The 61,699-nt window shown below is 39.7% G+C and overlaps 1 protein-coding gene across 2 annotated transcripts; it reads right to left on the reverse strand.

Annotated features, from left to right (window-relative positions):
* Positions 1-29,654: 29,654 nt before the first annotated feature.
* Positions 29,655-52,619, reverse strand: LOC123938972 (T-cell-specific guanine nucleotide triphosphate-binding protein 2-like). 2 transcript variants are annotated; one of them, XM_046000784.1, is made up of 3 exons: positions 52,360-52,619; positions 37,096-37,185; positions 29,655-31,278 (listed from the first exon to the last, which is right to left on the reverse strand). In XM_046000784.1, the coding sequence occupies exons 2-3, from the start codon at positions 37,133-37,135 to the stop codon at positions 29,999-30,001; spliced, it is 1,320 nt and encodes a 439-aa protein (XP_045856740.1). In that variant the 5' UTR covers positions 37,136-37,185; positions 52,360-52,619; the 3' UTR covers positions 29,655-29,998. The 2 variants fall into 2 exon arrangements, with proteins under 2 accessions (XP_045856740.1, XP_045856741.1); XM_046000785.1 differs by lacking the exon at positions 37,096-37,185.
* Positions 52,620-61,699: the final 9,080 nt, after the last annotated feature.

Genomic DNA, 61,699 nt, shown 5'->3' on the forward strand with positions numbered 1-61,699 from the left:
TCACAAAGACAGACTTAGAGAAATCAGTGTTTCCATAAGTGAAATAATATCTATATCACTGGGGTTCCAGAAGATGAAAAGTGGGAGAAAGGAACAAAAGTTTTATTTCAACAAATTATAGCTCAGAACTTCCCTAAACTGAGGAAGGAAACAGACATTCAAAGTCCAGGAGGCACAATAAGCCCCTCAAAATCAATAAAATTAGGTCAAATCTTGACATATAATAGTGAAGCTTGCAAATTTCAAAGATAAAGAGAAAATCCTGAAAGCAATTCAGGAGAAGAAGTCCATAGACGACAATGGTAGAAACATAAGTCTGGCAGATGATCTGTCCATTGACACCTGGCAAGCCAGACAGGACTGGCATGATATATTCAATGTACAAAAGAGAAAAAATATGCAGTAAGATTACTTTATCCATCAAATCTGTCATTCAGAATAGAAGGAGAGCTAAAGAATTTCCAGGACATGGGCACCTGTGTGGCTCAGTGGGTTAAAGCCTCCGCCTTCAGCTCAGGTCATGATCCCAGGGTGCTGGGATCGAGTCCCACATCGAGTTCTCTGCTCACAGGGAGATAGCTCACCACTCCCCCCCCCCCCCCGCCTACTTGTGATATCTGCTGTAAAATAAATAAATAAAATATTTTTAAAAAGAAGGAAAGAATTTCCAGGACAAACAAAAGCTAAAGGAATTTTTGATGACTAAGCTAGCCCTGCAGACAATATTAAAAGGAATCATTGGAGTGGAGAGAGATCCCCAAAGTAACAAAGACCAGAAAGGAAAAGAGATGATCAACAATAATAATGACTTTACAGGTAATATGATAGCAGTAAATACAAGTCCTTCAATAATTACTCTGGATGTAAATGGACTCAATGCTCCAATCAAAAGACTTAGGGTATGACAACGGATAAAGGAAGAAGACCATTCAATATGTTGCTTACAGTATAGTCATTTTAGATCCAAAGACACTTTCAGAATGAAAGTGAGGAGGTAGAGAACTATTTATCATGCTAATAGACATCAAAATAAGGCTGGAGTAACCAACTTCTGTCAGACAAACCAGATTTTTTAAAATAATTTTTATTTTTTTATTAACATATAATGTATTATTAGCCCCATGGGTACAGGTTTGTGACTCGCCAGGTTTACACACTGCACAGCACACCCCATAGCACATACCGTCCCCAATGTCCATAACCCAACCACCCCCTCTCTACTCCCCCGAACCCGGCAACCTTCAGTTTTGTGAGATTAAGAGTCTCTTATGGTTGTCTCCCTCCCTATCCCATCTTGCTTCATTTATTCTTTTCCTACCCCCCAAACCCCCCACATTGCCTCTCAACTTCCTCATATCAGGGAGATCATATGATAGTTGTCTTTCTGTGATTGACTTATTTCGCTAAGCATAATACCCTCTAGTTCCATCCACGTTGTCGCAAATGGCAAGATTTCATTTCTTTCAATGGCTGCATAGTATTCCATTGTACATATATGCCACATCTTCTTTATCCATTCTTCTGTTGATGGACATCTAGGTTCTTTCCATAGTTTTGCTATTGTGGACATTGCTGCTATAAACATTCAGGTGCACGTGCCCCTTCGGATCACTACATTTGTATCTGTAGGGTAATTACCCAGTAGTGCAATTGCTGGGTCATAGGGTGGCTCTATTTTCAACTTTTGGAGGAATCTCCATGCTGTTTTCCAGAGTGGTTGCACCAGTTTCCATTTCCACCAGCCCTTTGTCTGCATCCTCACCAGCATCTGTCATTTCAGGACTTGTTAATTTTGGCCATTCTGACTGGTATGAGGTGGTATCTTATTGTGGTTTTGATTTCTATTTCCCTGATGCCAGTTGATGTCGAGCACTTTTTCATGTGTCTGTTGGCCATCTGGATGTCTTCTTTGCAGAAATGTATGTTCATGTCCTCTGTCCATTTCTTGATTGGATTGTTTGTTCTTTGGGTGTTGAGTTTGATAAGTTCTTTATAGATTTTGGATACTGGCCCTTATCTGATATGTCGTTTGCAAATATCTTCTCCCATTCTGTCAGTTGTATTTTGATTTTGTTGACTGTTTCCTTTGCTGTGCAAAAGCTTTTGATCTTGATGAAGTCCCAATAGCTCATTTTTGCCCTTGCTGCCCTTGCCTTTGGTGATGTTCCTAGGAAGAAGTTGCTGTAGCTGAGGTTGAAGAGGTTGCTGCCTGTGTTTTCCTCAAGGATTTTGTTGGATTCCTTTCTCACACTGAGGTCCTTCATCCATTTTGAGTCTATTTTCGTGTGTGGTGTAAGAAAACAGTCCAGTTTCATTTTTCTTCATGTGGCTGCCCAATTTTCCCAACACCATTTGTTGAAGAGGCTGCCTTTTTTCATTGGACATTCTTTCCTGCTATGTCAAAGATTGTTAACCATAGAGCTGAGGGTCTATTTCTGGGCTGTCTATTCTGTTCCATTAATCTATGTGTCTGTTTTTGTGACAGTACCATACTGTCTTGATGCTGACAGCTTTGTAATAGAGCTTGAAGTCTGGAATTGTGATGCCACCAACTTTGGCTTTCTTTTTCAATATTCCTCTGGCTATTCAAGGTCTTTTCTGGTTCCATATAAATTTTAGGATTATTTGTTCCATTTCTTTGAAAAAAATGGATGGGATTTTTATAGGGATTGCATTATATGTATAGATTGCTTTAGGTAGCATAGACATTTCACAATATTTGTTCTTCCAGTCGATGAGCATGGTACATTTTTCCATATCTTTGTGTCTTCCTCAATTTCTTCATGAGTACTTTATAGTTTTCAGAGTATAGATTCCTTGCCTTTTTGGTTAGGTTTATTCCTAGGTATCTTATGGTTTTGGGTGCAATCTCCTTAATTTCTCTTTCTTCTGTCTTGTTGTTGGTGTAGAGAAATGCAACTGATTTTTGTGCATTGATTTTATATACTGACAATTTACTGAATTTGTCAGTATATAAAATCAATGCACAAAAACTAGCAGATTTGGAGTGCAGTCTTTTCGGTTTTTAACATATAGTATCATCTGCAAGGAGTGATAGTTTGACTTCTTCTTGGCCGATTTGTATGCTGTTAATTTCTTTTTGTTTTCTGATTACTGAGGTTAGGACTTCTAGTACTTTGTTGAATAGCAGTGGTGATAATGGACATCCTTGCTGTGTTCCTGATCTTAGTGGAAAAGCTCTTGGTTTTTCTCCATTGAGAATGATATTCGTGGTAGGTTTTTCATAGATGGCTTTGATGATATTGAGGTATGTACCCTCTATCCCTACACTTTGCAGAGTTTTGATTAGGAAAGGATGCTGCACTTTGTCAAATGCTTTTTCAGCATCTATTGAGAGTATCATATGGTTCTTGTTCTTTCTTTTATTAATGTGTTGTATCACATTGATTGATTTGCGGATGTTGAACCAACCTTGTAGCCCTGGAATAAATCCCACTTGGTCGTGGTGAATAATCCTTTTAATGCACTGTTGGATCCTATTGGCTGGTATTTTGGTGAGAATTTTTGCATCTGTGTTCATCAAGGATATTGGTCTGTAATTCTCTTTTTGATGGGACCCTTGTCTGGTTTTGGGATCAAGGTGATGCTGGCCTCATAAAATGAGTTTGGAAGTTTTCCTTCTATTTCTATTTTTTGGAACAGTTTTAGGAGACCAGGAATTAATTCTTCTTTTAATGTTTGGTAGAATCCCCCTGGGAAGCCGCCTGGCCCTGGGCTCTGGTTTGTTGGGAGATTTTTGATGACTGCTTCAATATCCTGACTGGTTATGGGTCTGTTCAGGTTTTCTATTTCTTCCTGGTTCAGTTGTGGTAGTTTATACCTCTCTAGGAATGCATCCATTTTTTTCCAGATTGTCAAATTTGTTGGTGTAGTGTTGCTCATAATATGTTCTTATAATTGTTTATATTTCTTTGGTGTTGGTTCTGATCTCCCCTCTTTCACTCGTGATTTTATTTATTTGGGTCCTTTCTCTTTTCTTTTTGATGAGTCTGGCCAGGGGTTTATCAATCTTACTGATTCTTTCAAAGAACCAGCTCCTAGTTTCATTGATTTTTTCTATTGGTGGTTTTGTTTGTTCCTGTTTCATTGATTTCTGCTCTGATCTTTATTATTTCTCTTCTTCTGCTGGTTTTAGGCTTTCTTTGTTGTTCTTTCTCCAGGTCCTTTAGGTGTAGGGTTAGGTTGTGTATTTGAGACCTTTCTTGTTTCTTGAGAAAGGCTTGTATCACTATATATTTTCCTCTCAGGACTGCCTTTGCTGTGTCCTACAGATTTTGAACTGTTGTGTTTTCATTATCACTTGCTTCCATGAATTTTTTCATTTCTTCTTTAATTTCCTGGTTGACCCATTCATTCTTTAGAAGGATGCTGTTTAGTCTCCATGTATTTGGGTTCTTTCCAGCTTTCCTCTTGTGATTGAGTTATAGCTTCAGAGCATTGTGGTCTGAAAATATGCAGGGAATGATCCCAATCCTTTGATACTTGTTGAGACCTGATTTATGAACCAGGATGTGATCTATTCTGGAGAATGTTCCATGTGCACTAGAGAAGAATGTGTATTCTGTTGCTTTGGGATGGAATATTCTGAATATATCTGTGATGTCCATCGGTCCAGTGTGTCATTTAAGGCCTTTATTTCCTTGTTGATCTTTTGCTTGGATGATCTGTCCTTTTCAGTGAGGGGGGTGTTAATGTCTCCTACTATTCTTGTCAATGTGTTTCTTTGATTTTGTTATTAATTGGTTTATATAGTTGGCTGCTCCCATGTTAGGGGCATAGATATTTAAAATTGTTAGATCTTCTTGTTGTACAGACCCTTGGAGGGTGTTCTTCCTCATCTCTTATTGTAGTCTTTGGCTTAAAATCTAATTGATCTGATATAAGGACTGCCACCCCAGCTTTCTTTTGATGTCCCTTAGCATGGTAAAATATTTTCCACCCCCTCACTTTAAATCTGGAGGTATCTTCAGGTCTAAACCAATCACAAAGAAATTAAGTCACTCATTCATAATAATAAAATAATAGTAGAGGACGTTAACACCCTACTGACTGCTATGGACAGGTGATTCAGGCAGAAGATCAATAAGGTAAAAAGGGCTTTGAATAAAAAGGGCACCCAATGGACTTCATGGATACATTCAGAGCATTTCATCCTAAAGCAACAAAATACACATTCTTCTTGAGTGCACATTGAACAGTTTCCAGAATAGATCACATGCTGGTTCACAAATCTGGTCTCAATCCATACCAAAGATTGGGATCATTCCCTGTGTATTTTCAGACCACAGTGCTTTGAAAATTGAACTCAATCACAAGAGGAAATTTGGAAAGAACTCAAATATGTGGAGGCTAAAGAGGATCCTACTAAAGAAGGAATGAGTCAACCAGGATATTAAAGAAGAATTTTAAAAAATTCATGTAAATGAAGAAAATGAAAGCACAACTATTCAGTACCTTTAAGATGCAGCAAATGTGGTCTTAAGAAGAAAGTATATAGCAATACAAGCCTTTCTCAAGATACAAGAAAGTTCTCTAATACTTACAAGCTAAACTTAGACCTAAAGGAGTGGGAGAAAGAATAGCAAATAAAGCCTAAACCCAGCAGGAGAAGAAAATTAATAAAGATTAGAGCAGAAATCAATGAAATAGAAACCAAAGAACAGTAGAACAGATCAACAGCACTAGGAGCTGGTTCTTTGCAAGAATTAATATATTGATAAGCCCCTGGCCAGACTTAATCTTTAAAAGAAAAGATAAAAGACACAAATAAGTAAAATCATGAATAAAAGATGAGAGATCACAACCAAGACTGAAGAAATACAAAGAATGCTGAGAATATTATGAACAATTGTATGCCAACAAATTAGGCAAGATGGAGGAAATGGATGCATTCCTAGAAATATATAAATTGCTAAAACTGAAACAGGAATAAATAGAAAACCTGAACAGACCCATAACCAGCAAGGAAATTGAAGTAGTAATCTAAAATCTCCCAACAAGTGACACTGGGTGGCTCAGTTAGTTAAGAGTCTGCCTTTGGCTCAGTTCATAATGTGGGGTCTTAGGATTGAGTCCCACCTAGGGCTCCTTCATCAGTGGGGAGCCTGATTCTCTCTCTGCTAACTGCTTCCTCTGCTTGTGTGCTCTCTCTCTCCATCTCTCTCTCTCTCTCTCTCTCTGACAAATAAATAAATAAAAATCTTTTTAAAAGATCTCCTAACAAATGAGAGTCCGGGACTAGATTACTGCCAGGAGAGTTCTACCAAACATTTAAAGAAGAACTAATACCTAACTTTCAGAAGCTGTTTCAAAAAATAGAAATGGAAGGAAAATTTCCTAACCCATTCTATGAGGCCAGCATTACTTTGATCCCAAAAGCAGACAAAGACCCCACCAAAAAGAATTATAGACCAATATCCCTGAGGAACAAAAATGTAAAAATTCTCACCAAGATACTAGCCCATAGGATCCAAGTGTACATTAAAAGGATTATTCACCATGACCAAGCAGGATTTATTCCTGGGCAGCAAAGGTAGTTCAACATTCCAATGTTAAATCAATGTGATACCCCACATTAATAACAGAAAAAACAGTAATGATGTGATCTTCTCAATAGATGCAGTAAAAGCATTTGACAAAACAGACCATCCTTTCTTGATTAAAAACCTTCCTCTATGTGGTGATAGAGGAAACATATCTCAACATCATAAAAGCCATATATGAAAGACCCACAGTGAATATTGTCCTAAATGGGGAAAATTTCAGCTTTTCCCCTAAAGTCAGGAACATGACAAGGATGTAAACTATTACCACTGTCGTTCAAATTAGTACTGGAAGTCCTGCCCTCAGCTATTAGACAACAAAAAATTAAAGACACCTAAATTGACAAAGAGGAAGTCAAACATTCACTCTTTGCAGACAACATCATGCAGAAAACTCAAAAGACTCGGTCAAAAACTTGCTAGAACTGATATAGGAATTCAGCAAAGTTTCAGGATTACAAATAAATGCACAAAAGTTACTTACATTTCTATACACTAACAATAAGACAGAAGAAAGAGAAATCAAAAATCAATCCCTTTTACAAGTGCACTAAAAACCATAAGATACCTAGGAATAAACCTAACCAAAGAGGTAATGGATCTGTACTCTGAAAACTATACAAGACTCATGAAAAAAATTGAGAAAGACATGAAGAAATGAAAAAAAAAATTCTATGTTCATATATATCGAAGTACAAATATTGTTAAAATGTCTATGCTGCACAAAGCAATCTACACATTCAATGCAATCCCTATTAAAATATCATCAGCATTTTTCAAGGAGCTGGGACAAATAATCCTATAATTTTTATGGAACCCAAAAAGACTGAATAGCCAAAGGAATGTCGAGAAAGAAAGCAAAGTGGTGGCATCAAAATTCTAGACTTCAAACTATATTACAAAGCTATAATCATTAAGATAGCATAGTACTGGCACAAAAAGAGACACATAGATCAATGAAACAGAATAAAGAACCCAAAAAAGGGCCCTCAACTCTATGGTCAACTAATCTTCAACAAAACAGGAACAAAATCCAATGGGAAAAAGTCAGTTTCTTCAACAAACTGTGTTGGGAAAATTGGATAGCCATATGTCGAAGAATGAAACTGGACCACTTTCTGATACCAAACACAAAATTAACTCAAAATGGATAAAAGACCTATATATAAGACAGGAATCCATCAGAATCCATCAGAATCAGAACACAGTCAGAAACCTCCTTGACCTCAGCTGCTGCAACTTATTGCTAGTCCACTCTCCAAAGGCAAGGGAAACAAAAGCAAAAATGAACTATTGGGACTTCATCAGGATAAAAACCTTTTGCTCAGCAAAGGAAACAGTCAACAAATCTATAAGGCAACCTACAGAACAGGAGAAGATATTTGCTAATGACTTACCAGATAAAGGATAGTATCCTAAGGCTATGAAGAACTTAACAAACTCAACAGCCAATGAAACAAAAAATCCAGTCAAGAAATGAGCAGAAGATATGAACAGACATTTCTCCAACAGACACATGAAAAAATGCTCAAAATCACCCAGTGTCAGGGAAATACAAACAAAAACCTCAATGAAATACCACCTTACACTGGTCAGAATGCCTAAAATTAAAATCGGAGGAAACAAGAGTTGTTTAAGAATTTAAATTAAAAATTAAAGGAGAAAAAAATTCCAATATACTTGACATACAATGTCATATTATTTTCAGGTATACAATTATAGGGATTCAACACTTCCAGTCAACTCAGAGCTCATCCCAGGAGATATAATTTTTAATCCCATCACCTATTTCACTCATTCCCCCTTGCCTTTGCTAGCCAGCAATTGCTCTTTATATTTGCGGGGTTTTTTTGTTTGTTTGTTTTGTTTTGTCTCTTGTTTGCTTTTGTTTTGTTTTGTCTTAATTCTTAAATTTCACATGAATGAAATCACATGGTATTTAGTTTTGTCTGACTGACTCAATTCACTTATTATAATGCCCCCATGCTACCCTCCAGATGCTAAAAATGGCAAGATCTCAGCAGGACTGCAGAAGAGTAGGGGACTTCATTTCATGTGGTCCATTGAATCTAACTGGATATCTATCAAACCATTCTGAACACTCACAAATTCAGCCTGAAGATGTAAGAAAATATATCTGGAACTCTACAAGTAAAAAAGTGATTCTTTTTTTGCAAGGTAGGAGGTGCGGAGATGTGAATCTGCAGGGAGATATCAGAAAACAGAGGGCAGAGGGAGACTCAGTAAGCTGGCTACTGGAAAAATGATATTCCATTGGAGAACTAGATCATAACCCTTGGAATTCTGCTCCAGGGAGAGACATCCCTTTCTGAAAGGGGTTCAGGACATGAAAAGAGAAAAGTTCTAGGTGGGTCATTGTGGCCTCAGGATCCCAGGAGACACAGAATGAACAGGTTGATTAAATAGGTATAGTGCCAAAACACTGGAGTGGGGACACTGATTACAATCAACAAGCCCAGGAGGTGACTCTCAGCTCAGGTGGCCATAAACTGCAAGCTGGGTCAAGCAGTTGATTGCTTTCTGCTTGAGCACCCTAAAGGAATAGAACACATAAGCCTTTTACTATCCCTTGGGAAGGGCAAAAGAGCTGCACAACAGCTCTCAGGGCAGAAGTGCCAGGCAACAGCTCTCAGGGCAGAAGTGGCCCTGGAAAGGACAGAAGGGCTACACCTAACCATGGCCCCAGAGCAGAGGAGCAGGGTACATGCATAAGCCTACAACTGCTCACAGACCCAAAGCACACAAAGGGCAGTGACCCTCCTGGGTCCCTTGGACTTCCCTCAGGAAGATTACAATGGGCATGCACGGCAAGAGACTTTAAAATTTGGCACACACAAAAGCGAAAGCTGTTTGTCTCAGAGGGCTTATTGAAGAGGTGGGAACTTGAACTTTTGGCTCTGGGCCAGAGATCCAGACATGGCCATTTTTACTCTGATCCTTTAAAGAGGCACAGAAAGCCTCCAGGGAACCAGCCACACAGAGGACCAGCTTACAGTGACACCAGCCCCCTGGCAAGGGTGGGGCTCTGCCATAGTGCAAATCAATATGGATATAAGTAAAATGTCAGAGATGGAATTCAGGTAGCAATTATAAAGTTAATAGCCGGGCTTCAAAAAAGCAGAAATGACAGAAGAAAATATCTAAGGATGGAAATGAGACATACTCAGGCCAATTGTAAAAATACTGTAACTGAGATGCAGTCTAAATCGGATGCTCTAAGAGCTGGGTCAATGAGACAGCAGAGAGAATAAGTGATCTAGAGGACAGGATGATGGAAAGGAAGGAAGGTAAAGAAAAGAAGGAAAGACAACTCAGAGCCCATGAAGAAAGCCTTTGAGAATTTAATGATGCCCTGAAAAAAACATTTCAGAATTACTGGGGTGCCTGAGGGGGTGGAGAGAGGGGTGTGGCTAGAAGGTACGTTTGAGCAGATCATAGCTGAGAAGTTCCCTAATGTGGGGAAGGAAACAAGCATTCATGTCCAAGAGGTAGAGAGGACCCCTGCCAAAATCAATAAAAACAGATCAACACCCCAACATATAATAGTGAAGCTTGCAAATTTGGAGAAAAAGAAACTATCCTGAGAGCAGCTCAGAGAGAAGTTTCCTTATGTATAGAGGAAGGAACATCAGAATAACATCAGACATATTCACAGAAATCTGGCAGGCCACAAGGGCAGGCATTATATATTCTGGGTATTAAATGAGAAGAACATGCAGCTAAGAATACTTTATCAAGCAAGGCTGTCATTCAGAATGGAGGAAAGATAAAGAGCTTCAAGGGCAGACAGAAACTGAAAGATTATGTGACCACCAAGGCAACTCTGCAAAAAATATAAGGGGGATACTGTAAGTGAAGAGAGACCCCAAGAATAACATATACTAGAAAGAAGCAGAGACAATCTACAGAAACAGGGACACTGCAAGCAACACAATGGAACTAAATTCATATCTTTCAATAGTAACTATGAATGAAAATACACTAAATGCTCTGATCAATAGACACATATGATCAGATTGGATAAAAAAAGCAAGACCCATCCAAAAGCTGTATAAAAGAGACTGATTTTATTTATTTTATTTTATTTTAATATTATTTCATAGATTTTATTTATTTTTTTATGTTCAGTTAGCCACTGTATAGTACATCATTAGTTTTGATGTAGTGTTGAATGATTCATTAGCTAAGTATAACACCAAGTGCTCATCACAACATGTGCCCTCCTTAATACCCATCACCCTGTTACCCCTCTCTCATCCTCCTCCCCTTCAAAACCCTCAGTATGTTTCCTGGGGTCCATAGTCTCTCAGAGTTCATCTCCCTCTCAGATTTCTTCACCTTCAGATCTCCCTCCCTTCCCCTATGGTCCTCTATGCTATTGTTCATGTTCCACATATGAATGAAACCATACAATATGGATTTTCCTTGCTTGACTTATTTCACTTAGCATAATCCTGTCCAGTTCCACCCATGTCAGTGCAAATGAGGGGTATTCATCCTTGCTGATGGCTGAATAATATTCCATTGTATATATGGACGACGTCTTTATCCATTCATCTCATGATGGGCATCTTTTCTCCTTCCAGTGTGGCTATTGTGGACATTGTTGCTATGAACATTGGTGTGCATGTGCCCCTTCATTTCACTACATCCTTATCCTTGGGATAAATACCTAGCAGGACAAATGCTGAGTCATATTGTAGCTCTATTTTTAACATCTTGAGGAACCTCCATACTCTTTTCCCAAGTGGCTGTACCAGCTTGCATTCCCACCAGCAGTGTAACAGGGTTCTCCTTTCTCCACATCCTCACCAACATTCGTTGTTTCCTGTTTTGTTAATTTTTGCCATTCTTACTGGTGTAAGGTGGTATCTCATTGTGGTTTTGATTTCTATTTCCCTGATGCCAATTGATGTTGAACACTTTTTCATGTGTCTGTTGGCCATTTGGATGTCTTCTTTGCGGAAATGTCTGTTCATGTCCTCTGCCCATTTCTTGATTGGATTATTTTTTCTTTGGGTGTTGAGTTTGATAACTTCTTTATAGATTTTGGATACTAGCCCTTTATCTGATATGTCATTTGCAAATATCTTCTCCCATTCTGTAGGTTGTCTTTTGATTTTGTTGACTGTTTACTTTGCTGTGCAAAAGCTTTTGATCTTGATAAAGTCCCAATAGTTTATTTTTACCCTTGCATCGCTTGCTTTTGGTGATGTTTCTAGGAAGAAGTTGCTGTGGCTGAGGTCGAAGAGGTTGCTGCCTTTGTTTTCCTCAAGGAATTTGAGGGATTCCTGTCTTACATTGAGGTCCTTAATCCATTTTGAGTCTATTTCTGTGTGGGGTGTAAAGAAATGGTCCAGTTTCATTTTTCTGCATGTGGCTGCCCAATTTTCTCAACACCATTTGTTGAAGAGACTTTTTTCCCGTTGGACATTTTTTCCTACTTTGTAGAAGAATAGTTGACAATAGAATTCAGGGTCCATTTCTGGGCTCTCTACTCTGTTCCACTGATCTATGTGTCTGTTTTTGTACCGTACCATATTGTCTTGATGATGACAGCTCTGTAATAGAGCTTGAAGTCTGGAATTGTGGAAAAATTTGGTTTTCTTTTTCAACATTCTTCTGGTTATTCAGGGTCTTTTCTGGTTCCATATAAATTTTAGGATTATATGTTCCATTTCTTTGAAAAAAAACAAGATGGTATTTTGATAGGGATTCCATTAAATGTATAGATTGCTTTAGGTAGCAGAGATATTTTCACAGTATTTGTTCATCCAGTTCATGAGCATGGAATGTTTTTCCATCTTTTTGTGTCTTCTTCAATTTCCTTCATAATGGTTCTGTAGTTTCTAGAGTATAGTTCTTTTACCTCTTTAATTAGGTTTATTCCAAGATAGCCTATGGTTTTTGGTGCTATTGTAAATGGAATCAATTCCTTAATTTCACTTTCTATGTTTACATTGTTAATGTATAGAAAAACAAATGATTTCTGTGCATTGATTTTGTATCCTGCCACATTACTGAATTGCTGTATGAGTTCTAGTTATTTGGGCGTGGAGTCTTTTAGGTTTTCCACATAAAGTATTCTGTCATCTGTGAAGAGAGTGGGTTTGACTTTTTCTTTGACAATTTGAATGCCTTTTATTTCTTTTTGTTTTCTGATTGCTGATTCTAGGAAATCAAGTACTGTGTTGAAAAATAGTGGCAAGAGTGGGCATCCTTGTTGTGTCCCTGATCTTAAGGGGAAAGCTCTCAGTTTTTTCCCATTGAGAATGATCATCACCGTGGGCTTTTCATAGATGGTTTTTATGAATTTAAGGAATGTTCCCTCTATCCCTACACTCTGAAGAGTTTTAGTCAGGAAAGGATACTGTTTTGTCAAATGCTTTTTCTGCATCAATTGAGAGGATAGTATGGTTCTTATCTCTTCTCTTATTAATGTGTTCTATCACATTGATTGATTTGTGAATGTTGAAACACCTTTGGATCTGAGGAATAAATCCTGCATGGTTGTGATGGATAACCTTTTAATGTACTGATGGATCCTATTGGCTAGGAACTTGTTGAGAATTTTTGCATCCATATTCATCATGGATATTGGTCTGTAATTCTTCTTTTAGATTGGGGTCTTTGCCTGGTTTGGGGGTCAAGGTAATGCTGGCCTCATATAATGAGTTTGGAGTTCTCCTTCTCTTTCTATTTTTTGAAACAGCTTCAGGAGTATAGGTATTATTTCTTCTCTGAATGTTTGGTAGAATTCCCAAGGGAATCCATCAGGCCATGGACTCTTGTTTTTTGGGTGCTTTTTGATCACTGCTTCAATTTCATTACTGGTTATTGGTCTATTCAGGTTTCCAATTTCTTCCTATTTCAGTCTTGATAGATTATAGGTTTCCAGGAAGGCATCCACTTCTTCCAGGCTGTTTAATTTATTGGCATATAGTTGTTGATAATAATTTCTAATAATTATTTCTATGTCTTTGGTGTCAGTCATGATTTCCCCCCTTCATTCATAATATTATCAATTTGGGTCCCTTCTCATTTCTTTTGGTAACTCTGGCCAGTAGCTTATTGGTGTGATTAATTCTTTCAAAGAACCAGCTTCTACATTCATTGAGTAGCTCTACCATATTTCTTGTTTCTAATTCATTGATTCCTGTTCTAATCTTCATTATTTCTCTTCTCCTGCTTGGCTTAGGCTATATTTGCTACTTTTTCTCCAGTTCTTGAAGTTGTAAAGTTAGCTTATGTATTCAGGATTTTTCTTTTTCTTTCTTTCTTTCTTTTTTTTTTTTTTTCTTTTGAGTGAGTTTCGGATGGCTATGCATTTCCCCCTTAGGAACACCTTTGCAGTATCCCATAGGTTTTGGACTGATGCATTTTCTTTCTCATTGGTTTCCATGAATTAAGTTCCTTAACTTCCTGGTTGATCCAACCATTCTTAAGCAGAATGGTCTTTAGTTTCTAAGTGTTTGAATTTCTCCCCAATTTTTTCTTGTGGTTGAGTTCCAATTTCAAAGAACTGTGGTCTGAGAATATGCAAGGGATAATCTCAATCTTTTGGTACTGGTTGAGACCTGATTTGTGACCCAGTATGCAGTCTCTTCTGGATAAAGTTCCATGTGTGCTTGAGAAGAATGATTGTTCTGTTGTTGTAGGGTGGAATGTTCTGTATAAATCTATGAAGTCCCTCTGGTCTGGTGTGTCATTCAAAGCTTTTGTTTCTTTGTTGATCTGCTTAGATTATCTGTCTATTGCTGAGAGTGGAGTGTTGAAGTCTCCTACTATTAGGATATTATCAATATGTTTGTTTGGGTTAACAGTTGGCTTATGTAGTCGACTGCTCCCATATTGGGGGGCATAGTTATTTAAAATGTTTAGACCTTCTTGTTAGATAGACCCTTTTAGCATAATATAGTGCCCTTCTTTATCTCTTACTACAGTCTTTAGCTTAAAATGAATTTGTTTAATCTGGGAATTGCTACCCCAACTTTCTTTGGAGGTCATTGGCTTGAAAAATGGTTCTCCATCCCCTCACTTTCACTCTGGATGTAACTTTAAGTACAAATGAGTCTCTTGTAGACAGCATATGGGTGGATCCTGTCTTTTTATCCCATCTGCAAGCCTGTGCATTTCATGGGAGCATTTAGACTGTTCACAGTGAGAGTGATTTTTGAAAGATATGATTTATGGCCATCATGTTGCCTGTGAAGTCCTTCTTTCTATAAATTGTCTCCATTAATGTCTAGTCTATTACTCTTGGGGTCTTTCTTCTTTTATAGAACCCCCCCTTAATATTTTTTGCAGGGCTGGCTTGTTGTCATATATTCTTTCAGTTTCTGCCAGTCATGGAAACTCCTTTTCTCTTCATCCGCTCTGAATGACAGTCATGGCGGATAAAGTATCGTTGGCTGCATGTTCTTCTCATTTAGTATCCTGAATTTGTCCAGCCAGTCATTTCTGTCTTGCCACGTCTCTGTGGACAGGTCTGACATTATTCTTATTATCCTCTCTCTGTACATTAGAAATCTCTTCCCCCCTCACAGCTTTCAAGATTGTTTCCTTGGATATAAGATTTGCAAATTGTGCTACTTTATATTGTGGCATCTGTCTGTTTTCATTGATTTTGTGAGGGGTCCTCTCTGCCTCTTGTTTCCTTCCCCAGATTAGGAATGTTCTCAGCTATGATTTTCTCAAATGTACCTTCTAGCTCTCTCTCTCTCTCCATCCCCTCAGGCATCCGAATAATCCTGTGATTGGAATGTTTCATGGCATCATGAATGTCTCTCATTCTGATCTCTTGGGTTTTTAGGTGTTTTTCCCAGGCCTCCTTGGTTTCCTCCTTTTCTGTCATCTTCTAGTCTACTAATTTTTCCTTCTGCCTCGTTTACCCTGGCAGTCAGTGTATTCAGTTCAGACTGCATTTCATTCATAGCATTTTTACGTTTGGCCTGATTAGATCTCATTTCTGCCCCTAGAGAGTCTATATGGTTGCTGTATTTTTCTCAAGCCTAGATATCAACTTCATAATTGTTACTCTGAAGTCTATTTCTGACATCTTGCTTATATACATATCCATTAAGTCTGTGGCAGAAGCCACAGTCTATGATTCTTTTCTTTGTTGGGAGTTCCTCTTCTTAGTCATTCTGTTGGGGGTGTTTGAGGGAATGTACAGAGTCCAAAGTAATAACCATGATCCAAACAAGATGCACCTCTTTTATAGGGAACTTAGGGTTGGTGTCCTCTTGTTCTTCCATCCTGTCTTCTAGGGGAGGGACCTGCTGTGCTGTTACTCAGGCAACCCTGTTTGGGCAGAGTTGCTCTGCCCCTTGTGGAGGAGGGGTGAAATGGGTTCAGTGAATTCTGGGTTTTTTTGGCGGAGGTGGGGGGGGGTCCTCTGGCGGCTTTCCCTGGAGACTTTTTGTGTCTCTTCTGAGAGTCAGAGCAGAAGCAACTGCATCCAAACATGTCTCAGAACAGAGAGATCACAGTCTGCTCTTCAATGACCTCTCCACACCACACTCTCTTCATTCTTTCAGTGCTGCAAAAACCCTCAGTCTCCTGGGTTGTGTGCCCTACAGCAACACTCCCAGCTGTTGCTCCCAGGTCTGGGCATGTCTTTGCCCTTTGGGCCCCTAAAACTACAAGCTGCCCCCTGTTTATACCTGTTCACTTACAGTTCCAGGTTCCTGTTTGGGGGCTTCCCTAAAGTCCTTCCCCTTCCACTACCAGTCTGTGAGTCTGTAACTTGTCCCCAGCATGGGAGGCTTTTGTGCTCCAGTGTTATCTAGGACATGTTTATGCAGGCTCCCTCCCCCTTCCCTTTATCTTCTGATATCTGCCCCCATAATCATGGTTCCCTGCTTCATACCTCAAGACCATCCACTGGAGATATTTTGTTTATAGAGATCCAGATATATCTTCTTACATCTCAGGCTGGTTTTGTGGGTGTTCAGAATAGTTCGGTAGATATCCAGCTTAATTCACGGGATTGGTTAAAATAGGGTCCCCTATTCCTCTGCCACTTTTTTTTCTCCCATGTATACCAAATCTTCTCTGCATAGATACATGGGTTGTTAGCTAATGTAAATAATGATTCAAAAAATATTAAGGTGTTTTGAATTAGTGTTTTATTTTCTTTGTGTAAATACCCGTCAGTGGACTTATTTGATCATCTGGTAGTGCTATGTCTAATTTTTTGAAGAAATGCCATACTGTTTTTGACAGTGACTACGCCAGTTTGCATTTGCACCAACAATGCATGTGAGTTTCTTTTCTCCATATCCTCAGCAACACTTGCTGCTTATTGCTTTTTTGTTTTCTTTTGCTTTGTTTTGTTCTGAACGTTATAAGGTGATATTTCATTTTAGCTTGGATTTCTATTCTCTGATGATTAATGATATTGAGCAATTTTTATATGCTTTTGGACATCTATATATCTCTGAAGAAATGTCTGTTCATTTCTTCTGCTCATTTTTAAATCAAATTATTTGGGTTTGTTTTTGGGAGTTGAGTTGAGTTCATTATATGTTTGGATACTAAGCCGTCATCAGATCTGTCATTAGCAAATAGCTTTTATTTTGTCAGTTGTCTTTCTGTTCTGTTGATGGTTTCTTTAACTGCAAAATTTCTACTTCGATGTGGTCCCAATTGTTTATTTTTGCTTTTGTTTTCCCTCCCTCAGGAGACATATCTAGAAAAATGTTGCTATAGTTTATATCAGAGACTTTACTGCCTGTGCTCTCTTCTAGGTTTTTTATGGGTTTCAGGTTTCACATTTAGGTCTGTAATCCATTTTGAGTTTATTTTGATGTGAGTGGGCCAGTTTCTTTCTTTTGCTTGTAGCTGTTCAGTTTTCCCAGGACTATTTGTTGAAGGGATTGTCTTTTTCCCATTGCATATTCTTACTGTTTTGTCAAAGATTGGCTATAGAATCCTGGGTTTACTTCTGGGATTTCCACTCTGTTCTGTTTATCTATGTGTCTATTTTTGTTCCCGTACCATAGTGTTTTGATTACTGCACCTTCTAGTATTTCTTGAAGTCTGGAATTGTGATAGCTTTAGCTTTGCTCTTCTCTCAATTGCTTTGCTATTCAAGGTCTTTTGTGGTTCCATTTTTAGGATTTTAAGATTGTTTTAGGGTTTTAATTTTAGGACGGTTCACTGGGATTTTGAGAAGGTTTGCATTGGATCTGTAAATTGCCTTGTTAAATTTTCCTACCAATGAATGGGGTATATCTTTCCATTTTTTGGTGCCATCTTCAATATCTTTTCAGTTTTTTATAGTTTTCAGAGTGCAGACCTTTTACATCTTTGGTTAGGTTTATTTCTAGTTATTTTATTCTGTTTGGTGCAATTGTAAATAGGATCATTTTCATAATTTCTCTTTCTACCATTTCATTATCAGTATACAGAAATGTGACAGATTTCTGTCTATTAATTTTGTATCTTGTGCCTTTATTGAATTCATGACCAGTTTTACCAGTTTTTATGTGGACTCCTTTTGGGTTTTCTGTGTATAGTATCACGTCATCCACACACAGCAAAAGTTTTACTTCTTCTTTATGAATTTGGATACCTTTTATTCCTCTTCCTGATCTGATTGCTATGGCTAGTACTCCAGTACTAAGCTGGATAAAAGTGATGACAGTGGGCATCCTTGTTTTGTTTCTGCTCTTCGGGGAAAACTCTCCATTTGTCAACAATGAGTATGATGTTAGGTATGGTTTTTCCTAGATGGCCTTCATTATGTTGAGGTATGTTCCCTATAAATCTACATTGTTGAAGGTGTTTATCACGAATAGATGTATTTTGTGAAGTGCTTTTTCTGTACCTATTGAAATGATCCCATAGTTTTTATCCTTTCTCCTGTGTATGTGATAGACCACATTGATTGATTTGCAAATATTGAACCATGTTTGCATCCCCAGAATAGATCTCCGTTGATTGTGGTAAATGATTTTTCAATGCCTGTTTAGATTCAGTTTGCTAATATTTTTTGAGGATATTTGCATCTATATTCATCATGGATATTGGCCTGTATTTTTTCCCCTTCCTTTCCTCTTTCTTTCTTTCTCTCTTTCTTTGGTTTTGATCAAGGTAATGCTGGCTTCTTGGAATGAATTTGGAACTTTTCTTTCCACTTTTATTTTTTTGGAATCCTTTCAGAAAAATAGATATTAACTCCTCATTAAATGTTTAACAGAATTCACCTGTGAAGCCATCTGGTCCTGCACTTTGTTGGGAATTTTTTATTACTGGTTCAATTTCATTACCAGGAATTAGTTGTTCAATTTTTTTTTTGCAAGGTTATATGGTTCTAGAAATTTATCCGTTTCTTCTAAGTTGTCCAATTTGTTGACATATGCTTTTTCATAATCTTATCTTATATTCCTTTGTATTTTGATGGTGTCAGTTGTTATTTCGCCTCTTTAATTTCTGATTTTGTCTATTTGAGTCCTCTCTTCTCTATATCTTCTCTTTCTCTCTATCTCTCTCTTAAATTTTTTTTTTTTTTGATGAGTGTCTAAACATTTATCGATTTTGTTAATCTTTTCAAAGCAACAGCTCCTGGTTTCATAGTTTTGTTCTGTTGGTTTTGTAGTTTCTATTGCTTATCTCTACCCTAATCTTTGTTATTTCCTTCCTTGTATTAGTGTTGGGTTTGTTTGTTTTTCTTTTTCTAGCTCTTTTAAGTGTAACGTTAGGTTGTTTATTTGAGTTTTTTTGGTTCTTTACATAGGCCTGAATTGCTATAATCTTCCCTTTTAGAATAGTTTTGGTTTCATCCCAAAGATTTTGGGACTGTTGTGTGTTTATTTTCATTTTTCTTCATGCATTTTTAAATTTCATCTTTGATTTTTTGGTTAACCCAGCCATTGTTTAGCAGCTTGTTATTTAGCCTGCGTGTATTTGTGTTCTTTCTAGATTGTTGCCTTATAGTATTTCATAGTGTTGTCAGAACAGATGCATAGCATGACTTCTATCTTTTTGAATTTGGTGAGACTTGTTTGTGGCCTGAAACGTGATCTATGCTTGGAGAGTGTTCCATGTAAATTTGAAAATAATGTGCATTCTCATTTTTGGATGCAATCTTTTGAATATATCTTTAAGTCCATTTGGTCTGGTGTGTCATTCAAAGCCACAGTTTCCTTGTTGATTGTCTTTTTGGATGATCTACCCATTGACGTCAGTGGAGTGTTAAAGCTCCCTACTATGATTATATTATCATTAATGTGTTTCTTTATTTTTTTTTTTATTAATTGGCTTATATACTTGGCAGTTCCCATGTTAGGGCATAAATATTTACAATTGTTAGATCTTCTTATTGGATAGACCCTTTAATTATGATATTGTGTCCTTCATCATCTCTTATTATGGTCTTTGGTTTAAAATCTAGTTTTTCTGGACTCCTGGAAGTAAACTGAGGGTTACAGAGGGGTGGGGTGGGGGGGTTGGTAACAAAGTGATGAGTATTAAGGAAGGCACATGTGATGAGCACTGGGTGTTATACACAACTACATGCTGGCTAACTGAATATAATAAACAAATAAATAAAAATAAGATCTCATTTGACTGACATAAGGATTGTTACCCCAGCTTTCTTTTGATGTCCATTAGCATGATATATGGTACTCCACCCCTCCTTTTCAATATTGAGGTGACTTGGGTCTAAAATGATTCTCTCATAGACAGCATATTTATGGGTCATGGTTTTTTATTCAATATGATACCCTGTGCCTTTTGATTGGGTCATTTAGCCCATTTATAGTCAGAGGAACTATTGAGAGAAAAGAATTTAGTGCCATTTTATTACCAGCAAAGTCACTTTTTTCTGCATATTGCCTCTGTTCCTTTCTGGTCTTTGTTACTTTGGGGCTCTCTCTTCACTCTAAGGATCCCCTTAATATTTCCTGCAGGGCTGTTTTTTCTTTAAAGATTTTATTTACTTATTTGACAGACAGAGATTGCAAGTAGGCAGAGAGACAGGCAGAGAGAGAGAGAGAGAGAGAGAGAGAGAGAAGAGGAAGCAGGCTCCCTGTCGAGCAGAGAGCCCAATATGGGGCTCGATCCCAGGACCCTGTGATCATGACCTGAGCCGAAGGCAGAGACTTTAACCCACTGAGCCACCCAGGCAACCCTATATTTCCTGCAGGGCGGGTTTAATGATCATGATTTTTTCTTCTTTTTTTCCTGGAAGCTCTTTGTTTCTCCCTCTATTTTGAATGATAGCTTTGATGGATAAACTATTCTTAGCTGCATTTTTTTCTCATTTAGCACATTGAATATATCATGTCAGTCCTTTCTAGCCTGCCACATCTCTGTAGATAGGTCTTCTGCCACTCTAATGTTTCTACCCTTTAAGTTTAAGGACCTCTTGTCCCAAGTGCTTTCATGATTTTCTCTTTGTCTCTGATATTTGCAAGTGATTATTATATGTTGAAGTGTGGATCTACTTTTATTGATTTTGAGGAGCGGTTCTCTGTGCCTCCTGGAGATGAACACCTGTTTCCTTCCCAGAGTAGGGAAGTTCTCAGCTATAATTTGCTCAAAGATACCTTCTGCCCCCTCTTTCTTTCCTCTCCTGGGATTCCTATTATTCTAATATCATCTTGCTTTATTTTACCACGTATTTCTCAAATTCTCCCCTCATAATCCAGTAGTTTACCTCTTTTTCTCAGCGTCTTTATTTCCCATCATTTTTCTTCAATATCACATATATTCCCTTTTATCTCATTTATATTAGCAGTAAGGACCTCCATTTTTTATTGCATCTCATTAATACCTTTTTAAAATTTCAACTGATTAGACTGTAATTTCTTTTATTTCTCCAGAAAGGGATTCTCTGGTGTCTTCTGTGCTTTATTCACACCTGATTAGAATCTTTATAACTGTTATTCCCTATAACTGTTATTCTGAACTCTAGTTCTGACATCTTACTTATATTCATGCTGATTAGAGCCCTGGCATGGCAGTCAGTACTGCCTCTTGTTTTCTTTTTGAAGTAAGTTTTACCATTTTGTCATTCTGTCCAGAGAAGAATAGATGAATGAGAAAAGAAACACTAAAACAGCAACAACAACTCCACAGAAATATACACTAAACAAATTAGAAAAGGTCCAAAACTAAAAAGAAAAGAGAGAGAGAATATAATTAGATAGGTGTATGGAACAGCGAAATACGCTAGGTATATTTTGGTATATTGTTAGAAGAAACTACATTCTAAAATTGTAAAGAAAAACATATATATTTATATATATACACACGCACAATATATTTTATATATATAAACGAAATTAAATGCAATGATAGCATGTAACTGTAAACATGAAAATTTTAAAAAGACTTTTCAAAAAGAGTTGATAGGGGCGCCTGGGTGGCTCAGTGGGTTAAAGCCTCTGCCTTCGGCTCAGGTCATGATCCCAGGGTCCTGGGATCGAGCCCCGCATTGGGCTCTCTGCTCGGCAGGGAACCTGCTTTCTCCTCTCTCTCTGCCTGCCTCTTTGCCTGCTTGTGATCTTTGTCTGTCAAATAAATGAAATATTTAAAAAAATAATAAATAAATAAAAAATAAAAAAAAGAGTTGATAAAATAAGAAATTAGTTGTAAAGGAAAGAGAAAAAAATTAAAATTGAAATACTAATGAATCATGAATTCATTAGAATAAAAACATTAATTCTATAAGCTATTTTCCCCTAGTGCTGGTATTTACAGTTCTGTGTGATGGGAAACTCGGTATTAGCTGCATGACAGAGAAAAACAAATACCATATGATCTCACTATGTATGGAATCTAAAAAAGCAAAACAACAACAAAAAAATGAAGTTCCTTGATATGGAAAACAGATTGGTGGCTGCTGCTGAGTGAGGGGTAAAATTGGTTAGGGGGGTAGATGGTACAAAAAAACAATATAAAATAAGTAAGTTGTGGGGATGTAATTGCAGTACAGTGAATACAGTATAGTTTATAGTGTATTGAATATTTGAAAGTTGCTAACAGAATAGATTTTTAAAATCTTCATTAGAAGAAAAAATTTATAATTATGTAAGGGAAGGGATGACAAGTATGCTTGTCATCATTTTGCAATATATATATAAATATTGCATCATTTTGTGGTACACCTGGAACAAATATAAAGTTGTATGTCAATTATATCTCAATTAAAAACATGAAACAAAGATGTCCCCAAGTTCTAAGTATACAAGGATCAAAGGGAAAGTCACAGGAAATTAAAACATATATTGATTAATTGAAAATAAATGTCACATATCAAAGTTTATCATGAAGCTTGAGCAGTCATTAGAAGGAAATTTATAGCATTAAATGTCAATATTAGAAAAGAATAAAGACATAAAATGAGAAATCTATATTTCCACCTCACATCTGAAGAGAAAAGAGCAAGTGAAACTGAAAACAAAAAGAAGGAAGGAAATAATAAAGATTATAACAGATGTTAATGAAGTAACAAATTGGAGAAAAGCAAAGAAACAAAAAGTCAGCAGCTTGAAATGATCAATAAATATGATAAACTTTTAATCAGACTGAACAAAACAAAGAAGACAAAAATTTGATAATTTATATTGATATATAAATAATGAAAAAAGGGACATCAATACTTCTCACGGACATTAAAAGGATAACAAGGAATATAAGAACTTTAGGCTTACAAATTCAACAAGTGAGAAAAAATGAACGAATTACTTAAAAGACATGAGCTACCAAACCTCACAAACAAAAGAAACAAAATAAATAGTCCTATGTCTACTAATTAAAAATCATCCAAAAACACAAGAAGAAAGTCAAAAAGACTAAAGAAGCAATCTCTATGGATATAAGCACAGTAATACTCAATAATGTTAACAATGCAATTACATCAATATATGAAAAGAATGATACCTCACCAGCAAGTGAGGTTCCCTCCAGGAATGCAAAGCTCTTCAAACACTGGAAAAATTCAGTCACTCTAATTCCTGGCATTAGCAGATATAGTAAGAGAAATATTGCGAATTTCAATAGATGCAGAAAACATTTCAGTAATATTTACCATCCATTTTCTACTAAAAAAAAAATTCACCAAACTAAGAATAGAACTCCTTTAACCTAATGGACACTATTCATATTAACAAACAAAACAAAATGAAAAATGAAAATCCGATGGATACCATTCCTCATGATAAAAGACAAAATGCTTTCTTCTAACATCGAGAACAAGACAAAAATATCCTCTTTCAGGGCACTTGGGTGGCTCAGTTGGTTGGGCATCTGCAGTTGGCCCAGGTCATGGTCCCACAGTCCTGGAACCAAGCCCCAGGTTGGGCTCTCTGCTCAGTGGGGAACCCACTTCTCCCTCTCCCTCTGCCTGCTGCTCCCCTTCCTTGTGCTCTCTATCAAATAAATAAATTAATTAAATCTTTAAAAAATGTATCCTCTCTCACCAATCTATAGTATATGCTACTCAAAATCCTTGCTTGTGCAATAAGATAATAATTTTTTTAAAAAAAATGTATACTTATTAGAAAGGAAGAAATAGAACTGCCTCTGTTCACAGGATACTTATATTTTGCATCAAAAAATCCCCCAAATTCCATAAAACCTCCTAAACTAATAAGTGAGTGGAAATGTCACAAAATACAAGGCCACATTCCAAAGTATTCCTGTGTTCCTGCAATGGAAAATTGGAATTCAAAATTATAAATGGCACTAAATATATACAATACTTAGGTATAAACAACAAAATATGAGCAGGAGTTATACACTAAAAACCACAAAACACTGATGAAAGACGTAAGAAAAGATTCAAATACATGGAAATACAGAGTGTGTTCATAGACTGAGAGCTCAATAATGTGATGATGCCAATTTCTTCTAATTAGCCTATAGATTCAAAACAATCTCAATCAAAATCCCACCAACATTTGTTCATAGATATAGACAGGCTAACTCTAAACTTATGCAGGAAAGACAATGGAAAAAAAGAGACAAATCAATTATGAAAGAAAGGATACAGTTTTAAGGCTCACACTCTATTCTCACCCTATTCCAAAACTTACCAGAAAATTGCCATAATTTGGACATTGTGGCATTGAAGGAAGGATAGATATGCACAACAACAGAACAGAATAGAGAAGACAAAAATTGACCTGAATATGATTAAACCATTTTTGACAACTTGCTAAGGCAATTCAATGGAGAAAGAAATTTCTTTCAAGAATGTTGCTGAATTCCCTATGACCCTGCAATTGCACTGCTGGGTATTTACCCCAAAGATACAGATGTAGTGAAAAGAAGGGCCATCTGTACCCCAATGTTTATAGCAGCAATGGCTACGGTCGCCAAACTGTGGAAAGAACCAAGATGCCCTTCAGCGGATGAATGGATAAGGAAGATGTGGTACATATACACAATGGAGTATTATGCCTCCATTAGAAAGGATGAATACCCAACTTTTGTAGCAACATGGACAGGACTGGAAGAAATTATGCTGAGCGAAATAAGTCAAGCAGAGAGAGTCAAGTATCATATGGTCTCACTTATTTGTGGAGCATAACAAATAACATGGAGGACATGGGGAGATGGAGAGGAGAGGGAGTTGAGGGAAATTGGAAGGGGAGATGAACCATGAGAGACTATGGACTCTGAAAAACAACCAGAGGGTTTTGAAGGGGCGAGGGGGGGGGGGTGGGAGGTTGAGGAACCAGGTGGTGGGTAATAGGGAGGGCACATACTGCATGGAGCACTGGGTGTGATGCCAAAACAATGAACATTGTTATGCTGTAAATAAACAAATAAAGGAATTAAAAAAAAAAAAAAGAATGTTGCTGAAAAAAGTGTATACCAATATGGTGTGTGTGTATGTCCGGGGGGCGTGGAGATGAACAAATTAACCCATATGTTCCCTGGAGAGAAGATTTGTGATGACAATTTCTCTCTCCCAAGTTAATTTATCTATATTGAACCTCCTACTAATCCCAGTGCCTCCATGGAGCACTTTCACTGTACCATACTTCTTTTGTGTAAATGTTAATTGCCTTCATTTAGGACTTGTAGCCTCACAAGTTCCTTGAGTGAGTGAGTCAGTCCCCATTCTGATGGTAAAGGGAAATGTTTTGGAATGATTTGCCATAGGTCAGAAAGCTAGAAAGTTGCACAACCACACTCTTTGCTCACCCTCAGACAGACATCCACCTGTACCCACATTCCACTCCGAGTTTAATCAGACCCCTCAAGTCTCACAATTCTATGTCTGAGCTCTTGATTCTTGACTGCTCTGCTTAATCCTTACCCCCAGGGCTATTCTACTAGAGGCTTCCACATCTCCTTGCATGGCACTTCTCCTCATGCTGTTCCTCAAGACAAACACAGCATGTGATTCTTTATCCTTCCTCTGTTATCTTCTTCCAGCAAGTCAACAAAACCACAAGGTCTGTCTTCAAAATACATCAGGAATGCAGTCTCTTCTCATACCTTCTCTCATTCTTGACCAATCCACCACGTCTCATATGAACAACTAAATAAGCACCTTTAGGTGCATTGGATCTGGCCCATTGACCACCACAATAATCTACTTGCCAACTCCTTCCAAAGATTAAATTAGCATGCCCTTCCTGTGGTGGTTTCTATTATAGTTAGAATAAATTCTGAAGTAAATACCAGGCACTCAAGTGTCCTACATCACTTGGTCCCTGATTACTTGAAAGACTTCCTTTCCTACCACTCACCCATGGTTCACACTACTGCACTCCAGGGGCCCAACAGGTAGTCAATGGACACGGCAAGCTCCTTGCATTTTCATGACCTTAGCACTTATTGTTCCCTCCACCTGGGACCTCTTCCTACATATATGCACACTTTGTGTCTCTGCTCAACTTCCAGGTCTTCAGAGAGGCCTTCACTAAGCACCAATTTGAAATATCCTCCTTTTCAACATATGCTTCTTTATTCTTCTTCTTAGCACCAGTACAACCTGACTCTATGTCACCTTTTACTTTCTCCACTGTTTCTTCTATTTCTCCTCTATGAAATAAAGCTCAATGCTCCCCTATGAAGTCCCCTCAACAGGGACTTGGTTCTTTTTATTCCAGGCAATATCCGTAGTACTCATTTGGAAATGAGCCGAGGGCTGCTCAAGGAGCTCTAGATCTTCACGTGCTGTGACTATTTAATTAATGCTGAATAAACAATTGAGAAAGTAAATGAATGAAGGCAACTGGATTGTGTGCCAAAGCCCTTGACCATAACATCTCACCTTACTGCCTGTTGGTAAGCTTTCGATTCTTTTTTGTTTGTTTGTTTCTTTCTTTTTTATTTATTTTTTTTATTTAAGCTTTCTATTATTCATTGTGTAGAGTAGCAACCTTTCTCAGATTAACACACAGTTGGTTTTGTTGCCATTGTTTTCATTTATAAAGTCTTATTGTTCTGGGGGAAGCAGCTAACCTGTGCAGCATCTGATCTGAAGTCAACGTATCGGGTATGTTGTGATCCAGATGGGAAGCTTCAAATGTGGATAGAGGCGCAACTGAGGCTTTGGTTTGGACACCAAAAGAAAAAGCCACAAAGAGCAAGTGATAAAAAGAGAGTCCAGACCAATCCCACTTTCTTCATTACCCACTTTTGTGATTTTTGGCAAATGACTAAAAAATCTGGGCTGCATTTGAAAAAAGTAGGTGATAAACTCATCTTGCTATGGGTGTCAAACATGATAGAAGTAACTTGGTCCACAATTAGCTTTCAATTAAAGTTCTGTCATTACAATTATGCAGGAGAAAAGGCATCTCAACAAAGATCATTAAAGTTTACCTCCCTTTTTCTTGATGATGTTCCCCAAAATGTGTCATTTGTCCCTTGCTGGGTTGACTTGGGGCTGCTGCAATAGGAGAGAGAAGTCCAGCTGACCTGGGAGCTGGAATTTCACATCACCTGCTCCAAAAATGTCCTACTTCAGAGAAACAGTATGTCATCTCACAGACCTTGAGCTAGACAGAAGTTAGGACACAGACTGTATTACCACTAACCCAGCTGGTAAGAAGACTACAAGATATCTTCAGACAGAAGCATGGAGGATTAAGGGTGAGGTGTTTCCCCTTTCTTAAGAACACCAAATCTCTAGTGATCTGAGTTACTACCTTCAAATTTAGGTCAAGAGAGGGAGTTTTGTCTTCAAGGGGACGTCATGGGGGAACAAAAAAGTTGTCACAGTGAGAGCTTATTGAGGGCTTCTGAATGACAGGGCTCAACCCAGATGCCAAAGGGATGGCCAGTCATCATGGTGCCTTCTAGAGAAGCTTCAGGAGCCCCCTCAGACAGACACTGACTGAGTCTTGCAGGGTGACATGAGAAAGACCCAAAATTGAATGCTACCATTGATTGACTAGGCTCACGTGCCTTGGATTGCAGACACCTCACAGCTCTATCTCCTCCTCCTCCCAGACCCTAACACCCCTCTACCCTCTCAATAGTTCCCTCTTTCACACTTTGTACTGCCAGGGGAATCTTTAGGTCTTTTATATATGCCAGCCAGGCACATGAACACTCTTATTAACCTTAGGATGAGTCTGATAAAACCAAAGCACTAAAACTTATTCTCTGACTTCTGAGTTCTTTCCTACAGTGAAAGATTCATTTTCTTGTCTCATCTGAAAAAAAAAGTGTACTTTAAAATAAACCCCACAGATGTATGTATTTGTAGCTCTCATCTTTTCACAAGTGTCTTCCCCAAAGGACCCATATGGACCCTTTGAATTTGTCTTTTTCTGTCTTAATTTGACACAGCTAAATTGGGGGGTGCCTCGGTGGCTCAGTGGGTTAAAGCTTCTGCCTTCAGCTCAGGTCGTGGTCCAGGGTCCTAGGATTGGACCCTGTGTTGGGCTTTCTGTGAAGCAGGGTGCCTGCTTTCCTTCCTCACTCTCTGCCTGCCTCTTCACCTACTTGTCATCACGACTTCACCACTGTCTATCAAATAAATAAATAAATAAAATCTTAAAAAAAAAAAGACCACTAAGTTGGAAATAAAAGGCCCAGGGATCTTGAAAAGGTCATGACTTCTGGAGGAGGGGAAGGTTGTATAAGACCAGTATCAGCCACATCTCGTTGATGAGATGAGAAAGATGGAGTATTTGCTTACTGTCCATGCTCTTTATAAGAATACATGGGATTTGGTGGCAAGAAAGTAAGCAGCCTAGATCTTGCTAGTGTTGATTCTGCACTGGGAACATGTATGAAAATCTAAGGAACAAAAATTGTTAAATGCAATGTGGCCATACAGGAGGGTCAAGAGTGCCTTCCCTTTGAATATTTCACATATGCATTATGCATGAAGTAGCACAATCATTCACTTTCTCCCTTTCTGACTCATTTCTGCCCTCCTGCAGACCTCTACTGAGCAGTGGGGGAGCAAGCAGTAGTTGGGACATTGTGGGCTAGTAGTGCTCTCCTCTTTACATCTGTGCTCTCAGTTCTCTGGGGTGAGCCTTCAGAGTAATAAGGCATCTGAGGGCAACCTCCTCCATGTATACCTGTTACACCATAAAATATCTATCTTACACCAGTGATGGGGAAGATGTGGAAAAATCTCAGTTATAATAAGAGCAGGGTTCTTATCTTTGAGCCTTGAAGCAGGTATTGTTGATTTTTCTGGTCCCATTTCACAAGTCTGATGTGGAAATTTGGGTGAAAGTGAAGCACATTATTCCTCCAGCTTGTCTAATTGAATTCATCTTTGCTTTCCAGTCTCATTCCTAACTCAACTTCACTCTCTCATACCTCCTGTCCCTCACTGTTTCCTGTTCACAGGTCTCTCATCTCATCTAATGTTGTAAAGTCTTAGAAAGATAAATCCTGACTTTGTTCCCTTCCCTCTGTTCCCCTGTAGTATCTGAAAATATGACATCCTGGAACATTTTCCAGTCCTCTTTCAATTTCCTTCCTTCCTGCTATAGTGTTCCAGTACACACTAAATTATTCACTTAGATATGTGCCTATAGTTGTGGATTGCCCTTACTCTGGTGAGAAGGGCATTGATCTGATGACTGGAGAAAATCATTCATGAAAAGCCAGTGAACAACAGTTATCTTGATTGTTACCAAATGTTTATTATCTTAGTAAATGGAGCAAATGTAAACTACTTCATAACACATAGAAATTAATGAAAACCATAGAATGCATTTTATAACATGATTTCAGAAAAATAGCTGAAAGAATGAAGAAAGAGATAGGTCATTGTTAAATCCCTTTTTGATGGCAGTGGAGTATCAATATGGAGCAATGCTTTTGTCCAATGAAGAGACTTTCTCTCCACTTTAGGAAAGATCTGGCCTTGTTGGTGGGTCGAAGAGGATCCCACTTACAAAACACAAGGCCTGAGGCCCATTTTTTTGTTTTTTTTTTTTTTTTTGGCATTCTGAGCCATCTCTGTGTCATTTTCTGAGGCTTAAGCTCTCTAAAGTCTTATTCAAGAGAATTTTAGCATCATCAGCCACTGTATCGATAAATTTCAAACGTAGAAAGTAGATTTTAAAAAACTGGAAGATGGTGGATGGCAGGCCTCCATTTATTGAACAATAGCTTTCAGCACAGTTCATGGCCTTATCTGCTATGTTGTCATCCTGCATAAGGAACCGGAAATTCAAGGATTTGGTGAAACTCTTGATATCCTCCAAAGACATGTTCAGCTTCTCTGCAGTCCCTTTGAGTGACTTCTCATCCAAACCAAAATGGCTCTGGTAATGTTTCAAGCACTTTTCCTGCTGGGGAAAATCAAAGCCATTAAAGCAGGCCATGAAGGGGATGAAGCTCAAAGCAGATGATTTTAGGGCATCCAGCCAGATCTTCTCCTTGAGCAAAGCTCTCTTCATCTCAATGGAAGCATCGGACAAATTGGGCAACAGAAGCGCAAAGGTGTAGCGCTTATGAACAGGGAGCTCCTTCAGCAGGGTCTCTTCCAGTGCTGGGAAATCAAAGTCATCCAGATCAAAGTTGGAGACCAAGAAGATGCATGGCTCAGGCACTCCAGTGTGGCTGAGGTTAGCCAGGCAGTTGTCTCGTATCTGCTGAAGCACTCTCTCCCTTTTGAAAGATGTGGGTTTGCGTTTCTCTTCATTATATAAATCATTGTCCACCTTGGTTCTAACAAAGTAGAACTTCTTGCCTATCTCTTTGATACTTTTGGCCAGCAAAGCATCATTGAGGCTAAACCGAGAGGAAGAAATCATGATGAAGAAGTCATAGGTAGCAAATTCCACCCTTTCTAGATATTCATGTGGTTGGAAATTGGGGGTTCCCGTTCCAGGCAGGTCCCAGAAGGTCACATTGGGATATCTGGGATGTTGATAGGGTGTTCTCTTCTTGGTAGTCTCCACAACGCCAACCCTTGCAGAACCCTCCTCTTCATAACTAAGTCCTCGCAGGGCATTGATGAAACTGGACTTCCCAGTGCCAGATTCTCCAATCACAGCCACATCCAGTGGAGCATTCTCTGCTGCCACAAGTGATTCCTCAATTATGTCAGCCACATCTTTTAGCTTGGCCTCTTTAAGGGTTGCTTGAATTCTATCAAGGTTTTCTTGAGAGAGGATTCCCCCTACCTTACTGATTAATGTGGTGTAGTGAGGGATAAAGTTGGTGGCCAACTGCTGACAATTCTTTCCTCCCAGGAAGTCATATAGGAACTGATCCATGCTGGCTAACTGTGGAACGTCTGTGGGAAAAGGAAATTGAATTAGGAAGACAAATGGAGCAGCAGAACAGACACAATGTCAGGTGAGGAAACACACAGGTCACAACAGCCCATTCCCATTCTCTCACATTTATTAATGTTACTCTGATTTACTTTTCCTGATGAATTTTGTTTTCATGCTACAGTAGAAGCTACTTGTCTACTATTATGTTTCCTATGTCACAAGAGTCAGGATCTGTGGAATAGAGAGTAACAGTACTCAAAGTTTTCACATCCTGAACCTCGGAGTCTGTGAATGTGTGACCTTGCATAGCAAAAGGCATTTTGCTGGTATGAAGAAGTTCAGGATCTTTAGATGAAAAGATTTTCTTGGCTAATCCAAACGGGCTCAATATAATCACAGTGAACCTTATAAGAAGGAAGCAAGGCCAAATGAAGAAAAGGAGATGGTGTGATGGAGGCAGAGATAGAAGTGAAGATCCAGAAAGATATAAGAAGGGTCACAAGATAAGGAATTCAGGCAGGTTCCAAAGCTGGAGAAGACAAAGAAATAGATTGTCTCTCGGAGCCTACAGAAGGAAGCAACCTTGCTGACACCTTGATTTTATTTGTTTTAGCCGCTGCCTTCGGCTCGGGTCATGATCTCAGGGTCCTGGGATCGAGTCCCGCATTGGGCTTACTTTCAAGTTTTTAATTTAAATTAGGGTTAGTGAACATAAAGTGTAATATTAGTTTCCAGAGTAGAATTTAGTGATTCATCATTACATATAATACTCTATTCTCATCACAACAAGTACACTTCTTAATACCCATCACCCATTGACATCTTGATTTTGGCTCCTTTAAGATTTCATTTTGGATAACTCTCTCTGGAACTAGAAGCCAATAAATCTGGGGTTGTGTCTTAAGCTGTTAAATCTGTGTTAATTTATTACACAACAATGAGAAACTATTGCAGACATTCTGCTTTTCCTAAAATTTCAATACAGAGCCCAACACACTTCCATTCTGCAGAAAGAATCAGTCAGGCCAATGCATTGGGAAGCACAGAAGAGTTGTAGACATAATTCGCCTCCCATCCCTTGCAACAAATATGGTCAGGACTTATCTTTTGGGAGAGGCAGGGGCCAGAGAAAAGCCCACCAGGATGTATGTGCCATAAGAGGGATAGCCAAGCTCTTAGTCCTTATGGTAATAATTGCCTCATGGCAGCTTAATGTCCATTTGTCTCACCTCATGAGAGAATTTGGGTGATATTTAGATCATGTAACAGGAAGTGGCAGAGGAAATAGATATGAGCTCTAATCTTCGCTATTCAATTCTGCACAGACTTGAAGTATAGATATCTGATTAAATCATGGCAATTCAAGGAATTTTTATCATTTACTACGAGAGAGGAAATTGTGATTTTAAAAATATTTATACCTACACAGTTGTGTCTTATGGGACTACCATATACTTTTACCAGTAAGGATGTGCTCAATGCTTATCCCCATCTTGCAAGTCCTGCAAGGAAAATTTTCAGAAGAGGGAGAATCATGATTCCCCAAAAATATATAAAATAAATGTGTGTTAAAGACTTTATTTATCAGCTTACTTATGAAGATGATATTACTTGTTTTTTAAATTTTTATTTATTTATTTGACAGAAAGAGATCACAAGCAGGCAGAGACGCAGGCAGAGAGAGAGGGGGGAGCAGGCTCCCCGCTGAGCAGAGAGCCCGATGCGGGGCTCAATTCCAAGACCCTGAGATCATGACCTGAGCCGAAGGCAGAGGCCTCAACCCACTGAGCCACTCAGGTGCCCCGATGATATAACTTGTTAAATGGGGAATCCCCAAAAGAGAAAATTATATTTCAAGAATACTGAAACAGGACAAGTTGCTATATTCTCGGGTGAGAGTGGGAAGTCAATTGAACTTCCACAGACGATGGCAGCTCCATACTGTAATGGTTAGTACTCTTGACTCTGAATCTCCCCAGACAGATTTTTATCTCTATGACTGCTGGGAGCTGTTTGTTTGTGTCCTCCACTTAATTTCACAAGCTCAAAGCCCTGGTATTAATCAGCAGATTTGTGAATGGTATCTTAGCATGAGGGCAGAATGATCATGAATGGATTAGTGCTTCAGAGACTCAAGATTTAGAGACTTCGGAGACCTAGCTGCCCATTCTGCCATGTCCACCTTGGAAGTGAGCTCTCACCAAATGCTGAAACAAAGATGCCTTGATCTGGGTATTCCTATACTTGAGAAGTATGAGAAGTATACTTCTGTTCATAAGCAACCCAGTCTGTGGTGTTTTGTTATAGCCTGGATGGATGGGAATAAATTCCCAACAAAAGAATTATTCTACAATGCTACAAATTATTAAAACTCATTGAGTTTTGAAGTAGCTCTATTGTATGAAAGGCGAGATTGCCTTTAAAGATGGGATAGTTTTGGGAAGACAAGATGGCGGGGAAGTAGGAGGAGGGGCCTTTTCAACCTGTACCCTTAAGTGAGCTGATAACCTACCAAAGAACTCCAATCACCCATGAAATTGGCCTGAGATCAGAATACACCAGCTCTCTCTACACCTTAAAGAACTGGAGAATCAATAACAAATCAAACCAATTTCACATGCAAGAAGGGAAATAATCAAGATTAGAGCAGAGATCAATGAGGTTGAAACCAGAGATACAGTAGAACGTATCAATGAAACTAGAAGCTAGTTTTTTGAAAGAATCAATAAGATCAATAAACCATTGGCCACAGTAATCCAAAAGAAAAGAGAAAAAGCCCAAATTCATGAAATTATGAATGAAAAAGGAGAGATCACAACTTACACCAAGGAAATAGAAACAATCATCAGAAATTATTACCAACAGTTATATGCCAATACACTAAGCAACCTAGATGAAATGGATGCATTCCTGGAAAGCTAAAAACTCCCAAAATTGAACCAGGAAGAAATTGACAACCTGAATAGACCGATATCTAGTAACAAGATTGAAGCAGTGATCAAAAACCTCCCAAAAAACAAGAGCCCAGGACCTGATGGATTCCCTGGGGAATTCTACCAAACTTTCAAAGAAGAAATAACACCAAATCTCCTGAAGCTGTTTCAAAAACTTGAAGCAGAAGGAAAACGTCCAGACTCTTTTTATGAAGCCAGCATCACCCTGATCCCCAAACCAGGTAAAGACCCTACCAAAAAGGAGAATTTCAGACCAATATCACTGATGAATATGGATGCAAAGATTCTCAACAAGATCCTAGCAAACAGGATCCAGCAGCACATTCAAAAGATTATCCACCATGACCAGGTGGGATTCATCCCTGGGTTACAAGGATGGTTCAACATTCACAAATCAATCAATGTGATAGAAGAAATCAATAAGAGAAGACAGAAGAACTACATGGTCCTCTCAAATGATGCAGTAAAAAGCATTTGACAAAATCCAGCATCTGTTCCTGATGAAAACGCTTCAAAGTATAGGGATAGAGGGAACATTCCTGAACTTCATAAAATCAATCTATGAAAGACCCACAGCAAATATCATCCTCAATGGGAAAAAGCTTGCAGCCTTCCCGTTGAGATCAGGAACACGACAAGGATGCCCACTCTCACCACTCTTGTTCAACATAGTATTAGAAGTCCTAGCAACGGCAATGAGAAAACAAAGAGAAATAAAAGGTATCCAATTGGCAATGAAGAAGTCAAACTCTCTCTCTTTGCAGATGACATGATTCTTTATATGGAAAACCCCAAAGACTCCACCCCCAAACTACTAGAACTCATACAGCAATTCAGTAACGTGGCAGGATACAAAGTCAATGTACAGAAATCAGTGGCTTTCTTATACACTAACAATGAAAATACAGAAAGGGAAATGAGAGAATCAATTCCATTTATTATAGCACTAAGAACCATAAGATACCTGGGAATAAACCTAACCAAAGAGGTAAAGGATCTGTACTCAAGGAACTACAGAACACTCATGAAAGAAATTAAGGAAGACACAAAAAGATGGAAGACCATTTCATGCTCTTGGATCAGAAGCCTACACATTGTTAAAATGTCTATACTGCCTAGAGTAATCTATACTGTTAATGCCATTCCGATCACAATTCCACTGGTATTCTTCAAAGAGTTGGAGCAAATAATTCTAAAATTTGTATGGAATCAGAAGAGTCCCTGAATTGCTAAGGAAATGTTGAAAAACAAAAACAATACTGGCGGCATCATGTTACCCGATTTCAAGCTTTACTACAAAGCTGTGATCACCAAGACAGCATGGTACTGGCATAAAAACAGACACATAGACCAGTGGAACAGAGTAGAGAGCCCAGATATGGACTATCAGCTCTATGGTCAAATAATCTTCAACAAAACAGGAAAAAATATACAATGGAAAAAAGACAGTCTCTTCAATAAATGGTGCTGGGAAAACTGGACAACGATATGTAGAAGAATGAAACTCGACCATTCTCTTACACCATACACAAAGATAAACTCGAAATGGATAAAAGACCTCAACGTGAGACAGGAATCCACAGAATCCTAGAGGGGAACATAGGCAGTAACCTCTTCAATATCAGTCACAGCAATTTCTTTCAAGATATGTCTCCAAAGGCCAAGGAAACAAAAGCAAAAATGAACTTTTGGGACTTCATCAAGATCAAAAGCTTCTGCACAGCAATGGAAACAGTCAACAAAACAAAAAGGCAACCCACAGAATGGGAGAAGATATTTGCAAATGACAGTACAGACAAAAGGTTGATATCCAGGATCTATAAAGAACTTCTCAAACTCAACACACACAAAACAGATAATCATATCGAAAAATGGGCAGAAGATATGAACAGACACTTCTCCAATGAAGACATACAAATGGCTATCAGACACATGAAAAAATGTTCATCATCACTAGCTATCAGGGAGATTCAAATTAAAACCACATTGAGATATCACCTGACACCAGTTAGAATGGCCAAAATTAGCAAGACAGGAAACAACGTGTGTTGGAGAGGATGTGGAGAAAGGGGAACCCTCTTCCACTGTTGGTGGGAATGCAAGTTGGTGCAGCCACTTTGGAGAACAGTGTGGAGATTCCTCAAGAAATTAAAAATAGAGATTCCCTATGACCCTGCAATTGCACTGCTGGGTATTTACCCCAAAGACACAGACGTAGTGAAAAGAAGAGCCTTCTGTACCCCAATGTTTATAGCAGCAATGGCCACGGTCGCCAAACTGTGGAAAGAACCAAGATGCCCTTCAACGGATGAATGGATAAGGAAGATGTGGCCCATATACACGATGGAGTATTATGCCTCCATCAGAAAGTATGAATACTGAACTTTTGTAGCAACATGGATGGGACTGGAGGGGATTATGCTGAGTGAAATAAGTCAAGCAGAGAGAGTCAAGTATCATATGGTTTCACTTATTTGTGGAGCATAACAAAGAACATGGAGGACATGGGGAGATCGAGAAGAGAAGGGAGTTCAGGGAAACTGGAAGGGGACATTAACCATGAGAGAGTACGGACTCTGAAAAACAACCTGAGGGTTTTGAAGGGGGAGGGGGTGGGAGTTTGGGGAAACAGGTGGTGTGTAATAGGGAGGGCACATATTGCATGGAGCACTGGGTGTGGTACAAAAACAATGAATACTGTTAGCTGAAAAAAAAAAAAAAAGGATGGGATAGTTTCCAATGGAGACACCCATTAAACATCCTGCTTATTCCAAATTTTCTTAAAACTTTCTGATAAAAAAAGAAGAAAAAGAAGCATCTTCAGACTGTGGTATTCTTTTCTCCAAATTGGAGGGCATGAACAGCTGGATGAAATCTTACCCTTCAATGAGTCAGACTTGCACGTCAATCCTCCAAGCATTAAGTCAGTATGTCATCATTGCAAGTACGCTATTTGCTCACTCACCAGCCCTGGAGAGAAAGGAGATTTCTGATGTCAGAGATTTTTTATGTTTCTACTAAAACAAAAAGTGCTGAGTCTGGTGTAGTGTCCCTGGAGCCCCTGGCACATGAACAATCCAGAGACCTATACTCCCTGGGAAATGCAGACACCATTCTCCTGAGGTCACTGCTCTGAACAAGGGGCTGGAGTGATTCTGTTCTGCCTGGGTAAAGTGTGAAAACAACAGGACAGATGACAGCGTCTGACTTGAGCTCCTTACGTCATGAAATCTGTTTGGTGTATTATAACAAAAGTTCAAAAAATTACCCATTGGAGTTGAAGGAAATTGGAAGGGAAGATGAACCATGAGAGACTATGGACACTGAAAAACAACCTGAGGGTTTTGAAGGGGCAGGGGGTGGGAACCAGGTGGTGGATAATAGGGAGGGCACGTATTGCATGGAGCACTGGGTGTGGTGCAAAAACAATGAATACTGTTACGCTGAAAAGAAATTTTAAAAAAGTGAAAAAAAAAGTTACCCATTGGAATAGATGCAGTAGATCAAAATGAAGGGTAGGCAAACTGTTGGTCAAATCATTATTCAGGTGTATGCATTTGCATGCATGCCTGTGTGTTGAGTGTGTACTTAATTCCTATGTGAAATGCATCTTTTATGACTGGTCTCTTTCAGAAGACTGAAAGCTCTGCTCGCAGGGTCTGGTTCTCTTGCAAGAAAAACTTCCCTCGATAGTTGAATCTGCTCTCTAAGCTCCCTCTCTAAAGGCCTATGTTTCTTTACTCAGGGACCCTCAAACCGTGTTCAGATAGAGGAGATCATAGATGTAACATGAGAAGGATCTGCAAGTTGGGAGCTTGGGGGGCCACTTGCTCCCTGGGATGATTTTTGACAGCCTCTCCTCAACCTCTGTGTCCATGTCTTGGAGGCTAACACACAGCAATATCTGCACATGGACCACTCCTGGAAGACTCTGCAAACTCTCCCAGAGTTACCTATCTCCCACCCTGACCTGGCAATGTCACATGGGCACAGTACTGTCTTAAAAAGTCTCATGAGTAGGGTTGTCTAGTACTAGGTGCAGGGGAGGGACAAAATGAACAGGTATCAGGGGACAGGATCGGGGTCCAACCTGGGTTCAGGTGAGTGGACATGTGCAAAAACCATGTTTGGGTCAGACATAGTCACAGAAATGGTCTGAAAAGGGGTAGGTATATGCTAAGCTGCCATTCCCATCCTGGATAGAAGGGGTTATACCCTTCCCCACCCTCTACTTCCTTGGGTATGTATGTATACATACATATGTGTGTATGAGGGTGTGTATGAGCTGGATTCAGCATTTCAGGTGACAGATTTAGGAAGGAAGATTAATTTACCCATCAACAACTAAGTGAAAGGAGTACAATGGTATATCATGCTCCATTCATCTAGCATAAATATGTCCTATACCTGCTGGGCACTGAGGGCACCAGGTAGAGTCTAGGGAATTATTTACTGCAAGTGCAAGATCTGCCTGTGTATTTTCATGATATCAAGCCTCTAATACGGGATGAGACATTACTGTCTTGGACTTTAACTTTTTGAAGAGACAGGGTTGTTTTCAGTTGATCTAGCACATGAGAAATCAAGGTGAGATGTTGTGATGGGATTTAGACAAACCAGGAAAAGAATTCAAGGGCTCTAGGCCAGGTCTTATATTCTGGCTGGCCTGGGCCCCACAGGACCATGAATAAGGTCATCCAGCCTTACCCATCCCATACTAGGGTCAAACTTATAGGCAAGAAGAATACACAGTGAGGGGGGTCAAGATGCCGGGGAAGTAGGAGGAGGCACCATTTCAACCTGTACCCTAAAGTGAGCTGATTACCTACCAAAGAACTCCGACCACCCATGAAATCAGCCTGAGATCAGAATTATACACGTCTGGATCTCTACCGGAGCAGAAGACGCCAGTGGCAGGTAAAGCAGACTGGGAGTGTCGGACTGATATCCGAAGATAAACAAAAGGGGGAGGGAGCCACCAGAGGTGACCGATTGGAAAGTAATACCCCAACACGAGAGTGCTCTGCATCTGGGGACCAGCATTAACTTGGAGTCTGGTTGAAAGCACTCAAAAAAACAAGGAGCAAAGTATCGCGGGGGGGGGGGGTAATAGTGGGAACCTGGGCAGTTAGGGTCAGGGACCTAAGTCCCCCGACCCAGGACAGCCTCCCCTGGCGCTGAGCCAGAGAGAGTGCGGCAGAGAAATCAGGCCTCGGTCCCTGAGCCGCCAGTGCTCCTGAACGCCAGCGCCCCCGAGAACGAGTGGGGTCTGGCTCCCGTGAGGGGCTGGGAGCCTGGCCAGATAGCAATCCTGAAACGCGCGCGTCCCACACCCTCCCTCGGAATACGTGCTCATAGGCGCTAGCCTGGAGCTCTGGCATCCGGAAAAACCAGACATTCCCAGCCCGGGACAGCGGGAAAACCTCAGTGGGTGATCTCTGCTCCAAACCTCTCTGGCGGTCTGGAGCTGCCTAGACAGCCACCACTGCCCTGGTTTTGGGTACAACAAGGAGCGCATCCCCAGGGACAGTGACTCAGAACCGACTCAGCCAGCAGCTTTTCCAAAACATTCTGGGGCTTCTCTCTGAGAGGGAGGTCGGGGTGCAGTTCGCTCTCCTCTAAACCTCCAAAAACCATCAAAAGCTGTCAAGGCGAGAGAAAGCAGATGAAAGAACATAAAAACCCCCAGAGAACAAAAGGCTGAAAAAAACAGTTTCCTCAGAGCTCACCCCCTTGAGGGGAGCGGGAGGACCTAACTCAGGGAACATCATTGTCTGAAAACCCACGTGGCAGGTCCCTCCCCCAGAAAACCAACCAGGAAGGAAGAAAAAAAAAAAAAGACTACAAGAGAACAATCACCATTACTTCATAAATACAACTTTTATTTTTAACTCTTTACCAATATTCTGGTTCTTTTTTTTTTATACATACAGATAATTTTTTAACCTATTTACCATCACACCGAGATGTCCAGTACATCAAATTCTTTAATAACCTTCTAACCTGAACTTTTTGATACATACACCCGTGTTTTTCTTTTGTTTTTCTATTTTTTTAATTCTTTTTTAATTTTAACTTAGTTTAGTCTAGTTTATTCTTGTTTAATTTTTATTTTCTACTATACATATAGAGTTAAACTTCAAGGTAATCCCCTTTCCCCAATCAATGCTACCCCTATAGGCAAACCAGTTTCTAATCCCCCTGTAACTTAGGAAAGTTGAGTCCCTTAACAAAAACATCAAGATACCTTCAGGAAGAATCAAAATAAACTTCCTCACCCACACTGAGAATCTATAACCATTCTCCCAATTTTTCCTTCTGTCAGTGTTTCTGTGAATTTGTGTTTGTCCTGATAATATATAAACCTTATACTTGGGGTGTTTTCTGATGAGGTTCTTCCCTTTTTTTTTTTTTTTGCTTATATATACATATTTTTTTCTCTTGTCATATACTTTTATCACTCTTTTTGTCTGTCTGTTTTTGTTTGTATACTCCACAAATCTTACCTTGTGGCCCATTTGGGCTGAGCCTTCTCTTGTATCTTCCCTTTTTTTCCTATCTCTCTCTCTCTTTTTTTTTCCTTTTTTATTTCCCCCTTTTTTTTCTTTCTTCTTCTCTATTTCTTTTTCTTTGCTTTTTTCTCTCATTTGGGTGGGGAACCCTGATTGCACAGAAGCGTTCCAGGGTGCACATTGACTGCACCACAATCGATAACTCCAGCTGCATCTGTTTAGTCATCTCTTACCAAAATGATTAGGAGGAGGAATACCCAACAGAAGAAAAATACAGAGGATGGGCCTTCTGCAACAGAGCTAATGGCTATTGACATAGACAATATGTCAGAAAAGGAATTCAGACTAACAATTATCCAGGCAATAGCTAGGCTGGAGAAAGCCATGGATGACCAAACAGAATTGATTAGGGCAGAACTGAAAGCCACCAGGGATGATGTTCACAATGTTAGGGCAGAACTGAAAGCCACCAGGGATGATGTTCAAAATGCTCTCAATGAGTTCCAATCCAATCTAAATTCTCTAAAAGCTAGGGTAACTGAGACAGAAGATAGAATTAGTGATCTGGAGGACAAAGAGATAGAGAGAAAGGATCAGGAGGAAGCCTGGAACAAACAGCTCAGAAGCCACGAAAACAGAATCAGGGAAATAAACGATGCCATGAAACGTTCCAACGTCAGAATTATTGGAATCCCTGAAGGGGAAGAAAAAGAAAGAAGTCTAGAAGATATAGTGGAAGAAGTTGTCTATGAAAATTTTCCCAATCTCACAAATGGAAACAACGTTCATGTACTAGAGGCAGAAAGATTTCCTCCCAAGATTTTTGATTCTCAAAAGTCTTCACGGCACCTTATCGTTAGAATGGGGAATTTTGTTTCAAGAGAGACCCTCTTAAAAGCAGCTAGGACAAAGAAGCTTCTTACATACAGAGGAAAGCCCATTAGAATAACGTCAGACCTTTCCACAGAGGCCTGGAAAGCCAGGAAGGGCTGGCAAAATATATTCAGAGTACTAAATGAGAAGAACATGCAACCAAGAATACTCTATCCAGCAAGACTGACATTTAAAATGGATGGAGAGATAAAGAGTTTCCAAGACCGGCAAGGCTTAAAAGACTAGGCAACCACCAAGCCGACACTGCAGGAAATATTAAGGGGGGTCCTTTAAGAGAGGAAAAATCCTAAGAATATCATTGAACAGAAATACAGAAAGAATCTATAGACAGAAAGACTTCAAAGGCAACACGAAGTCAATAAAAACCTATCTCTCAATAATCACTCTCAACGTGAATGGCCTAAATGCGCCCATAAAACGACACAGGGTTGCAGATTGGATAAAACGACAGGACCCATCCATATGTTGTCTACAAGAGACCCATTTTGAACCTAAGGATACACCCAGACTGAAAGTGAAGGGATGGAGAAGCATCTTTCATGCCAATGGGCTTCAAAAGAAGGCTGGAGTAGCGATTCTCCTATCAGATAAATTAGATTTTAAACTAAAGACTGTAGTCAGAGATACAGAAGGACACTACATAATTCTTAAAGGGACTATCCGCCAAGACGATCTAACAATTGTGAATATCTATGCCCCCAATATGGGAGCACCCAATTACATAAGAAAACTATTAATCAAGATAAAGAGTCATATTGATAGGAATACAATAATAGTAGGAGATCTTAATACGCCTCTCTCAGAAATAGACAGATCATCGAAGCAGAAAATTAATAAAGAAATAAGAGCATTGAATGAAACATTGGACCAGATGGACCTCATCGACATATACAAAACATTCCACCCTAAAACAACAGAATATTCATTCTTCTCAAGTGCACATGGAACCTTCTCCAGAATAGACCACATACTGGGTCACAAAGCAGGACTCAACCGATACCAAAAGACTGACATTATTCCCTGCATATTCTCCGATCACAATGCTTTGAAACTGGAGCTCAATCACAAGGAAAAGTTCAGAAGGAACTCAAACACCTGGAAGCTAAAGACCACCTTGCTTAAGAATGCTTGGATCAACCAGGAGATCAAAGACGAACTTAAACAATTCATGAAAACCAATGAGAATGAAGACACCTCGGTCCAAAACCTATGGGATACAGCAAAGGCGGCTCTAAGGGGGAAATACATAGCCATCCAAGCCTCCCTCAAAAACATTGAAAAATCCAGAATACACCAGCTGTCTCTACACCTTAAAGAACTGGAGAATCAACAACACATCAAACCAACTCCACACGCAAGAAGGGAAATAATCAAGATTAGAGCAGAGATCAATGAGGTTGAAACCAGAGATACAGTAGAACGTATCAATGAAACTAGAAGCTGGTTTTTTGAAAGAATCAATAAGATCGATAAACCATTGGCCACACTAATCCAAAAGAAAACAGAGAAAGCCCAAATTAATAAAATGATGAATGAAAAGGGAGAGATCACAACTAACACCAAGGAAATAGAAACAATCATCAGAAATTATTACCAACAGTTATATGCCAATAAGCTAAGCAACCTAGATGAAATGGATGCATTCCTGGAAAACTACAAACTCCCAAAATTGAATCAGGAAGAAATTGACAACCTGAATAGACCAATATCTAGTAACGAGATTGAAGCAGTGATCAAAAACCTCCCAAAAAACAAGAGCCCAGGACCTGACGGATTCCCTGGGGAATTCTACCAAACTTTCAAAGAAGAAATAACACCAATTCTCCTGAAGCTGTTCCAAAAAATTGAAGCAGAAGGAAAACTTCCAGACTCTTTTTATGAAGCCAGCATCAGCCTGATCCCCAAACCAGGCAAAGACCCTACCAAAAAGGAGAATTTCAAACAATATCACTGATGAATATGGATGCAAAGATTCTCAACAAGATCCTAGCAAACAGGATCCAGCAGCACATTCAAAAGATGATCCACCATGACCAGGTGGGATTCATCCCTGGGTTGCAAGGTTGGTTCAACATTCGCAAATCAATCAATGTGATAGAACAAATCAATAAGAGAAGAGAGAAGAACCACATGGTCCTCTCAATTGATGCAGAAAAAGCATTTGACAAAATCCAGCATCTGTTCCTGATGAAAACGCTTCAAAGTATAGGGATAGAGGGAACATTCCTGAACTTCATAAAATCTATCTATGAAAGACCCACAGCAAATATCATCCTCAATGGGAAAAAGCTTGCAGCCTTCCCGTTGAGATCAGGAGCACGACAAGGATGCCCACTCTCACCACTCTTGTTCAACATAGTATTAGAAGTTCTAGCAACGGCAATCAGACAACAAAGAGAAATAAAAGGTATCCAAATTGGCAAGGAAGAAGTCAAACTCTCTCTCTTCGCAGATGACATGATTCTTTATATGGAAAACCCCAAAGACTCCACCCCCAAACTACTAGAACTCATACAGCAATTCAGTAATGTGGCAGGATACAAAGTCAATGTACAGAAATCAGTGGCTTTCTTATACACTAACAATGAAAATAGAGAAAGGGAAATTAGAGAATCGATTCCATTTACTAGAGCACCAAGAACCATAAGATACCTGGGAATAAACCTAACCAAAGAGGTAAAGGACCTGTACTCGAGGAACTACAGAACACTCATGAAAGAAATTGAAGAAGACACAAAAAGATGGAAGACTGTTCCATGCTCTTGGATTGGAAGAATAAACATTGTTAAAATGTCTATACTGTCTAGAGCAATCTATACTTTTAATGCCATTCCGATCAAAATTCCACCGATATTTTTCAAAGAGCTGGAGCAAATAATCCTAAAATTTGTATGGAATCAGAAGAGACTCCGAATTGGTAAGGAAATTTTGAAAAACAAAAACAAAACTGGCGGCATGACGTTACCTGATTTCAAGCTTCACTACAAAGCTGTGATCACCAAGACAGCGTGGTACTCGCATAAAAACAGACACATAGACCAGTGGAATAGAGTGGAGAGCCCAGATATGGACCCTCAACTCTATGGTGAAATAATCTTCGACAAAACAGGAAAAAATATTCAATGGAAAAAAGACAGTCTCTTCAATAAATGGTGCTGGGAAAACTGGACAGCGATATGTAGAAGAATGAAACTCGACCATTCTCTTACACCCTACACAAAGATAAACTCGAAATGGATAAAAGACCTCAACGTGAGACAGGAATCTTTCAGAATCCTAGAGGAGACCATAGGCAGTAACCTCTTCGATATCAGCCACAGCAACTTCTTTCAAGATATGTCTCCAAAGGCCAAGGAAACAAAAGCAAAAATGAACTTTTGGGACTTCATCAAGATCAAAAGCTTCTGCACAGCAAAGGAAACAGTCAACAAAACAAAGAGCCAACCCACGGAATGGGAGAAGATATTTGCAAATGACAATACAGACAAAAGGTTGATATCCAGGATCTATAAAGAACTTCTCAAACTCAACACACACAAAACAGATAATCATATCGAAAAATGGGCAGAAGATATGAACAGACACTTCTCCAATGAAGACATACAAATGGCTGTCAGACACATGAAAAAATGTTCATCATCACTAGCTATCAGGGAGATTCAAATTAAAACAACATTGAGATACCACCTGACACCAATTAGAATGGCCAAAATTAGCAAGACAGGAAACAACGTGTGTTGGAGAGGATGTGGAGAAAGGGGAACCCTCTTCCACTGTTGGTGGGATTGCAAGTTAGTGCAGCCACTTTGGAGAACAGTGTGGAGACTCCTCAAGAAATTAAGAATAGAGCTTCCCTATGACCCTGCAATTGCACTGCTGGGTATTTACCCCAAAGATACAGATGTAGTGAAAAGAAGGGCCATCTGTACCCCAATGTTTATAGCAGCAATGGCCACGGTCGCCAAACTGTGGAAAGAACCAAGATGCCCTTCAACAGATGAATGGATAAGGAAGATGTGGTCCATATACACCATGGAGTATTATGCCTCCATTAGAAAGGATGAATACCCAACTTTTGTAGCAACATGGACGGGACTGGAAGAAATTATGCTGAGCGAAATAAGTCAAGCAGAGAGAGTCAAGTATCATATGGTCTCACTTATTTGTGGAGCATAACAAATAACATGGAGGACATGGGGAGGTGGAGAGGAGAGGGAGTTGAGGGAAACTGGAAGGGGAGATGAACCATGGGAGACTATGGACTCTGAAAAACAACCAGAGGGTTTTGAAGGGGCGGTGGGGGTGGGGTGGGGTGGGGTGGGGTGGGAGGTTGAGGAACCAGGTGGTGGGTAATAGGGAGGGCACGTACTGCATGGAGCACTGGGTGTGATGCCAAAACAATGAACACTGTTATGCTGTAAATAAACAAATAAAGGAATAAAAAAAAAGAATACACAGTATGCTCAGGGACAGAAGAAACCCCTTCATACAACCAAATCAGTGAGCCTGGAACTCATCCAGGAGATTGTCTCCGTAGAGTCATGATGGCAGTTCAGGTCTCCTAGAAACTCTATGTACCCCATAAACAAGAACCCAGGGTATTACTAAGAATGGTCAAGAGAGGTCATAAAGAAAGCTTTGAGCACAAGGATAAGGGAGGGCTACTCTTAAGTATTCTTATTCCAGAATATTCCTCCAGCCTAACCCAGGCTAGGACTCCATCTTTTATCTTTTATTCAGCATTATCCGTACATGTTCTTCCTCACCACCATGTCATTCACTCCCTCACTGGGCTCAGGGCACCTCCACTCCATGCAGGAGGAGACACCATTCTTGCTGACCTATTGGACTTCAAGTTTGTCACAGGGGATCCTGGTGGAGAACACTTCAGTCTTTGTGGGCAAAGGCCTCAGTGGATTCTGGTCTCAAAGCAGATGAGATGTGATTACATCATATTTCATGAGCTTCTTTCCCTCTGAAATCCCTGCATCCTCTGATCATTTCTTTAGGCATCTCTATCTCCCAAGGAAGGGTCAAGTTCCCTGAAAAAGTCCTGAGAAGTGGGGACACTTCGTAGGATTTTCCCTCACACTTGCCAATCAGTGTATTTTCTTTAATGTGGAGTGAGCGTGGGAACAGAGATGGTACTGTGATTTCCATTCTTTCCCAAAATTTACTAATTTGGGGTGCATCTAGGGAGGGGTAAATGGTAGTTGATAACTATAAGTAGACGCAGGTCCCCAGAAGTAGCATCAGCATCCAGTCATCACTGGGGCTGGAGATTCAGCATTAACTAGGATCCCTTGTCCCCTCCTGTCTAGATAGAAACAGAGAATCAAACTGTGGGTTTAAGTCTTGGATCTCCATCATTGCTTGGATCTCCATCATCTACCATCATTGCTTTGTAATTCAAAGCTTGTTTCTTGTCTGTGAGACTATGTCTTCATTTGTAACCAGAAATAATAATGCTTAACTAATAGAGCTTGAGGAAGATTAATCAAGAACAGGCGTGCAGAAGATCCAGCCCAGACAGACTCACAGATCAGAATCTTCATGCACTGTGGTAAGAGTTGGAGGGAGTAAGAAGAATGAGAGGAAAGTCTTCCTCAGAGGTCCTATGAAGACCAGAGAGAATTCACCAAAGGGTTGCTGGTGGGCCTGCCCAGAGCTTCACCTGGACCATACAATAAAACTTTCAGTAAAGTCCTGTGAAGTGGTAGCCTAGCTTCCCTGCTTCACAGGATAAAACACTGGGACTCGGTTTCCAATGTGAAAATGTTCACAATGCCCTGGGGCTGAGTTGTCTGCAAACTCAGTTGGGAGTCTTGGCAGTTTCCTCATTGTGTGTGAATTCAGGGCTCATGTTGGATGAAAGCATCATAGTCTGGGGGACAGTGATACAATCAGGACCCAGCTGTGGAAAGACAAGCAGGCGGGGGTAGGTGGAGATGATCAAGAAGCTGCACCACTGGACTGAGGTCCTTCTGAGGCCGAAATCTGAGGAGTTGGATGTGAGGTCGATCTCCAGCAACATCAGGAGAACCCACTGATAGGTCTGGAAGGGAAGCCCTCATGCAGTAGAAAATGCAATTTTCACTGTTGTTAAAAATAAATTATTCTTGAAGATATATGCAGTGAGGATATGTGGGTCCTCAGGATTGAAGGGTACGGAAAGTTGGCAAAGGCTTACTTCTACCCTACAGACTTCCCCAGTGGGACATCCTACTTAACAGTCTGGGTGGAGAAGTACCTATACCTGCCTGGCTCCTGACTGAATGACCCTCATGATGTTCTTTTGTTCAAGTCCCCTCTGTCTATAACTTGCTTAGGAGCAGACTACTGGCAAAACAGCTGCAGAACATTCCTCAGTGGTCTCCTCTGAACCCCTAGCATGTGCACATCTCCTAAATGAGCACCTCTACTGGTTTTCTTTTCAATGAATATTGAAACATAATTTACACATTCTATGATTCATGCCTTTAAAGTTTTCAGTAGCTTTGAATATATTCACAAAGTTGTACACACATCATAATCAAATTTAGAGTATTTTCCTTATGCAAAAGATATCCTTTTAAAAATTGTGTTATTTTAGTCACCATACAGTACATCATTAGTTTTTGATATGGTGTTCCATGACTCATTGTTTGTTTATAACGCCCAGTGCTTCAAAAGATATGTTGTACCTCTTGACTGCCATCTCTCTTTCCCTCATACCATTTGCTCTTCAGATCTAGGAAACCCGCAATATATTTTCTGTAGCCAAGGATTTGCCTTTTCTGGACATTTCCTATGAATGGAATCACAGAATGCATAGTCCAATGGGCTGTCTGCTTTCACTGAGCATAATGTTTTGGGGTTCATCCATGTTGTGGCAGGTATCAGTACTTTTTTTTAAAATTTTTTATTTGTACTTTATTTTTATTTTTTTACCTTGCCCAATAATGATCTCTTATATGGATAGACCACTTTTCTTTATCTATTGAACAGTGGGTGGACAACTGTGTTAATTCCATCTGAGGGGTTATTGTAATAATGCTGCTGTGAACATTTGCATGCAGGTTTTACCTAGATGTATGTTTTCACCACTCTTGGGTATATACCTAGCAATGGAATTGCTGGGTCATTGGGTAACTCTGTTTAAATTGTTTTATTAGTTTTATTGAAGAAGAATGGGTATATATCATTGTATGAGTTTAAGACATATAGCATGATGATCTGATTTATATATACTGTGAAGTATACTGTGCGGTTACAACAATAGGTTCAGCTAACACCCATCATCTCAATAAGAGGAAAAGAGAGAAGAAAAAAGAGAACAGTTCTTCTTGTGATGAGAACTCTTAAGATATATTGCCTTAACAATGTTCTGATAAATCAAATGGGGACATTATCTATAGTCATCAGGTTATATATTACCTCCCTAGTACTTCTCTTATAACTGAAATCTTGTATCTTTGATCACTTCCTCCAATTTCCTCCTTCTTAACTTGTGCTTCCACCTCTCCACAAGTCTGGTCTTTTTTTCGATGAACTTATTTTATTTTATTATTTTTAGATTCCACACATCAGTTAGATCATGCAGTATTTGTCTGTCTGATTTATTTTACTTAGCATAATGCTTTCATGGTACACCCATGTTATAGATGATAGGATTTTTCATTTTCTATTTAAATTTTTGACAAAGTATCAAACATTTTTGCAGAGGCTTGCTGTTTGTGATCTAAATGCCTTTGCAGGGAGTTGGGTGTGGATCTGACATCCAGGTTTGGGTTACCAAATCTGATAATACCCCTGACACCCTGTTCCCCAGTCCTTCTAACTCCCTTGCTCTTATAAGGTCAATCACTTGACAATATGACAAAGCCGGCCCTGTTCCTTCACCCCCCCCCCAATATCTACATCCTTCACTGTTACTGTGCAGTACAATATGGCTTGAACAATTTATCTAAGGAGAGTGCCATAAGTATTGAATTATCTTGATCATTGCAGCTTTATAATATAATCCCAAGTCAGGAATCGTGTTTTATTGGGTGTAAAGTAAATGCATTTCCATCAGTGTTTATTGCTGCCTATCAGTTTCCCTGAAAACCCAGAGGCCTCATACCTCCTCTTTTGGTATTTTTGAACACCTGAAGTTCAACTTTATCTAATTGCCACCTAGTTCAGGTTATCAATATGTGTATTTTTCATTTAGGCTGAAAATTTCCCCTGCTACAAAGCTGATGTCTTCACAGTGGCACAGAAACTGATAGAGAACGTATTTCCCAGATGGGTATACCTTCCATAATCTCTAGTGATTGAGGCAGCCATTTCATTGGACAAATTATACCACCTTTAACAAAAACCTTGCAAACTTCTTGGAATCATCACTGGCCCTATCACCCTCAATCGTCAGGCAACTTTGTGAGATCTAATGGGATCCTCAAACTTAAAATTTTTAAACTAGCAAAAAATACCAGACATCCGTGCCCTAAGGTATTGCCTTTGGACTTGCTGACACTCTGAGGTACCCTCTTTGGACAATGTAAACTCACCTCACACAACATAGTCACTGGCAGACCAATGTCTACTGGTACACAATCTTCTGGAGATCCCTTGTTGTCTCGTGCTAGTATGACCAACTATGGGAAAATATTTAGTGTTTTACCATCTAGCCTGTCATCAATAGGTTAAAGATGTCTTCCAAGATCTCAATTCAAAGGATACTGTTGGTCATTGTCTAGAGTCTGGTGACTGGGTATTCTGGAACTCTCATCAAAAAAAATACAGCTTTTGAACTTGATCAAAAGGAATCTTACCAAGTGCTCCCAACCACTGAAATTACTACAAAACTAGAAGGTGTTGAATCATGGGTATGCATTTCACTGCTAAAGAAGGCTTTACCTGACATATTGTCCTTCACAGATGCTAGGGACCTCTAAGTCAAACTGAGGAAGATAAATAGCCAATATTGAAGTAGACAGCCTTCACCCGAGAAAGCAGATCAAGTCCTCATATTTTAACTAAATGTGAAGCCCTTTCTCCTTTTTCTCCTTTTCTTTACTCTGACATAGTCTTGGAGAAATAATGCCCTTAGCTATATGTCTGAGCCAGTTGCTCAGAAGGGGGAATAAACTGAAGAATGTAAAACAACCTTTTATTTTAGGCTAAGAGAAAAATCTAATCATGTCCCTAAATTTTCTCAAGTGAAATATGACATCACATTGGTTGGCTCCCTTGGATTTACATCACTGAGTTAAAAAAGACTAACCAGGACACATTCTTGACCCAGGATTTGCTTCCCTTGACAGAGCTATGCTTCCTGGTTAACAATTAAATTTACAGGACAATTTGATTAGGAACCTGTCCTTAACTCCCAAATATAATACAGAATTCATTGCTAAGAGCATAGCTACCCAGCAAAGATCCTTAGACTCTCTAGCCAAAGATTTTATTGACAATAAGACAGACTCTGATTATCTTTTAACTGAGTAAGAATTGTCTATACTGTGACCAACACCACCTGCTGCATCCGGATTAACACTTTTGGGGAAATTGAAACACAACTACATATGAGCACTGAACAAGCCACTTAGCTTGAAAAGATGATTCTTCAGTGGAGTCTTTCTTTGAATTATTCAGTTTTGAGTGTTTGGGTCCTGGGTACCATGGCTTCAAAGTACACTCCAACCTTTGAAAACTATCTGTTGATAAAAATAATAATAATCTGCCAGGTACCATTTGTGTTCTTAAAAATTTTTAAATGCATGTTCAGACATGCTAACCACCAAGCAAGTAATCTCCCTGAGACTGGAACTTCAGAAAATGAATGTAGGGGATGACTGATACCAAAACTGTGTACCTGAAAGTCATCACCAGTGAATTTTGTGGAGATTAAGGAAGAACATCACGACATGTGAATACCATGGAGAGAATCAACAACAGCTGTGAGAACAAATGAACAGTAGCTCAAGTTGGCACCAATCTCTAAGTTAAGCTGAGCATCTGATCAAAGTAGGGAAATTGTGAAAAAGAAGTTCCACAGGGGCCACATAGTCACAGGGCCATAGAAGCCACTTAAGTTAAGGCCTGGACTCATTAAACCAAGACCAAATACCTAACCTAACTACAGTTTCACTCCCCTGGGCATGTATAATTTAACCAGTCAGTGTACAAATTTCCTGATCAACGATGGGAAATTTGCTGATAGACCCTTCCCCTTCCCCTTAGGAGGGCAATCTCGACTAAAACAAGTGATTCTTAGTTAATAATTTCTTTCTTTTTCCTTCTTCTTTTCCTTTAAAAACATTTCCATTCCTACAGCTCAGTGAACCTCCTTCTTATTTGCTAGATTCATGAATCATTTAATAAATCCAATAGCTCTTTAAAATTTGTTCACTTGAACTTTGTTTTAACAGATAATGCATGCATTGTCTCCCCAGGGAAAGTATTTAGGTATGAGATGGGGGGTGTCTGATCTAGAAGTTCTTGGGGGAAAAGCCCTTTCCATTGACACCCCAGACATTCACATGATCCTTCTGCAGTTCACAGTAATAAGGTTTGTTCTCCAACCACCCTCTGAAAATGTCCCAAATAGTTAAAAACTCTGACTTACAGGCATCTACCAAACATCCTGCCCCTCAGAATTCCATGTCCACAGCACCCCAAATCAATTTTGCAGACTATCCTAACCTCAGACCTATAGATCTGTAATTCTATTTTTTGATCTGTACTCAATCCACAGTGGTTTCTTGCTTACCAGCTCCTGAAGGAGACTTCCAGTGTCAGAGTTGAGCTCTGAGTGTGTCCCCTGACAACACACGAAGTGCTGAGCCTGGTTGAAGTGCTCCCTGTAGCCCACAACAGAAACACTCTGTTGCACAGACTGGCCTTGCACTGGAACAGGCCCTGTGTGCTGCTGTGGTCACTGCAGAGATTAAATATGTACAATGCCTGTGAGGAACAGGCAGGATTTAAATAATCTCTGTCCACTGCTCCACCCTCAAAGGAATCTGGCCAGTAGTTGAGAAGCAGCCATCAGTGTAGAGCTCTGCATTTCCAAGAACAGAAAATGAAACTTAAGTTCTGAGGGCTCCTTTTCTGAGAAACAGAGCCATATCTGAGAATGGAAAGTGAAAGCCACCATGCTTATTGTTATTGTGTATTTTTGGCATTGTGAGTGAGAAGAGAGCACAGGATCCCCGGCTTATACACAGAGGGAGGAATATAAGAATAATGTCACACCTGTCCACAGAGACCTGGCAAGCCAGAAACAGCGGAAAGACACATTCAGGATACTAAATGAGAAGAACATGCAGCCAAGGATACTTTATCTAGCAAGACTGTCATTCAAAATGGCTAGAGAGATAAGGAATTTCCAAGACTGGCAGAAACTAAAAGAATATGTGACCACCAAGCCAGCCCTGCAAAAAATATTAAGGGGGTTCTATAAAAAAAGAAAAACACCAAGAGTAATATAGACCAGAAATTACAGCGACAATCTATAGAAAGAAGGACTTCACAGGCAACATGATGGCAATAAAATCATATCTTCCAATAATCACTCTCAATGAGAACAGCCTAAATGCTCCAATGAAATGGCACAGGGTTGCAGATGGGATAAAAAGACAGGATCTACCCATAAGCTGTTTACAAGAGAATCATTTTGACTCTAAAGTTACATCCAGGAGTGGGACAAGATGGTGGAGAAGTAGGGGACCCTGTTTCAACTGGGCCCCTGAAGTGAGCTGATTATCTACCAGATCACTCTGAACATACATGAAATCAGCCTGAGATGTAGGATTATACACTTCTGTATCAAAAGTTCAGGTTAAAATGTTATTATGGAATTTGATGTACTGGACATCTCACTGTGATGGTAAATAGGTTAAAAAATGATCTATAAAAAAAATGAACCAGAATAGTGGGAACGAATTAAAAATAAAAGTTGTATCTATGAAGTAGTGGTGGTTGTTCTCTTGTTGTCGTTTTGTTTTGTTTTGTTTTCTGGTTGGCTTTCTGGGAGAGGGGCCTACTGCATGGGTTTTCAGTCAGTGTTCCCTGAGTTAAGTCCTCCTGCCCTGCTCAAGGGGGTGGGCTCTGAGGAAACCGGTTTTTCAGACTTTTGTTCTCTGGAGGTTTTTAAGTTTGTTTGTTCATTTGTTTTCTCTTGCCTTGACAGCTTTTGATGGTTTTTGGAGGTTTAGAGGAAAGCAAACTGCACTCAGACCTCCCTCTAAGAGAGAATCCTCAGTCTGTTTCCCTCTGGGTGCTGCGGAGCACATAAGATCCCCTTGGCCGCTGCAAAGCCCATACCAAGACGCAGTCCCTGGGGACACAGGAACTCCTGCTTGTACCCCAAACCACGGCAGTGGCGGCTGTCTGGGCAGCTCCAGACTGCCAGAGAGGTTCCAAGCAGCGATCTCACACTGAGATTTTCCCACTGGCCTAGGCTGGGAGTGCCTAGACTTTCAGGTCAGAGAGCACCGGTCTGGCACCTGTGCGCACCTCTCTCAGGGGAGAGTGTGGGGTGCTACTCAGGCTCTGATAGCGCAGTATGGACTGCAAAAAGGTTGTGCTTCTGCCGGCTGGTGAGGCTCCCAGCCCCTCACGGGAGCCAAACTCCATGCACTCTCAGACGCGCTCCTGGCTCAGGGACCAAGACCTGGTTTCTCCAATGACGCACTCTCTGGCTCAGTGCCAGGGGTGGCTGTCCTGGGTCTGGGGACTTAAGCCCCTGACCCTAACAGCCCCAATTCCCACAATTTTCCCCTACGATTCTTTGCTCTTTTTGAGTGCTTTCAACCAGACTCCAAGCTCATGCTGGTCCTCAGATGCAGGGCACTCTTGTATTGGGGTATTACTTTCCAGTCAGTCGCTCTGGTGGCTCCCTCCCCCATTTGTTTATCTTCGGATATCAGTCCGACGTTCCCACTCTGCTTTACCTGCCCAGTGGCGTCTTCTGCCCCCGTAAAGATCCAGAAGTGTATAATTCTAATCTCAGGCTGATTTCATGGGTGATCAGAGTTCTTTGATAGGTAATCAGCTCACTTTAGGGTACAGGTTGAAACGGCACCTCCTCCTACTTTCCCGCCATCTTGTCTCCCCCTAGGATTATACACTTCTGGATCTCTACAGGGGCAGAGGACACCAGTGGACAGATAAAGTGGAGTGGGAATGTTGGACTGATATTGGAAGGTAAACAAAAGGGGGAGGAAGACACCAGAAGCAACCCACTGGAAAGTAATACCTCAAGACAAGAGTGCCCTGTGATTGGGAACCAGCATTAACTTGGAGTCTGGTTAAAAGCACTCAAAAAGAACAAAAGATCTTAAGCAGAAATTGGTGGAATCAGGCAGTTACGGGCACGGGCTTAAGCCCATAGACCCTGGATGACCTCCGCCAGCGCCCTGCCAGGGAGAGTGCAGTGAAGCATCAAGGTCTTGGTCCCTGAGCCACCCGCGCATGTGAGTCTGGATGGCAGTGCATGTGAGAGAGTCCTGGTGTGGTTGCCAGCCAGCGCTTTCTAGAACCACGCCTTTTCCACTCTGCACGCACACTGCACAACACAGGTCTGAGTCATGCTCCACACCCTCTCCTGAGAGAGGTCCGTGCAGGCACTAGCTGGTGCTCTCTAGGACCAGGGAGAGTCTGAGCACCCCCAGCCCCTGATGACAGGAAATCTCAGTGCCCTATCTCTGGTTGGGATCTCTCCAGAGGTCTGGACCTGCCCAGACAGCCTCAGGAGAGGCAGCCGCTGGAAGCCAGCTCTCTGGACTAATACTTCTTGTGGTTTTGGCAACATGGGGGTATCAGGGGGAGCTCTTGTGACCCCTGAGACTGTGACTGGGGATGTGCTCTGCTGGAGGCAGAGGGGGAGTTTATGTGATCTGGAGCTTCCAGAGGGGAACAGACTGAGGCTTCTCTCTGAGACAGAGGTCTGGATGCAGTTTGATTTCCTCTAAACCTTGGAAAAACCACCAAAAACCAGCAAAGGGAGAAAAAAAAAACCCTCCAGTAAACAAAAGCCTGAATAACTGGTTTCCTCAGAGCCTAGCCCCTTGATAGGGGGCAGGAGGATTCAACTCTAGCAAGACTGCCTGAAAAACCATGCAGCAGGCCCCTCCCCTAGAAATCCAGACCAAAAAACAAAAACAAAAACAAAAAAACAACAACAAAAAAGAGGACAACCACCACAGGATCCCCATAAAACTGTAAAACCCCAAAATCAGGGGAAAAGAAGATATTAAGCTCCTGGTATTGCCCTAAAACCTATATACTTCATAGATACAACTTTTATTTTTAATTAATCCCTAGTATTCTTGTTCTTTTTATTTTTTTATAATATTTTAGGCTATTTACCATCACAATGAGAGGTTCAACAACAAATTCCATAAAAATCTTTTAATTTGAACTTTTTGGATACATATACATGTTTTTTTTTTCTTTTCTATTTTTTAAATATTCATATAGAGATAAGTTTCAAGGTAATCCTCTTTCCCCAGTCAATATTACCCCCACTATAAACCAGTTTTAATCCCCCTTTATCTTAGGAAAGTTGAGTCCTTTAACAAAGATATCAAGATACACCCAGGAAAATCAAAATAACCTTCCTTGCCTACACTGAGAATTTATAACCACCCTCCCATCTTTTTCTTCTGTCAGTGTTTCTGTGTATTTATTTTTGTTCTGGTAGTATATAAATCTTTTTTTAAAAGATTTTATTTATTTATTTGACAGACAGATATCACAAGTAGGCAGAGAGGCAGGGGGGGGGGGAGGAAGCAGGCTCCCTGCGGAGCAGAGAGCCCAATGTGGGGCTTGATCCCAGGACCCTGGGATCATGACCTGAGCCAAAGGCAGAGGTTTTAACCCACTGAGTCACCCAGATGCCCCTGTTCTGGTAGTATATAAATCTTATACTTATACTTGGGGTTCACTTTGGCTGGTTCTTTTTTTATTGTCATTTATTTTTGTCAGTCTTTTTTTTTGTCTGTTTTTCTTTGTATACTTTATAAATCTTACATTTGGGACACATTCGTGCTGGATCCTCTCTCTCTCTCTCTCTCTCTCTCTCTCTCTCTTTCTTTTTTTTCTCTTTTTGGTGGGGACCCTCGATTTCTCAGAAGCATTCCAGGGTTCAACTTGCCTGGACCATGGTTGATACATTCAGCTACAGATCCCCTCAGCCATCTCTCACCAAAATGACCAGGAGGAGGAATGCCCAACAAAGGAAAAATTCAAAGACTGTGCCCTCTCCATCAGAGCTATTGGATATGGACATAAGCAGTATGTTGGAAAGGGAATTCAAGCTAACAATTATCCAGGCAATGGCTAGGTTGGAGAAAACCACAAATGACAAAATGGTATTGATTAGGGCAGAAGTGAAAGCCACCAGGGAAGATGTTAACAATGTGCTATCTAATCTAAATTCTCTAGCAGCTAGGGAAGCTAAGGCAGAAGATAGAATGAGTGATCTAGAGGACAAACTGATAGAGAAAAAGGATCAGGAGGAGGCATGGAGCAATCAGCTTAGAAAACATGAAAACAGAATTAGGGAAATATATGACACCATGAAACATTCCAATGTCAGAATTATTGGGATACCTGAGGGGAAGGAGAAAGAAAGAAAACTAGAAGGTATAGTTGAACATATTTGTGATGAGAAAATTCCCAATCTGGGGAATGGAACCAGCATTCATGTCCTAGAGGTAGAAAGACCACCCCCCAAAAATCAATGAATCTAGAAAGACCTTGAGACACTTGATTGTGAGAATGATGAATCATAATTTTAGAAAAGAGCTCCTGAGGGTGGCTAGGGGGAAGAGATTCATTATGTACAGAGTAAGGTCCATCAGAATAAGGCCAGACCTGTCCACAGAAACCTTTCTGCAAGACAGAAAGGGCTGGCGAGACATATTCAGGGCACTAAATGAGAAAAACATGCATCCAAGATATTTTATCCAGGAAGGTTGGCATTCAGAATGGATGGTGACATAAAGACCTACCAAGACTGGCAAGGTTTAAAAGAGTATATAACCACCAAGCCGGCACTCCAAGAAATATTAAGGGGGGTTCTATAAAAGAAGAAAGAACCCAAGAGTGACATAGAATAGAAATTTACAGACAATCTGTAGAAACAAGTACTTCACAGGCAACATGATATCAATAAAAACGTATCTTTCAATAATCACTCTCAATGTGAATGGTCTAAACACTCCCATAAAATGACACAGGGTTGCAGAGTGGGTGTAACGACCCATCCATATGCTATCTACAAGAGACCCATGAGGAACCTAAAGATTCATCCATACTGAAAGTGAAGAGATAGAGAACCATCTTTCATGCAAGTGGGCCTCAAAAGAAAGCTGGGATAGTGATTCTCATATCAGATAAATTCAATTTTAAGCTAAAGACTGTAATCAGAGATAAAGAAGGACACTACATAAAGGGTCTATCCACCAAGATGATCTAACAATTGTAAATATCTACACCTCCAATAGGGGAGCAGCTAATTACATAAGAAAACTATTAATCAAGATTAAGAGTCATATTGATGTGAATACATTAATAGTAGGAGATCTTAAAACGCCTTTCTCAGTAATAGACAGACCATCCAAACAGAAAATCAATAAAGAAGCAAGAGCATTGAATGACACATTGGACCAGATGGACCTCATAGATATATACAGAACATTCCACCCTAAAACAACAGAATACTCATTCTTCTTGAGTGCACATGGAGCCTTCTCCAGAATAGACCACATCTTTGGTCACAAATAAGGACTCAGCTGATACCAAAAGACTGAGATTATTCTCTGCATATTCTCAGATCACAATGCTTTGAAACTGGAACTCAACAACAAGAAAAAGTTCAGAAGGAATTCAAACTCCTGGAAGCCAAAGACCACCATGCTTAAGAATGCTTGGCTCAACCAGGAGATCAAAGAACTTAAACAATTCAGGGAAACCAATGAGAATGAAGACACTTCGGTCCAAATCCTATGGGATACAGCAAAGGCAGTCCTAAGGGGGAAATACATAGCCATCCAAGCCTCCGTCAAAAAAATTGAAAAATCCAGAATATACCAGCTATCTCTACACCTTAGAGAACTGAGAATCAACAACCCCACACACAGGAAGGGAAATAATCAAGACTAGAGCAGAGATCAATGAGATAGAAACTAGAGATTCAGTAAAACTCATCAATGAAACAAGAAGCTGGTATTTTGAAAGAATCAATAAGATCAATAAAGCATTAGCCAAACTAACCCAAAAGAAAAGAGAAGACCAAAATTAACAAAATTATGAATGATAGTTGAATGATAGTTGACAACTATCAACAGGAACAATCATCAGAAATTATTACCAACAGTTATATGCCAATAAGCTAAGCAACCTAGATGAAATGGATGCATTCCTGGAAAACTATAAACTTCTAAAACTGAATCAGGAAGAAATTGACAACCTGAGTAGACTGGTATCTAATAACGAGATTGAAGCAGTGATCAAAACCCTCCCAAAAAACAAGAGCCTGGGACCTGATGGATTCCCTGGGGAATTCTACCAAACATTCAAAGAGGAAATAATACCTATTATCCTGATGCTGTTTCAAAAAATTGAAGCAGAAGGAAAGCTTCCAGACTCTTTTTATGAAGCCTGCATTACCCTGATCCCCAAACCAGGCAAAGACCCTACCAAAAAGGAGAATTTCATCCCTGATGAATATGGATGCTAAGATTCTCAACAAGATCCTAGTTAATAGGATCTAACAGTACATTAAAAAGATTATCCACTATGACCAGGTGGGATTTATCACTGGGTTGCAAGGATGGTTCAACATTTGCAAATCAATCAATGTGATAGAACAAATCAATAAGAGAAGAGAGAAGAACCACATGGTCTCTTAACTGATGCAAAGAAAAGTATTTGACAAGATACAGCATCTGTTCCTGATTAAAACGATTCAAAGTATAGGGATAGAGGGAACATTCCTCAACTTCATAAAATCTAACAATGAAAAATCCCCAGCGAATGTCATCCTCAATGGGGAAAAGCTGGCAGCCTCCCCTTTCAAATCAGGAACACTACAAGATTCCCCACTCTCACCACTCTTGTTCAACATAGTGTTAGAAGTACGAGGAACAGCAATCAGACAACAAAGAGACATAAAAGGTATTCAAATTGGCAATGAAAAATTCAAACTCTCTCTCTTCGCAGATGACATGATACTTTATATGGAAAACCCCAAAGACTCCACCCCCAAACTACTAGAACTCATACAGCAATTCAGTAACGTGGCAGGATACAAAAATCAATGTACAGAAATCAGTTGCTTTCTTATACACTAACAAAGAAAGGGAAGTTACAGAATCAATTCCATTTGCTATAGCACCAGGAACCATAAGATACTCGGGAATAGACTTAACCAAAAGGTAAAGGATCTGTACTGAAGGAACTACAGAACACTCATGAAAGAAACTGAAGAAAAAACATGAAGATGGAAGACCATTCCACGCTCACAGATTGGAAGAATAAACACTGTTAAAATGTCTATACTGCATAGAGCAAGCTATACTTTCAATACCATTCTGATAAAAATTCCACTGGCATTTTTCAAAGAGCTGGAGCAAACAATCCTAAAATTTGTATGGAATCAGGGAGACCCCGAATTTCTAAGGAAATATTGAAAAACAAAAACAAAACTGGGGGCACCACATTGCCTGATTTCAAGCTTTACTACAAAGCTGTGATCACCAAGACAGCATGGCACTGGCACAAAAACAGACACATAGACCAGTGGAACAGAGTAGAGAGCCCAGATATGGACTCTCACCTCTATGGTCAAATAACCTTTGACAAAGCAAGAAAAAATATACAGTGGAAAAGACAGTCTCTTCAATAAATGGTGCTGGGAAAATTGGACAGCTATGTGTAGAAGATCTAACAGTACATTAGATGTAGATGTAGTACCTATCTATCGATCTACAGATGTAGATATAGATCCTATCTATCGAGAAGAAACTCGACCATTCTCTTACACCATACACAAAGAAAAACTCAAAATGGATGAAAGACCTCAATGTGAGGCAGGAATCCATCAGAATCATAGAGCAGAACATAGGCAGTAATCTCTCCAACATCAGCCACAACAACTTCTTTCAGGATATGTCTCCAAAGGCAAAGGAAACAAAAGCCAAAATGAACTTTTGGGACTTCATCAAGATCAAATCTTCTGCACATCAAAGGAAATAGTCAACAAAACAAAGAGGCAGTCCATGGAATGGGAGAAGATATTTGAAAATGACACTAGAGACAAAGGGCTGATATCCAAGATCCATGAAGAACTCTTCAAACTCAACACACACAAAACAGATAATCATGTCAAAAAATGGGCAGAAGACATGAACAGACACTTCTCCAATGAAGACATACAAATAACTAACAGAAAAATGTTCATTACTAGCCATCAGGGAGATTCAAATCAAAACCACATTGAGATATCACCTTACACCAGTTAGAATGGCCTAAATTAACAATATAGTAAACAACATGTTTTGGAGAGGATGTGGAGAAAGGGAACCCTCTTACACTGTTGGTGGGAATGCATGTTGGTGTAACCACTAGGAAAATAGTGTGGAGATTCCTTAAGAAATTCAAAATAGAGCTGCCCTATGACCCTACAATTGCACTACTGGGAATTTACCCCAAAGATACAGATGTAGTGAACAGAAGGGCCATCTGAACCCCAATGTTCATAGCAACAATGGCCACAGTCGCCAAACTGTGGAAATAACCAAGATGCCCTTCAATGGATGAATGGATAAGGAAGATGTGTCCATATATACTATGGAGTATTATGCCTCCATCAGAAAGGATGAATACCCAGCTTTTATATCAACATGTACAGCACTGGAAGAGATTATGCTGAGTGAGGTAAGTCAAGCAAAGAGAGTCAATTATTGTACAGTTTTGCTTATTTATGGAGCATAAGGAATAACAGGGAGAATATGGGGAGATGGAGAGGAGAAGGGAGTTGGGAGAAATTGGAGGGGGAGATGAACCATGAGAAAATGTGGACTCTGAGGAACTAACTGAGG

This window comes from Meles meles, chromosome 3 (genome assembly GCF_922984935.1).
Source record: "Meles meles chromosome 3, mMelMel3.1 paternal haplotype, whole genome shotgun sequence".
Classification (NCBI taxonomy): Eukaryota; Metazoa; Chordata; class Mammalia; order Carnivora; family Mustelidae; genus Meles; species Meles meles.

What these genes read in the sequence shown, in the direction of transcription:
- LOC123938972 (XM_046000784.1), bottom strand. Translation starts at nt 37,135, where the DNA reads ATGCTTGGAGGATTGACGTGCAAGTCTGACTCATTGAAGG. An exon ending in CAAGTCTGACTCATTGAAGG is followed by an intron (nt 31,279 to 37,095) that starts GTAAGATTTCAT and finishes CTTTTCCCACAG; the next exon opens with ACGTTCCACAGTTAGCCAGC.